This window comes from Triticum aestivum, chromosome 4D (assembly GCF_018294505.1).
Source record: "Triticum aestivum cultivar Chinese Spring chromosome 4D, IWGSC CS RefSeq v2.1, whole genome shotgun sequence".
NCBI classification, from domain to species: Eukaryota; Viridiplantae; Streptophyta; class Magnoliopsida; order Poales; family Poaceae; genus Triticum; species Triticum aestivum.
The window spans coordinates 440474771-440546859 of NC_057805.1; the positions used below are offsets into that span (position 1 = coordinate 440474771).

Below are 72089 nucleotides of genomic sequence, written 5' to 3' on the forward strand. Positions count from 1 at the left end.
TAGAAACTGTTAAATTTTCTTTTGGGAACATCCTCATCCGATGTGGTTTGTGGCATGTGAGATTCAAAAACCGAACTGATGTCTCAGGCTTGCTTAAATCCGAGTTTGGTTAATTTTGGAAAGATTGGGACGAGGTTTGGAGTCTTTTCTTGTACGGAAGTCCAGCCGCCTCATAAATAGACGAGAGGTGACAGCCGATTGAATAACACACAATCGAACGAATTCATCTACCACTTTTACCTTTACTTTTATCTTCTCCCTTTGTTCTTCTTCTTCTCGTTCTTCGTTCATTCTTCTTGTTGCAGGGCGGTGAACCTTGAGGCCCTAGCGGCGGTCAGGCCGACCTAGGGCAACCCATAGCAGTCGTGCGTCCTGATGGGGTCCCTCCCGGGCATGTGGGGTTTCGGGTCCTCAAAAGCACCCGTCGTATTGCTTCCGTACCGCGCTTCCGGTCGAGTCTCCTTCAACGTGAGCTGCGGTGCATCATCCTCGGCGTTAAGGGTACACAGTGACGTGTTCGTGTGCGAACAAGATGTCTTTTGTAAAATAAGAAGTGGTGCCACGTAATTACTTTACAATATTTGGTGCTGCCATAAAAAGTTTGGTGAGCATTTTAATTCATTTGAATTTTTGCATAAATGCAAATGGATTAAAAAGGTTATTTTGGGCACGTTTTTTAAATAGGTTAGGAGAAATTTAATACTTGAAATAATATTGGTTTTTATATGACAATTACTTAGTGATTATTTGCAACCTAACCAACATTTTGTTTTATTATTTGAAGAAATAGAAAATTGACTTGAGATTTTAATTTAAACTTGACTTGAGTTTTGATAAAGTGATAACTAGCTTAGTAAAGCATGGCGACATGGCATCATTAGAGGGGAGATCAATGTAGAATGACAACCGGGGTGTTACAGTGTTGCATTCCTGCTTATGTCAAGTACATGTAATGTTTCTTAGGATTAGTGCAGCTTGCCATTTTGTTGAGATTTGTTACTTTAGTTTGGGTCTGCACCACCATTTCTAGAAGGTAAGGAAATCATTTGCTTGACTAGTTTAGTGCAGCTTGCCATTTTTTTAGAATTGTTAGTTCAGTTAGAAAACTTCAGTTTGGGTCTGCACCACAATTTCTAATAATTCAATGAAGGTTTGACTTTGTTTTATCCTTTTATGCTGCTTCATCTGCAGTGAGATCCAAGATACATTTGATGTGAAATGCTCCATAGCATCACTGAGAGGAGATTTGAAAGCGGAAAGAACTGACTCCATTCTGCCGGCCAGTTGGTACTACCATAATCAGCTTTGCTTGCATTTATGAAGTATATGCACACCCAGATAAGTATTCTCGGTGTTTATTTTGGAAAAAATAGATTCAGTATTTGTCTTATAATTAGATAAATACTACTTTTGGGTTTCTTATTCACTATCTATAAACCACTCGGAATTGTGGAGTACCTTTAAGTGAACAAATGGCTGTTTTAAAAATTGTTGCATACTGTGATGTCAAGATCATACTTGTCCCTCGTGTACATAATTTAAAAATCGGAAAGTCAAAAAAGAGGAAATTAATGCTATTGACCTCAGTTTGAGCATTTTACCGATGACTCGGAGAATCTAAGCTAGCGTTCACTGATGAAAGCTCTTCCTCTTTGGTTGCCGACATGAGGAGTATGGGTGCACAAGATGACGACAACGACGTGCCAAAGGAGACATCGTGCATTTGTTTCCCGCTTCTGTTGCTGCTCGACTTGACTCTCTCTCTCTCTCTCTCTCTCTCTCTCTCTATATATATATATATATATATATATATATATATATATATATATATATATATATGGAAATGTTTGTAGCCGGCGGACCGGCCGAAGTTTCGGCCGGTCACGCGCGGATCGTTGGATGTTTTCAACGATCTAAGCGCCTATTTAGCCACACACGGGGAACAAATGCGAGGCTGTTGGAGCCCGCGCACCGCCCGCGACACGCGTGGCTTCTTTTTCTTATCCCTTCATTGCTCATCTCCTTCCTTATCCAGTCGCGTCTTCCTCCCCATCCACTCACATCCCGGGCGCGCTCGTCGCCATAGCTGCCGGCAACTTGATGCTCCTCGTTTTGAATCATGCGCGGATCACCGGCGCCGGATTCACCCCTCTCCATGGCCGTCGACAGCCAGGGGCGCGCTCGTCGCCTTGTCCACCGGCAACTGGACGAACGCCCTCTCCATGGTAACCATAGCCAGGGCTTCGTTAGTTCACCATGACCAAGCTGCAATCGGCCACGGCAGCGACGAGTCTGTGCTGGAGCCGGAGGGTTGGTGGAACCAGATTTTTTATTTGCTGGATCCACTCATTATTTTTGCTACAACCCTTTTCTTTTTTGCTACCATCCTCATTTGATTTGATGAACTTTTTTCATTTTTGCTGGAAGCGGTGTCCCGATTTGCTGGAACCAGCTGGTGGATGTGCTGCAAGGTTGACACCTCGCCGGAGGAAGCTGCATCCAGTGGGGAGGAGGGCTGCATCCAACGTCGTTCAAACACCGGGAGTTGCAACCATGTACGCCGGAGCTACAACCGGTGACCAGGGGAGCTGCAAGAAGGGGGTGGCCGTTTTTGCTGATGTTTTTTTCTTTTTTACAGAACCAAAATTTTTGTTTTTGCTGGAACCGATGTATTGTTTTGCTGGAGCAGATGTAATTTTTTGCTTCATCGGCTGCAGAGCTCTCAAATGTTTCATGTCGTTTTTGCTGGAACCTAAGTTTGGTTTTGCTGGAAGCGTTGTTTGATTTTGCTTCAATCAACCACTGGAATTCTGTAGGTACGATGCATGTCGATGGAGGCCAGCAGAGACGGCGACGCCTGCGGCGAGCTCGACGGCGAGGACGGAGGGGGGTGGTGCACCAAATGCTGCAACCACGGGGGCGGGGAGCTTCAACCGCTGCCGATGGAGGCTCCGTGTCAGCCATGGCCAAGTTTAGCGGGGGATCCGACCACGGCGAAAGCTGCGAACGAGTGAGATGGTTGGGAGGAGCAGTGACGCGCGTGCGAAGGAGGCAACCTACGGCGAGGGCAGCAACCGGTGGCGAGGGCGGTGACCGGCGTTGGGGGCGGCCAAGCCGGGTGGTGCTTCGAGTCGGGGGCCTCGCTCATCCATGGCGGCTAGATGCGTACGCGGAGGAAGGAAAAAGAAGCTGGGGCGATTTGTTTGCTTTTTTTTGCCCGGATCCAACGGTCGCACGGCTTAAATCCAACGGCCTGGGCTAGACCGGCCGAAAGTTTCGGCCGACGCTTAGGTAGGTATATATATATATATGGGACACCTAGGTGCTCGGGCACCTTGCTTGTTTTAGGTAGGTATCGCTGCACAATGATTGTTTGATTTCTTTCCTAACTATTCTTCATGCAAGGCTTTTCATTCTTACATTTTGTTTCCATTTTTAAATATTAGGCATGCAAAACTTGCCATACAATAAATCGTATTATTGTTTATTTTTTCTGACCTACTATGGGTGTCTAATACACGTATTTTTGTCTCCTAACTATCTAATACCGGTATCAAATACTTACTAACGAAACTATGCACATAAGCGGGTATTATATACCCAATAAATTATTTTCTGAACTACTATGTTCTTTTTTTGTTTCCTAACAATTCAATATGAGTATCTAATACGCGGGTATGTATATAATAAATTATTCTATGTTCTAGCTAGTAACGAAATTATATACATAGGCGGGTATGCATATACCTACTAACAAAATTATATACATACGTGGGTATGCATATACCTACTAAAAAATTTATTTACATACGTGGGTATGCATATATCAAGTAACGAAATTATGTATGTATGTGGTTACCATGCAAAAAGTATATGTACGAGTATGTATATACCCAATTATGTGGTGTGTATGTCTATGCCTACTACTGAAATTACGTAAAATACACGAGTATTTACATACCTAGTGACTTATTCTACGAAACAATAAGTGCTAATTTTTATTCAGTATGGTATTTTAATCTCCTTCCTTTTCTATGAGGTGACATGCATGCATGGGATGGTTAAAGAATTAAAGCATGCCAAATTAACTAGTAATTAAGGCATTTATATATATATATATATATATATATATATATATACACACATCTGGGCTATTCTGTTTCGCGTAACAGAATATTATTCTGTTACCCTACTTGAACTGATGATTTCAGGCGGTTGTACTGATGATTTTTATCTCGTCGAACTGATCCTCTTTTCGTCGGAATGGGACGTGTAATATATTGTTGGAAGCTCTTGACATCTACTCCCTTCGTCCGGGAAAAGTTGTCCCTGATGATATTTTGCGAAAATCACCTCCCCTTTCTTCCGACAAACTACGCAGCCCTCCCTCCGTCTGCTTCTCTGCTCCGTCGCCTCGCCACGCGCCGGCCACCTGCTCCGTCGCCTCGCCGCCTGCTCCGTCGCCTCGCCGCATGTCGGCCGCCTTCTCCCCCTCGTCTCGCCGCTTCTCTCCGTCCGCACTAGGAGATCAAGAGGGAAGGGATCCCCTTTTCTGTAAAGCTCGTGCCTTGTCGGCTCCGTCGACGGCGCTCGATGACCCGCTCCTCGTCCTCGAGCACCTCCTCCAGACCTCGAGCTCCGGCGGCGGCGCTCGATGGCCCGCTCCTTGTCCTTGAGCACCTCCTCCAGACCTCGAGTTCCGGCGGAGGTGGCGTGGGAAAGACGACCAGGGCATGGGGAGGACGAAGACTTGCTCCAGCAGCTCGTCTTGCTCCTCGAGCTGGTGGGCTGATGATGGAGGACCTGCACTCTTGGCTCCACCAGCGCCGCCGCTGCCGCTTCTGCTCCCCGTTCGCCCACATCGCAGGTCTGTCCTCTGAATTTACAGGTGATGTCTGTCTGTTGAAGCAAGCAGGTGAGCTGATTTTTTGCAGCGATTGGTTTGTGCAGAGATTGGAGGAGGAATGGAGTATTGCAGAGGAATGGATGATGCTTCTTTTGGTGCAGGTGAGCCATGTATTGGGAGTACGAGTACAGCACTGACAAAATTCAGTTAGCCATGGAGTACAATAGATGAACATACAGTATAGATTCAGTTAGCCTTGCACTTTGCATGCTTCCAGTATTGGTGAACATACAGTATAAATTCAGTATAAACAGTATTGGTGATAATTGAGTTCAATTGGTGACAAAATCACTACTTTGTGTACACATTGACTGAATTTAACTTGGAGTACAGGCACTACATTGCTTCTCTGCTTACAAAATTCAGATTGAATTTCACTATCAAAAGAAAAGAAGTGAAGATTAAATGCACAACACTTCAATTGTGTGCTCAGTAAAATTACCAAGTTCAGTAAAATTCAGTCTATGAATTCAGATTACTGTGTGCTCAATTGTGTGCATCGCTGGGACAATTTACTGTTCATGAATTGGAGTAGATCTCTGCTTTCATGTTTTAGGTAGCATCATCCATGGATGCATTCACTATTTCAATCAACTCCTGAAGATTGGATTCAGTACAAAATTCAGTTAACTACTATAGAAAAGAGAGATTCCAAATTAATCAATTTAATTCAGTAGAATTTTTTTCCACCTAGTCCCCCTGTTTCCAGGTCAAGACCTTCACCCTGCGCTCATCATGTAAGCCACTTTGTAATCTTATTGTGCTGTCTTTTCTCTGTCTTTCTGTCAGGAAGGATTTGGGAATGTTTTCAGAGATGTTTTCCTTCTCTCATTTTAGACCATGATCATTTTAATGCTACAGTTCAGAAACAAGGAAATTTAGTTGATGAAAGCACATTCCATGAACATCAAGGAAATTTTAGTAAACTGCAGTAGGATTTTTCCATGTTAGTGCTTGCAAAATTTGTCGCTGTCAACTGAAACATGAGTGTATGTTTTCATTTTCCAAGCTAGTGCTTGCAAAATTTGCAAGCATTGTTCTTTTATTTTATTTCTTTGTACAATATGGCAGTAGAGACCATGCCAGTAGAGACCACAACAGTAGTGACCATGACAGTACTGAACATATGCTCCCCTGAATTTTTTATGCTCCTACTCCACTTTATGATTTTTTTTAACTGCCAAATGACAATTTACTGAAGATGCAGAGAAGATGCTAGTAGTATCTCTCACAAGTTAACTTAATCTTGGAAAGTTCACTTTATGTGCTCACATTCGATCGTGTGTAATAGTTCTACGAAGGTAATCTTGTAGAGAATAGGCTTAAGAACCCTGCTTTTATACATAGTTTAATTTTATGCTCAATAGACCAGCAACATGACTCTACTTCTGTATGTTGTGTAATTAATTAATCCAGAGTAAGAATCTTGGAAAGTTGGAAGGCCTATCTGCATGAAGAAAAACTACAAGTGAATGCCCACCATTTTGAAAGCTTTTCCTCCTGTGGGTGCTCTGACAGCTCAAAAAAAAAGTGATGACATATTAAATTCCTTAATAATGTTCTTTTATCTTGAGGAAATTGACAGCAACAGTAGATCAGAAATTGCTTCTACTCTAGGTGAGGTTCAGAAATTATCCAAAGATTCAGTTAACTTTTGTTAACATTCAGTTAACCGATGAACTTTGGACATCGAGGGACACATTCAGTTAACTTCTGTGTTAACTGAATCTTTTTTGCAACATTTCTGCAGAGTACTCTCACCGGCAGCATGATCAATTGTGTTTGAAATTAATGAACAAGTGCAAGGATCAGAAAATGGAGCTTCTTCTCACCGGCAGCATGATCAATTGTGTTTGAAATTAATGAACAAGTGCAAGGATCAGAAATTGGAGCTTCTTCTCACCGGCAGCAGCACAAGCAGGGTAGCTCCGGTCAGCAGCACGAGCAAGCCCGCCTGGGAGGAGCAGCAACTTATAGACGAGCAGCAGGTCTAGGAGAGGAGTGGGGGAGACGACAGGGGCCTCGAGGTTGAGGATGAGCTTCAATTCCAGGCCCGCCGGGAGCTCCAGGTCCAGGCGCTCGAGACCCAGGCGCGCGCAGGTCCTGGCGGCGGCGCAGGCCCTGGCTGGCGGGAGGGGATAGCGGCGCAGCCCTAGGAGGCAGAAGGGGTGACGGCGGGAGAGGATGGCGGCGGTGCAGCGCCATTCAGCCGTGGAGCCGCCGCCCGTCGAGGTGGTCGCCGCGGAGGAGCAGGTGGACGGCGCAGGTGGGCGCGGGCGGCGTTGGTTCACAGCGGTAGTGCAGCTCGCCTCGGGTGGCGTAGGTGGGCACGGGCGGCGGTGGTTCACAGCGGCGGCGCAGGTCGTGGCCGTCGTCACGCGCTCGGCCCTACGACGGGTGCCGACGGTGGCTTGGGCGGCGGACGGAGAAAGCAGGAAGAAGCAACCGGGGGCTGATTAGCAACAGATTTGAAGATGAAAGGTTTTTTTTGCAAATTTGAAAATGGACTAAGGGCTGGACAACTTTTCCCGGACGGAGGGAGTACATTACAAATATATAGGATTTTTTTTGCAAAATCATCATGGTTTAAGAGCAGTTTTGAAAAAACCGTTTTTTTCAAAACCGAAAACGCGAATCATATTTTGGACTCACTTTTCAAACGGTTTGTCGGAATTGAGCAAATAAGATGGCGTTGGAAAGCCGGTAAAAATCTGCATCTTCCATATATCTATTGTTTTTCAAATTCTATACAATTTAAAAGTAATTTGAAAAATTGTAAAATTCTGGGCGAAATGTATTTTCACTTTTTTTGCAAAACGGTTTGTCGGATTGACGCAAATGATACGGCGCTGGAAAGCTATGGAAAATGCATAACTTTTTTGTATTGAAATGTTTTTTTAATTCCTTACGGTTTAAAAACGAATTCGAATACGGTCAAATTTGATTTCGAACGCGATTTTTTTAAAAGTTTGTCGAAATGGGGCAAATAATATACCGTTGAAACGCTACCGAAAATGGGAAACTTAGTCGTGTTGAACGTTTTCTCAAATTCGCAACCGTTGAAGAGTAATTTGGAATACGGTGAGACACGTCGTGTTGTTTTTCCGTCAGAAAAAACAGAATACTTGTACGGATTTACATGTGCGTTTGTACTGATATATTTTTCATATAGTAATTTAGAAAAATTTCAGAAAAAGAGTACTTGAACGGATCTCCGTATGGATTGGTACTGAGCGTATTTTCACGTACTAGACTTTACTCTGTTTTTTCTGTATGGTTTTTTCTCGTAACTTTTCAACCGTTCACGGTGTCCTCGTCCCGAACTTGTATGGTTTATATCGTTGAACTGAATGACAATTTTTTTAAAAAAAATGTTTTGTGTGTGTTTTTTTAACTAATTTTTTTTAATGATGTTCTGGACTTCTCTCATTTTACGACTTGAACTTTTACCATTTGAATTTTCGTGGGGTTTCATTTTTTTTAGCTTTTTTCTCAAACTTATCTAGGACGTCGTGTTGAACTTACAACTTTTTAAATTGTAAACTTGTTGTGTTTTTACAATTCCAAAGCTAGCAAAAAAAATTCTAAGTTACTGACTCATTTCAGGATATCAGAGATAAAAATTGCCATCACCAAAATCAAGCATTAATCCGATCAAAGAGATGAAATACATTGACTTAACTTCCAAAAGAAATACATGTCCTATGGCCAACGTAAAGACATGTAGAAGAATTTATTAGCAAAATGAACTGTAGACAGTTGGGATTAGTAGCAAAATGAACTACCAAAATTCTCTAACCAGTACTATAGATATTAGCAAATTGAACTTCTAGTAATTCATTCCATCGGCGACGCGAGTTTTTGAAGTCTTTCTCTGCACAAACTTTGAACATCAACAACATTCGCACCACGACACATCAAAGCAGTAACTGTACCATTTTTTTTTGTACATACAAGCATACAAAAAATCGCAGGAGCAACACAGTATACCCCGATACGTCGTTGGACTGATGCTCTGGGAATTTTAGAACCAATGAAAAAAATACCCTGATACGGAATTTTAGAGCTCGTACTGATATATGCGTGTATTTGTACTGATTTATTTTTCACAATCCAAAATGTTCAGGGGTTGATCACTTGAACTTGTAGAAATGTAACTTTTAGGTTTGATTTAAAATGTGTGTCGACGTGTCATCATCACCGAACTTGCATGGTTTATATACTTGAATTGGCTAAATTTTCTTCTCCAAGAAATGTTTTTGTGTTTTGTGATAGTAACCATAGATGCAACAATCCATACCGAATTTGATATGCCCTTTGAAATGATTATAAAATACATACTGAACTGTTGGACACATGGTAACGCATGAAAACAATTACATAATCATCCAAAGATCGTACATGTTGCAAACAATTATCAAATGCTAAGCTACAGTCTGTACACTTCTTTTCTAAAATATATTTAAAAAATCACACAATCTTCTATGGAACAGAGGAAAGATTTTTGTTTGTAATACAACATAAATGCTTGCTTAAAGATATGTTGCACATCCTCGCAACCGGCAGCAAAGCGTTGTACTGTCAAGGCAAGTACTAGTCATCAGTACTAAAAAAACTTTGTACAAGTATATATTGCGACATTCTACTATTCCATATCAGCAAGATATTGAAGATAAGATTCCAAACGATCGTTAGGAGCATTAGAACTCAGAGATACTAGTCATCTTCAGTATGTAACTTTTCAACTAGCACTAAGGGCCAGCAGCATGAATAAGTAACCTGAACCCGTGGGTGAGTTCATAACTGCACCTTTTAGACAGTAATACTTGAACGTCTCAGAGAAACATCCAGATGAAAACTTCAATTAGAATCAGAAAAACACACACACACACATCATGCACACCCCACACCAGTACAACACATGAGCACATGCAGGCACGCACACGAAGTCATCGTCGTCATCTGCGGACGCATGCCATGGCTGGGCTTGACTGCTCCAACTTCTACTGACAGACCCACCACAGGAACAATAGCATCAAAAACCAATTTTAACCTGAAACTGAATAAACACTCATCAAACTTTTATATGTGCTATAGGAAGAACGTGGAAACACAGAGGAAACTAGACTTACAATCGGCAACTAGATGAACTGAAACAGAAATACACACCAAACGGATGATAGAATAAACATTAAAGAAAAAGAATACTGAAAACACATTGAACTACTAAAGCAATGAAAAGTGAACTTGTGTTCAGTTGTTTTACATAGCTAACAGTGAGAAAATTATGAGTTTCTTTAGACCTTTAGACATAACCAAAACAAGATTTAGACAGTAAGGAAACAACATATTACTCCTTGAACATATTTTAGATGAATTATCATTGCACCTGTTACCACTACACTATGTACCACCACTTAAAGAGAGCTTGGACTTGCTACTGATATTTCTCGTAATTGCCACAGTAGATTGATAAGCATTACAACAAGCCACCATCCACAAAGTGCTAAGCAATCAGAATCATCACACATAGGGAAGCACCCGCAGCAATTAAAGCAGAGTAAAAATACATTTCACAATGGTTTTTGAACTGATAGAGGGAGGAGAGCAGGGCAAGGGCAACGATAGAGGGAGGTTGCGTGTGGTGGTCGTGGAAGCACCGCAGGGTTGAGCCACAATGGTGAATGGTGGTTGATGGCGAGGCGGCACGACACGACGAGCAGCGTGGGGACGAGTGGGTGGTTCACGACATGTCGCTTTAGATACGCCTGTTGGACTGATTTCCTTCTCCCATCTGGATGGATCAATTGCAGAACTTGCTATTAGAAACAGGAAAGATACAAAATAGTCATGTGCTCAAACTTGGAAGTAATATATGATTTCATGTCCTTATCCATTATTAAATCATTATGTACATTTGTAGAATACTTGCTCTCAGTACTAGCCATTCTACTTAGTTATCCAAAACTGTTGTGAATGCTGCATCCATTTTTCTCAAGAAAATGTAACATACAAGTTTTATACAGACAGAAATATGCACCAAAAGATATACCCAAAATTCAAGTTTTACAGCATCAAAAGAAACAAATAATTTGACGCCAACCTAAGTGAGCACTGAAAGATGCAAAGAAGAGGCTTTTTCGAGACTTTGACTTTGGTACATGTTTTGCTCTACAAATTGATAAACCAAGAGCAGTACAGATGCTCATTTCCCATGCTTAACCACAAGCACATGTTTGTTCTATAGGAAGATGGAAACATAAAGGAAACCGGACTTATGATGAGGAAGTAGATGTACTAAAAAGCATATGAAAGATGAACAATACCAACGCTAAATCTATTAGTCTGCAGCAACCAGACTACAGCAATGCTAAATCTATTACTTGCTCCTGCTTCGTATGACGACATGACATGGTTTCAGTTCGGCATTTTCAGAGGAACTAGATTAAATTAAATTCCAGTACCTCTTAATCCACCCCGGTGCCCATGAATCCGGCTTCATCTCAAATTCCCAGGACTCCGCAGGCGCGCTGTCCCTGCTGTCTGCGTCATGCGCAGCGGCCATGCCACCATTGCCATGCGCCTGCAAGGCAGCTGCTCCTCCGCTACCCACTTCGCTTCTCTCGTTAGATCCAAGCCGGCCGGGGCCAACCCCTTTTCGTGAAGATGGGCAATCTGCAAGTGTGAACAGAAGGCAAACACGGCTATCAGCATAACGCCCTCTCTATACACAGACAAAAAAGGGAAAAGTAAAGCAAAGAGGGAAGGCCTCACCGGAACACCGGATCTGAACAAACTTACTGAACTGATGAGGCTGAACTGAACTGATAAAGCCTCATGAGGCTGAACTGATGCAAAAAAGAACGCCACTGCTACCAAAATCTGTTGCATCCAAGACTTTGTCATGCTACATTTTTTGAACTTATTAGGTTTCTATGTATGAACGTACAAACATTTCCAAACATGAACTTTTTGCTAGGTTTGTTTTAAGTATCAAAAATTGTTTTCTGCATTACAACAAACTCCCTACAGAGCATCATGTTTGCGACTAGAAAACATGTCTTCTGTTTTCCTTTTCACACAAATTAATTAGCAGACAGAGAGAATACTCACGCATTATTTGCGAAGTGAACTTGTTTTTTTTAAACAGAGTAAACTGCCCACTCGCCCGAATCGATATAACACAAAAATTCTACTCATAAGTGAACATTTGAACTTATCATATGACAATATTTTTGAACTTTTCATGACATAAGAAAAAAGGTTTGCATTAGTACAGAACGAAAAATCACCTTTGCTGGACGCGCATAGACTGATGATGGATTCTAAAATACCACAGTTGTGCACCAACAGTAATAAGCAAGAAAACCTTTCTCACACTCCTAAAGTATTTTCTTTTTGGAGTACAATGATGTATTTTTTTGCCCTGCTCTCAGGAAACAAAGTCATTAAATTGTGAGGTATAAGTGCTAATGGCAGTATACAAACTAGTAATTCTTTGTCTCGAACGTTGGCTAATAGCAGTACTCACATTTTTGTATGGCAGTGCACAAACTGAAAAGCTAAGATGGATTAGCGAAGAATCCAATGCCAGCGAGCTGCGAGCGGGAGGGGAAGGGAAGGGCCAAGCACCCAGACAGTTCATGGGTACTTTTACTTGGCCTGAACTGAACTGAAACTATAACAAGCATTGAGCTAACCAAAATTTAGTAATGGAACTGAACAAGGTAGCACGAAAGTAGACATTTATAAAAGGCAAGTAGAGGAAATCAATCTCTCCCTCTCCCTCTCTCTAAAACACCAAACTATATATTTTTGCTTCTTAACTGGTGGTAGAATAATAGTGAGTTGCTAAAGATGTTTTCGATTTTCTCCTATAGGAAACATGTTCCTTTTCTTTTGTATGATATATAAAACTCAACTATTTCTCCAACACAGATCGAACTATTCCCCATGTTTCTCTATGAGAACTAATGAAATAATACATAGTGAACCGCTAGTAATCTACTGATGTTTCACATCATAAACATGTTCTTTTCTTAAAAAGGCTTTAAGACAAACATGTGTAGAGCACAAGTGCACCACGAGGCCAATTGCTCATTGAGGAGGAGCTCTCCGGCAGGTGCTCGCGTCCCTGTTCATCCGAACCTCCTAAATCATGACAGACAGCACCAAGTGATACCAGAACATAAAGGTTTCAGATTCATTTTGCTTGCCAGATTAACAGATAGCTGCTGTTCTAGGCAATGAGTGTACTGAACTAAAATAAGAATCGAACCGAACTAAAATTAGATATTGAACTGAACTAAGATAAGAACTCTCTATTTCAGTATTGATCCCACTGGAGCTCTTAATGTCCTCTGTTTTGGCTTGCACATGCTTTTCTGAACTAATGTGTTTTTTGTCATCGAACTGTTGTAACATAAGGACACCCGAATTGATCTACAGGATAACAATTGAAGACTGGTCCATGGATTATGGTCTTACCAATCTCATAGCCTAAATTCAACATTTAACCAATGAAATGAACACCCGAATGGGTAGCCTCACAACTTGACAAATGCCAAATTTGAGAAAAAATGGTCAGGCACACATCTCCAAGTGATGGAACGAACAATAGAGTGACCAAAATTAACACAGGGTATCTTTCTTCACTGCTGTTTTGTTCCAGTGTGCTATCTCTTTTGTTTACAAAGTTACTACAAAATACATTAGCAGGGGCAGAGAATGATCATACCTGCAAGATGAAGTGAAAATGCACACTACGATGAACTGAAGAAGCACCGGATGTTGAACTGAATATACTGAAGAGAAGGAGCTTGAACGTCCAGGGGAGGTTGGGAAAAGCTGAGACGGGCACCTCTCGAGCTGCGACGTCGAACGGCTTGCCGCTGGGTCATTGAACGATCCAGGGTGGCGGATGTGAACGGACGGGGTGTTGCGGCCACGGAAACGACGGCGGTGTGTCAGCGGAAGCCAGCGTAGGTTGGGGCGGGCCAGCGGCCGAAGCTGGGTTAGAAAAGGTGAGGCCGCCTTCCATGCCGGCGGTGATGGCGTGTGGTCGTGCCGGCGTGTGAGAGGTGGGAGGTGGGTCGGCCGGCGCAGGTAGGCGGCCAGCGAGAGATGGGGCAGGGAAAGCCGGCGCGAGCTGGGGCGGGTGCGGACCAAGGCCATGGAAGGTGTGGTGGCTGCGGGCATGCCAACGCCGGAGGCCGGGGCGGCCAGCGGTGGCCAGGGGTGCCGGATCCGCGTTGGCGGCGCAGAGCGAAGGCGGCGGTCGCATCGAAGCGCTGGGGGAGTGGGTGGGTGCGGCGGCGCGCTGGGGGTAGGGGAGGCCGGGGCGGCGCGTTGTGGGAAGGGGGAGGCAACGGCGGCGCGCTGGAGGAGGGGAAGGCCGCAGCGGCGCGCGGGGAGAGGGGAAGGCCGCGGCGGCGCGCTGGGGGTGGGGGAGGACGCGGCGGCGAGGCGGTGTCCCGGATCAGGTCGGGAGACGGGGTCGGGGCTTTATTAGTTTGTAGATTCCTCGGATCGCTCGGCTGAGGTAACAGAACAGTCCAGCCATATATAAAGATTCTTTACTAGGCAATGCTTTATCGATGGTTTGATTCCTGAACATAGTAAAACCTTACCAACATGTAGTAACGAATTGCTAGCAGCAGTAAAAAGATGGAGTGGAAGGTAATGGAATCAAAAATATGAATGGTAAAAATTTAGAGATTATTTGATCCTGCGCATGATGAACCTAGTAAATCCCGGCTCACATGTGGTAAAACATTACTACTGTTATATAATAGTGACCTAGTAAATCTAGGCTCACATGTTGTAATGCATTACTACTGCTTTATAATAGTGACCTAGTAAATTTAGACTCACATGTAGTAAAGCATTACTACTGCTATATAAGAGTGACGGCCACATCATTACTACTTCATGCAGAACCAATTTAAGTAGCGGTTGGTGATCGTAACTCATTACTGCTGGATTTTTTGCGAAGGAATCCATGCGAGGCAAAGCGCGTCGTGTCTGTTCGTAAGCGGTTAGGAAAACGCTTCCTTCCAACCGACTGATTTCTCGCTCGCGTAAATCTCCTCGCGCACCGTCCGATCGCGAGAGATCTGACGGACCCAGTGTAGGGCACGACGCGAGCTGACAAGGACGCGTCTATCGGGTCGGGTTGTCTCACCCGCACCCCCTTCCCCCACCCCTACCCGCATTGCAACATTTTCCCCCTTTTCGGTTCGTTCCTCTCGCCCAAGCTCGCTCCAAATCTCCGATGCGACGGTCGTCGCGGCGTCCAGCTCCCGGGGCGGCGAAGCTGACGCGAGGTCGACGAGGGGAGGCGCGCGAGGAGGTCCGCGAGGAGGCTGCTGGAGACATGGACGGCGACAATCTGCAGGACAGGTACCTCCGATCCTTCTCCAAAATAATCCGGAAATGGCCGCAGTAGAAATTCGTAGTAGAAATCGTGTAGGTTCGACGTCCCAGACGATCTATTTTAGGGAAGGCGGATCGCTGGCTCGCCGGAGTTTTAGGGGCGGGCTCGCCGGTAGACATCTATTTTTGGGAGAGGCGCGGTGGTCTTTGTTCTGGATCTGGAGCAGGAGTTTTGCGAGAGCCCATACACTCTGTCCGGGATCTCGCGCTCGCAACTGCCTCTGTTTCAAGCTTGTTGCAATCTTCCACGTTTTTTGCACTGCACCTTGCTGAAGGTCATCAGTGATGGCATGTGTGTGTGTGCTGCTGCTTTTTTGACAGGTTTCGGTGGTGCTCACGACTACTGCTGCAATGTCGTCGACTGCATGTGGATTTATGCAGATTTTTTTCAATGCAATGACCAAGTATATTGTCATCAGTTGACAAGTTCACATCATGCATTGTTATCAGTAGTTGGTAATCTTCTTCTGGAATTTTGCGGTGTGAGCGGTAGAACCTCACAATCTCCTCATGCTGCATCAAAAGGTGTGTATGCTGTGCAACAAAGTAGGTAACAACCCACTTATTGCCCCTGAGGCCAACAATCATATGAGCTTTGCAATCATAACGCATAATCTGATTCCTCTGACGCTTGACTGTCACATCCATTTCAACCCCGGCCTGCTTGCTTGATGAGCTTCCCCCTGCTGCAATTCCTTCCGAGTGGCTGCTTGTCTCACATGTAGTCTCCGGTTTGCCAGCATGCACACATTGGAAGACCCTCTTGATAAGTTGTTGTGGACCTTTCTTCTGGCTGTTTTTTGAGGAAGCTATGCGTGAGCCAAAACCCGTTCCAAATGCGTAGTCATTATAGAACTTTTGGGCATCTTCAATTGAGTCAAATTCCATGCCAACATAGGGCAGAAGTGGCTGAGATGAAATATCATCATCCTCATCTGCATCATGCATTCCACCGTGAGTGTTTAGGACACCATCTGAATCCCCACCACCATGACTTGTGAAAGGTTGCTGAACAAAACTCTCCTCATTTGCTGCCCCATCTTTGGTATGCTACATCATTGCAACAACAGTAGAACAACACCATCAGTAGCAGTTGAACAGTATTTGAGGTCAACATTTCTTTGCAAGAGAAACATTTTTTATAGATGAAACATCAACATGTATATCAGTAGTTTTTTTCATTGCAGCATGTTTATAAGATCTATAGGTAGTACTGTAGTAGTACATTTTACGACATGTTTTGGTGCTGCATAACTTTTTTACCAACTTCAAATAACATTTTTTTCATCATAGAGTTTTTGTGCTTGCTGAAATCCATAGACTAACACCACTATAACATGCATAAGGTCTCTAATCTACTACTGTTTTTTGCTATTTTCAGCAGCAAAAATATTTTTCTGAAGCTGAATTTTCAACTTTTTTTGCAATATCTGAAATCTAAAGCAAAGCAAACATTCAGTAGTCTTACATCCTCTGAATTTAAAGCAAGCAAACATGCAGTGCTGTTGCATTCTCTGAATCAAAGCAACATTCAGGGTCACTGAAAAGTAACCTTTTCCAATTTTACACAACCTTTTTTTCTTGTTACTGAACTGAACCAAAGCAACATAATGTGTAGTTTCAAACATTTTTGTTTTTTCTACTTTTTGTGAATTAAAACCAATTAGCATAGCAACATCCAATGAGCATAACTGGCAAATGTCAATGCAGCACATAAACAAGTGGAAGATTTCAGAGGATTTGGCAGCAGGGGAAGCTCACCCAATTTGCAGCGGATCCAGCCGGAGGAGCATCAGAGAAAACAATTGGAGGATCTGGTACATGCGCGTAGCAGAACTTTGTCGCCTGAGATCGAAGGCGCTCGCCGGAGCTGAAGTCGTCCGCCGGGGAACAACCGAACCCTCGCCGGAGCTACCACCTATGGCGGAGTAGGCCATGTCCCCACCCATGGCGGAGTAGGCCATGTCTCTGGCGATGTGGTGCGCCATCGCGGGCAGGGGGTGGGGGGTGGGGTTAGGGTGGGGAAGAGGTGGAGGGAAGGGGAGGCGGCCGCCGGTCGTCGTAGTAGATCACGACCTATCCCTGGTGGGGGGAAGCGCCCGCGATCTGCGGTCACAGGTGGGGATCGGTCAAAGTTTCATTGCAACAGGCCGTCAGCTGCAACGGCTAGCGGGGCGGAGGTGGGAGCGTGCGCGTGGTTCAGCTCAGAGATCGGACGGACCAGGGTTGTTCGATCCAACGGCCTGCGACCCGACTGATTTCCTGGAGAAATCAGTCGGTTGACGCCTAGCAGCGGCCATATATATACTAGTAGACTGCCCGTGCGTTGCCACGGGCATGTCAACTTTAACATGGATTGAAAAAATAGCCAATAAAAATAATAATTAAAATCCACTTCACTTGCAATATATTTTGATAAAAAAATTGAAACATTGAACTTTTTATTGTGCACTTCATTACAAATGATAATAACACTTGAATGCCTTTATTATTTATGCTTAAGATTCGATCATCTCACGAAAGCATGTGTATTGTTATTATCCATTAATTAAAGACAAACACATGGAGTACTGTGTTCCCTTTAAACAAATCTGCAAACCCCCAAACCTAGAACATAAGTGGGGACGTGTCCTGACAGCACATCATGCCAGACCAGAACTTTCAACTCTCATTGTGTGGCAATATAAAATGTCCGAAAAAAATACAGCTCTCTGAAATAATGCAAGGCAGCCCCAAGATATCGAGGTTCTAAATTGCTAGGAGCTTAAATGCTTAATAATACAATCATGTTTCTCCACTTTGAGCCAGTCCAACGTGAACTACTTCATTAATACCTACCATCATTCCAAATAACCTGAAAAACCAGAGGTAAAAGACTATACAAATAAAAATTTCAGTTGAGTTGAAAGGCTCAAACTAAAAGCCAACAAATATATGCAAGGTTATTTCATACTGCTATTTTATTCAGCACCAATAACCTCCTTGTCAGCATCATAATATATCATCCAAAATCATATTACCAGTTTTGGGGCAACTTTATACTACTTACAAATATAAAGAATAATATTAACTAAAAAAACCTTGGATTGTAATAGATGTGAAAAATACTACTATGTTTCAAGGAATCATATGGTGTGAGTATCGTATGAAAGCTTTTAGGAGAAATAAGGATAGAGAGCTGGTTTGTTCAACGAAACAGATTGGCTCTGCTTACACTAAGTCTAAGTTCATCATCATTCATCATTGTTACATGTATAAATCGGGATAACACACAATGAATAAGAGGAATAAGGATAGAAAGTTGTTAACTTCTTCACAATGTTCATTTGCTTATACTTGAAGAAATAAGACACCATCTCCTGTGAAAAAATTATTTTTATTGACAAACGAATTCCCTCCATTTGTTAAAAAGATGCCTATTTGGTTCACCTGGAAGGCAAAGGAGAATTTCATAACATGTCTATGGTACCTTGCTAGAAGGAAAAAGATAATGGGTATACTTGGCTCAAAATCAGAATGGATGATAGGATTACATAGAGTTGTCTGTCCTTTTCGAAGATACAACTTTTGTAAGGAACCGTGTCAACGAATTCGCACAGAAAATATATCATCTGATTCCGGTAATGTATTAGAGCACACTAAATCGTATTTATGAATGCGTAGGAATCTGGACTCTTTAGAAGAAATGGACAGAGCAAATGAGCATGCTCCAATGCAGGTTGTACAGGTTCTATTGTACACATGTTTTTATACAAAATTTATTAGAAACACAGGAATAAAATATGTTTGAGTAGGTAACAAAATTTGTTTTAGAAGATGATGACTTCCTAATATTGAAACACGTAACTGAACTCTACTGGTTTGGGGGAGTTGAAACGGAGGTACAAGACAAGAATGAAGAAATAGGTTTTATTTCTGTTACTCACAAACTACATGTACAACGTTGAGAAGCTCCTTGTGAATCAAGCTTACAACAGTGAGCACTGAAAAATCATACTCTCTTCTTGCTAGCCGGTGGTGAGAACACCTTTGCAACAATTAGTATTGAAATGTTCTCCTTGACAGGTTCATGAAGAATGCCAGCAATGAAAATCTCATCCAGTATTTAGACCTGAATATTTCACCATTGGTACCCATGGGATTAGTCAGTACTAAAAAGAATGGTAGCTCTTGCAAGAAATTTCATATAACTCGATTGCTGGTTCTTCGGTGTCAAAATTTCAGCATATATGTGAATATTAAATCGACCTCACATACCATGGTTATTAGGAAAAACACTCATCATGCATTTTATAATCAATAGAGGCTATCTTTACCAAAGCTGTATTATCATCGTTGTAATATCCCAGATTTTCATTTGAATGTTCAAACTATTACTACAATAAAGATAACACAGAAAACCAACAGCCAAATACTTTTTAAAATATGTTTATAACACAAAATAAACAATAAAAAAACACAATTTTAAGAGTAGCATAAACATATTGCGCCATGAAGCAAATGTAATCAGTGCATGCACATCAATTTGTTTTCTCTAGCAAAAAACTATGGGTTTTTTCTAGCAAAAACAACCATACCTCCATTTATTTTGTGGCGCTTTTCCTTCTTCTTTTTATGCCTTCTTTACAGTTTCCCCTCAACTTTAATGAATTGGCAGAGCTCTTGCCTTACCCGTAAAAAAATGGGCACCATATGGAGAGCTAAACTGCACAACACTCATATATGTGAGTCTCTCGAAGATATCAAGTACAAGCAAAAGTATCAAAAGCTTTCAAGTTTGCTAGAAAATTGATAGCATTATCTGGAAGTTCACCTAGATGGCTAGATCCATGTTAACTTTTGAATTGTTAATATTGAATGTAAAAGGTCCAAGAATATACACAACTGGGCACTGTCACACATTGTCATTAGCTAAAAGACCGAAAAGATAAACATCGTAGGAAGAAACATTGATGCAATCCTCGAAAAATTGGTTAACACCCAATTTCAACGGATGCATGCTTGACAAGGAGACACCTCCATTCGAATATGTTGGCAATTAAAAAACAAAACTGCATAGTGGGAAGAATTGATCAGGCTAAGGCAGAAGGATGCAGATGCTGCTCAGGGATAAGTGATTCAGAAAAAACAATCCTCATCGAGGATCTTGCATAGTCTTGAATACATAACTGGATCACCTCTACTATTAAAGGCGATATTTTTTTTCTATGACAACAAATTCAAATCTAGCCTGAGAGGACAGAGCACACACCAGTGAAAACAAAGATTAAGAACACAAATACTCAAATAAAATAAACCAAAGCACGAATAGGTTGGTGATGGCCTGCTCGGCTTGGCCCATCTATTCACGCAAGAAATTATTAAAATAGTTAGACCCAGAAAGTAAATTTGTTATAGTTCCGCAGATCTTAAGCACCTAATTTTACGACAACCACCTCCTATAAAATTCTGTGCTGCAAGTTCACAATGACATGGCCCAACTAAAGCTCCTTCTCGTTCTTGTTCTATTTCTTATCTAGAAAACTACCTCATATCTCCCAAATACTGACTAACATCTACAAACATATGCATAACAAATTATCACCACATCACACGGGCAGAAGAAAACACATACCTTAGTCCTAGTCGGTGAAGATGTTAGATCTTTGCACGAGTGCCCACGTACCTTGGTGTAGAGCGGACATTGTCATACTTGGAAGTGCTGCTTGGATGGTGTGCTCCCATCAGCCCACATAGCAGGGGCCACTGCTTGCGCCGCGCTCTCGGACACTGCTCTGCCACTTCCGCAACCACCAGCCACAAGCCCCGCCGCAAGCAGCCGACCAAGATGCTGAATCTTTCCATTAGTGATGCGTTCAGGTGTGCAGTTCATCTAGTAAATTAAAGACATGGTATAAATTATCATTGAGCAATGTGTGGGAAAAAACATCAGTTCGTGTACTTGCAATGAAGATTCTCAATTTACAAACTATCTTGCCACTTCACACTCACGACTGGCTTATCTTATTCTTATCACTCATTACTCCTGAATAATATATTGGCAGAAAACAATGAAATAGAAAGTCATTTGATCAGTAGATAGAAGCAGGAGCACATCTGTAAAAACACCTCTAAAGCATGTTCGTTTGAAATAAGGAACAACCTTAATACAAACGATGCAAACCTTAAGGCGCGTTTTCTTACAGTATTGTCTCGATCTGAGGACCCCAAATTATACAAAGTGCACCAATGCAATTTCCCTAGCTATTTCACGACATAAAGAGTTCCAGAACAACAACAGCAAAGCTACTGAACTCTTGCCCCAGTTTTGGTCCATAGGTTCCAGTCTGCCCAAGATCTCTTATACATAAAAATTTGTCCTAATGGCCCCTCCTCGCGTTTCTGTCAAACAAATTCTCATTAAAATTTCTCAAACTCTGAAGGAATCCATAAACCTGCAAATAAGTGTTCATAAGAACCACACCCCAAGGGATACACATGGAAGAAAACAATGAACATTCTAGTAATTCAGTTAATGGGCAGTGTGCATAGGGCATCATATTGACTATATGATGTTGTGTCAGATGATGTACAAAAAAGCTTGGCAATACGATCAATGGCAGCATACTGATGCCGATGCCGCATTTTCATAAAGTTGTCTAGTCTAAACGAGCAAGCATACCATGTTGAAATTTATAGTGACATGATGATGTGAAACTGAATTGAAAACAGAATTCTAGTACTAAACATAAATTTTAAAATACGTCTACTGAAAGATGAGCAACATCAGATCAATTATCTAAATTGTGATCAAACACTGAAGAGATATATGATATATGATATGATAACAACACTAAGAATGTGAATGTTGTGATGAACTTCAATGTGATTATGCAGTACCTACTGAAGAGCACCTTTGTGACATGGAAGTAACTACCATATATATGTGGCCATCCTTTTTCTTTGAGCAGCTCCAAATCAAGCAAAGATATCTGAAAACCACTTGTGTATCTGTAGGCATATTTGTAATCGACATATTTATTGTAACTTGATTCTTCACTTTTGATTCTCTTGAATCCATCAGAATGGTCTTCTTGGTGCGGACTTCGTCCTTCATCAACTAAAAACCTGACCAAAAAGATGAATCAGCTTGTACACAAAACGTTACATCACTGACAAATTTCCAAGATGAATATATACTCTCGTTGTGAAGAGTTAGAACATATCCAGTTAATCCTAACTGAGAAGAGTTAGAACATATCCAAACTTCCTAGAGAGACATGTATTTCTAGGAAGCTTAGGTCGGGTTACAATTATGTACATATGTAATGTCTCAGGAAAATCGAATGAAAATTAACCGCAAGGGAGCTAGCAACCCCACCCTTTGGCTCAACTGTTGCACATTGTTGATGCCTGGGGAGGAACATGCTGCCCAGAAATGAAACCTATGTTTTGGTAGAAAAAAAACTTGTTCATAAGCGTGACTGAAAGTATTACCTTGGGTGCGGAGTCTGCCAACGCGCTCGGCTCTAGCAACAGCTGGCGAGGTGGTTGCGTGGCTTCGGGGCCATAGCGAGGACGTTGGCCAGGATGGCAGGCAAGCGTGTCGAGATCGAGGATGTGGGGCTTCAGCAGTGGCAAAAGGATGGACGTGTGGATTCTCTCTTAGCAGGCATCACTGTCGACCTGCTAATCAACTTTTTTCTCTTGCTCTGGTTCTGCTAATATTCCGACATGTCGTGCTTAGTTTAATTTCCATATCATTCTTTGACTATGAATGATCAATTGACACCAGTCCTTTCTATGATCTACTACTTCGTAGTTATTTGTCTTGTTTCTCTGCATCGCTTGCTGCAAAAATTAAAACTTTCAGGTGCAGGTTCACGAGAATGTTAGTAAAATATTCAAAAAATAATTCTCTTGAGCAGTGGTCATACAAATGTGACATTGTAGGCTGGATTGCTACCTCAAGGTGCTCCAGAGATCTAAAAAAATAAAAATGTCCAAGGATCTTTTACCCATGTGCACACAAATGGGCACACAATCAAAACTTATGACCTTTTATAGTCTGCTGGATAATGGACACGCTCAGATGCTGCAATTCTAACCTTTAGCTACTTCTCCCAATCATGAATCTGTTGGTAAAGTAATTATGGGCTGCATAAGCTACTGGATACACAGAAATATAATGCACTTGTTCTTGGAGTAACCTGCAACCAAAACAGCCATTCATGCCCATCTTCTTTGAAGTTTGAGGCAGCGGTTGCTCTACTTCAAGTACTGCGACAGTAGAAGGATTGAGATTCTCTATTGTTTTTGTCTAAAACTAGAAAGGAATAAGAAAAATAATATTTGGTCAAGGTTGTTGCAATTCCTCTAACAAATTTCTATGAAGTCCTGCTAGCTGGTATAAAATGCAAACTTACTATAGTATCACTGCCAACCTCTAATACAAATTCTTAACCATGATTCCCTTGAAAAGAATACTTTTCCACATGAAGTTATTGATAAAAAAGGGACAACTTCAATGTTTCTAAAGTTAAAAGTACACAATAATAAATAGCTAATTCTCATGCACGCCTTCAGCTAAATAATTACAGAGACGCAAAGTGGAACCATGTAGCACTGGTCTTACACACAACTCAATTATGAACTTACCTGGGTCAGGAACTCTCGCTCTATTAATCTACCAACTTCAGCTTCCTCTGCTACCATATTCAATATTTTAATCTCTCTCCAGCAGTTGTGTTAAGTCCATTATCAGACCCTCAACCTGAAGAATGCATCAAACACAGTTATGTGCTTCCTCGTTGACCCTAACCTTCTTAAGAGAAGTAGTATACTGAATTAATCAAGCACATGTTATGTTTAGTGTTTTCACAGCAAGCCATACACAAAGAGGAAGCACGGGATCATAGTAGGCATGCTTGAACACTTAATAATTTAGCAAGAACATGATTTATTAATCGTAAATAATTTTCTTTAGCCATGTAATCTACAGTATGTCTTGAACTGCAGTGCAAAAAGCCTCTCCACATATCCTGAAACAAAGCATCATCAATAAACATTAGTAAAATCCTACCCATCCAAATTTATCTGTTGACAATATCTAGCGCTTAGTTGTTAAATAGGTAAAAAAACAACTTGGCTAAGCCCCCAGTGGTGCTGGTTTGCATACCAAGAAGATGGTGTAGCACTTGAGGCCGCCGTCCATGTCGGCGTTCAAAGTCGAACACTGGTTCGCGCATTGTAGCCACATCAAGGATAAGCAGGCCGGCCACAAAGTCCATGGCAGTGGTCGTGGGCATAATAAGTTCTGGAAACAAATTAAACGGATAGATAAAAAAATGTACATGCCAACAGAGCTCTTTGCATGTTCCATGAGAACAACAATACTGAATTTGTTTCTTTTAGCAAGCCCAGCAGTAGTAGCAAGAAGTTCCACATATATATAATCCACATCTAATTCCTAGTGAAGTCACTTCGACCTAATCACTTAAAAGGTAAGATAGTAAGAAAAGGTGAAGCAAAAGAAAAGCACAGAAAAATTGAACATGCAGATTGATTACCTAAAGCATGCAACGTATCTAAAAGTTTGTTGCCTATGCAACTTCTCCATTCTAATTTAGAGGCTTGCTTGAGTTTGGGGAGAAATAGCTTAAAACGTGGACTTTTTGGGTTGGATAAAGACCTAAAGTATTGACTTCTCATGATTTAGCTGTGTCAGTAAGTTATTCTTGCTCAACCCCTAGGTAGGTGTTTCTCTTTCTAATTTGCTTATGATTTGATAAATCGTGTCTCTTCTGAAGGTTGTAGGAACTCCCAGTTACATGTGCCCTGAACTTATTGCTGATAGTCCGTATGGCTCCAAGTCTGACATATGTTTGCTAGGCAAGCATTCCTATCTAACATTCAGTTGCATGTCTTGCTCGCTTGTTCTCTTGGCTAAAAATCTGCAATTTTCAGGCTGCTTCATCTATGAGATGACTTCGCTGAAGCATGCATTCAAAGTATTTGGAAGTAGCTATGTTGACATGCTCTTTAAGTTAGAGCTCCTTCTTTCCAGCAAAAATATAAAAGAAAAAAATACAGCTCCTTCCATCAAAACTTGCATCTTAGATGATGTTTTTTCCTAACAGAATATGTTGACACTGGTAAACAAGATAAATGAGTCTGTTGCCGCTCCTCACGCCACCCACCGGCCACCACCTCATCATGATGCCAGGTGAGGACATCGACCAAGTGCATCGGCGGAGCCAGACGAGACAGCTCAGTGTGTTGGGGTTTAGCAAGGTGCGGACATTAACTAATTAAAAAAAGATTGTAATAAACTCCGATCCTACTGTCGAAACTACTTTCATTGAAAGAGATATATCGTGGGGCGAAACATTAAACTGGAATTAATTACCTTCGGATGGTTGCATAATTTCTTAAGGGCAGTAATATATGCCAAAACTTTAGTACTCTTTGCTTCTTCAGATATCAAGCGCTTAACCTGACAGGGTCAACCACAGACTCCTGTAAATATAACTCCGACTACCTTACATGTGCCTACTGAATATTGCTTGAAACCCAGAACGGTAAGTGGTTGTACAGTGTCATCTGTAAGGGAGTCAGCTTGCGGCACACTACTTCAACAATCTATACATAAGCAGGGTTAAGTAATGTAGATGAGGCACAATTATATAATGTAAAAAGAAGGAAGAATCACTATAAAAGACAAAATGGATAGCAGGTACACAATTCTTTTTGTGTTTTCTGAATGTGCGATGAACATATCTGGCCAAATATACACCGGACAGGACATACCTTTGGTGGCAAGTGATTGGACAGCAGGGCATTCGTTCGTCTCAATATAACTGAATATCATTGAGAAGCCATCAGAAGAATTCAAAAGGTAATTAAGCTAGAGCCCATAAAATTGGAAGAAAATGCATCCAAACAATTCTAGAGGAGATTATTATAACATAAATGTGGAGAATACAGTTGTAAAAAATTATGTAGTGCAGAGTGCAGACAACCTTCTTCAGAGGAAAAGGGCTTGCCTGATTTACTTTTGCACTAAGCTCTCCAGATCTCTCAGATCCCAACTTCTTTTCTTCTGCAGTTGCTGTGGGTTCTCTTCCACGAATTATGGGTGCCTTCAGTTAGGGGCAAATAATGTGTTAAATACAGAGGAAAGGAAGATATAATGCAATTAACAGGAATAGCACATGGTTTTAGGTGCACAACACACGAAGAAACTTGAATAACAAATATCTGAGAACACCACCATCTGTTAATAAATACTTCCAGATCTCATTCCCCGCTGCCACTGGTCCCCATTCCCTTCCGCCATCGGCCCCCGTTCCCCGGATCCCCTGCTGCCATGAATGGCAGCAGGAGAAAGGAGAGGGCAGGGCATCCTAGGGAGAGAGATGAGAGGAGGCGTTTACCTACATAGGTCGCCATCACCTGCGTGTCGCCGCTCCAGAACGATGAGGAAATGATATGGCGTTGGTGGTGGAGACCGGCAGTCGCTGTATAGACGAGAAGGAGCGGTGGCGGCCATGAAGCGGATCAGCGTTTGCAAAGAGATCGCCGGCGGAGAAGGGAGGTAGCGCAAGGATCGAGGACGATCTGGAGGCGGCGGCTTGATGCGAGTGCGAGGGCAGGGGCGAAGGGATCTGTGACCTGGTTGGGGATCGAGGGGGAGGCCTCGCTCGCTCGCCCGTGCGTGCGAGTCGTCGACTTTTTTTGGTTGGTTTTTTTCGTAAGTTTTTTTGACGTTCGATTCTCTCGCGTGCGAGGAGACACCTGGAGGCATCGGATCCCTCTAACGTGGTTTTTGTTGGGGATCGTTACTTGGAGGTGAAGATGGAGGTGGGAGGGAGGACGAAAAAAAACCGGACGAAAATGATGGGACGAAAATAAACCCGGAACGGAGACTACCAACTGAGACATTAGGAGTAGAGATATAGGGTGAGTCTATTATGATAACACCCTTAAGAGTCTTATTATGATAACACCGGAGCTTATTTTGATAACACCCCGACCCACCTGTAGCTACAAACTAACCACGACCAAACTGCGGACGCAACGAAAAAAAACAAAACAGAACCCACCCCGTCTTATCCTCTCCTCCACCCCTCGCTCTCCCATGCTCCACACCCGCATCCCACCGCGTCGCCACCGGACTACCTCCCTGCCCGCGCCGCCGCACCACCTTCCTCCCCTGCGCCGCCTAGCCGCCATCTTCGCCCGCGCCGTCGCCCCACCTCCTTCGCCCGCGCCGCCGCGGCGCCATCCCGACGACCTCTACCTCCCACCCCGCGTCGGCCCCTCCCTGCGATGCGGCTGACCTCCTCCTTCCAACCCGCACCGCCGGAGAACCGCCCCCGCCGCGCGCCGCCGGAGCCCTACCCCGCCACCTACCACCACGCTCCGCCTCCTCCCCTGCAGCACCTTCCCGTGGTGCCGCCCCCTACTTCCTGTGGCCACGCCGGCGCCCTAGCCCCGCCTGAGCCCTCCGGCTACCTCCCCTCTGCCAACCTCCCCCGCCACCACCCCACCATCGCCGCCCCCTCCCTCCCACCTTCTCCCATGCCGCCCTGACCACCATCCGCCCTGCCACGCGCGCCGGAACAAGACCGCTGGGGGTGTGTGGTGGTAAAACAACGACGACCACGACCTCCTGCCCCAGATCCGTCGGCAACAGTGCCAGATCCGCAAGCCAGTGGCTGGATCCGACGAGCCACGCCCATGGAGCCCCACCTACTCTGGCCCCCGACGACTCCATCGATTCATGTGGCGGCGTTTGCAGTTTTTTTCGCTCGAGGATGCCATGGCTGTTCTCCGGTGTATTGCTTTGGTCGCCATCGATCATGCTGCGGTTCATTGTGCGCGCGTGCGTTGGTGAGGGCAGTCTGGCATGCGCGCGCGTGCATAACGATTGTGTCGGCGAGGCAGCTCGTGTGGTTCCTTCAGGTAGTGGAGCGTTGGCCTTTAGTTCAGATAAATAATTGTTCAGATATTTCCGATGCGATGCGGTGAGCAATTCAAGTGTGCGCAGTGCTCCCCAGATCTTGCCTTCAGCTTGGTTTGTGTGTGAAGTGGAGTTTGCTGCCACGGGTGGCTGGCGTCGACGTGCCTCCAGAAGAAACTCTCTCCTCAACTCGTCGTAGTTCCCCGGCGGCAGGAGAGAAGTGCACTGCTCTAGGGTGCTCTCCTTCACGGGGGCTGGTGGTCAGCCGCTACGGTGCAGCTCAAAAACAAAAACATATGCCAGACGGTTCGGTGCTTTGGCCAGGATGGCGACGAGTGCTGCTCCGGGTCAACGCCATTGTGCCTCCTACTGCGGAGTGCAGTACTCACCTCACCGCGCTGCAGTCCGTATTTCCAATGCATGCAGCTCGCAACCCGCCGATGTGCCGTCTAGCAAAAATTCTGCAGTGCACTTGCCCATGAGAAGTTCACTTCTTTTTCTAATGCACTTTGTTTCGTTTGTGGCTCTCGAAAACATGCATAGAAGAAAAGAAAAAAAATTAAGTGCAGCTCACTTATTTCATTACTGTAGTGATCTTCTATCTCCGAGCGGCTCACTATGTTGCCAAGTGCAAAAACAAATTGGAAGAAAACAAACTGGAAAATTTTGATTTTTTTAATGCAGCTCACTTTGTTGTTTGTGTGCAGTAGAAAGAAAATTGGAAAAGAACAATTGATGCAGTACACTCACCTCGTCCCCATAGTGCATACTCGTTGATAAAAAATGTTACGGAGACGATAAAAGAAAAATAATGGGGTTCACTTTTCATAGTATTGCGGTTCACCAACGCTCGACATGAAGTGCACTCTACCTCGTTTGCGAAAATTTACATCCCACAAAAAAAGAAAATTTACGTCTCACAAAAAAGAAATAATGCAGTGCACTTGTCTATCCAATGAAGTGCGTTTTTTAGTCTAAATAAGTGCGGTTTTCTGTTTGATGCAGTACGACCCGTTTACGGTAGTCTCGAGGTTCACTTTTCATAGTCTTGCGGTTCACCAACACTCGACATGAAGTGCACTCCACCTCGTTTAGGAAAAGAAATTACGTACCACAAAAAAGTAATGCGGTTCACTTCTTGATAGTGTTGTGGTTCATTTACACCGATGTGAAGTGCAATCTACTTTTTCGTTCTTGAAAAATTTACGTTTGAATAAAATAAACCATGCAGTTCTCTAACACGTCTGATGCAGTGCGGTTTTTCGTCCGATGCAGTGCGGTTTTCAGTCGGATGAAGTACCCACGTCGATTTGGGTGTCGCGAAAAACAGAGTGTCTGCATTTCGGTAAATTTAAAACTGCTCTTAAACCGTAAGGAATTAGAGAGAGTGTTCTACATGAAAGAGTTGCGTCTGGTCGATATCTTTCCAACGGCATATCATTTGAATCATTTTGACAACCGGTTTGTAAAAATTTCGCGAAAAACGGCCGCTGCCACTCGTTGTCCGCCGCACGATTTTCAAAATTAACTTAAAACTGCAAGGAATCTTAAAACCATTTCTACATATGAAAGTTGCGCCTTCTCCATAGCTTTCCAACGATGTATTACACGCCTTGTTTCGACAAATGGTTCAAAAACTAGAGCGAAAACAGTACCGAAAATTGCAAAAAATTCAAAAACGTAATTCCGCAATTTAGTAAATTTGAAACTGCTCTTAAACCGTAACGAATTAGAGAAAATAATAGGTATGAAAAAGATGCGCCTCGACGATATCTTTCCAACGACGTATCATTTGCTTTATTCTGATGAGCGGTTTAGAAAAAAATCACGAAAATACGCTCGCTGCCACTCGTCATCCACCGCACCATTTTTGAAACTGCTCTTAAACCGAGAGAAATCTCGAAAAGTGTTCAACATGGAGAAGTTGCGCCTAATCAATAGCTTTCCAACGGTATATTATACGCCTCGTTCCGATAAATGGTTAAAAAATTATAGCGAAAACAATACCAGAAAAACACCGCATCAGTTTTTTTCGACACGAAGTTCACTCGTGTGAGTACTGCAGCACACATGGTTCAAACAATGACGCGCACTTGCGTTGAGCGTGCAGTGCGGAAGTGTTATCAGAATAGTTATTCTGCTAATATAGTGTTACTATTCATCATCCAGGGTGCAGAATAAGTTATTCTTCACCCGAGGTAATTTTAGGATCGCTTCCTAAATAAATTATATTTAGAATATAAATAGTTACATGCATATTGATTCAATATGTAAAATTTGGTATAAAAAAATGTAGGTTATAAGACAAAAAAAATCACATTTTATGTATGTTTTACACTATTCTTTTACATTCGTAATTTTACATAACATAAAATATTATTTACGGCGAGTACATATTTTCTTACGTTCTCTTTTTATATATGAAATAAGGCAAAATTTACGAAACGTAAAAACACGGTCGCGCTATTCGTCACCCTAGGTGAGATATATATATGGATTGTGCTCCCTGCATTTTCTAATATGTTTCAATGGAATATGATGAACACCCACGACTCAGCTTGGGTTCACAAGGTGTGTGTTCCTCTTCAATACTTTAAGAGAAGATTTGAGCAAAGCATGAAGAATATCGCTTATCTGTATTGTCAGCACGTTAACAGCTATGCCAACTTGATTAGTGCGCACAATTACGCCTCAAGAGGTGCGTCCGGGGCGCACCCCAACCACTAGTATATATCGAGGGCCATGGACAACTGAACCACCATTGTCGCCGTTAGAATGAGATGCGGTCATCGCCATTGAATCCTTGAATCGATCGAAAGAACCTAACACCAAATCTCATTGTTCCGTATACACGACGAAAAACCCTAACCTCGCCGCTCCGAGGAGCTGGCAGGAATCTACACCGGAGCTCCGTCTAATCCATCCCGATGAATGAATTTGTGAAGGATCGGAGCCCGGAAGACAGATCGAAGAAGAAGCTCCGCCATACGTCCGAGCGTCGCCCTTGCGAGAACCAAAACCCTACCTATCTAAGTCGAGACACGAGGAATACCCTCCCTGCCACCGGCCGTCGGAGCGGAAGACGGAGGTGAGGCGAATCCACGGGCTCACCGGCAAAGATCAAAGGGAAGAAGGGCTTTCCCTAGCCGCCTTGTGAGAGGAGAAAGAAACCTTGTAGTAACTTCTTAAATCAGGAGCTGACTGTTGTCTCCTCTATGCATTATATCTAAAGAAAATGATCTAAATCAAAAGCTACTATTTAATATGAAAATGTTTCACACTTGTATTGTGTGTGAACAACGGAAATCCAATTCGGCACTTGGGAGCATATGCTCCTGCCCCAAAAAAAGTTTTTAAAATGTCATTTTTTTTGGAAAAATATAGACGTGTTCATTTTTATCTTTTAAATGTTACATTTTTTTTCACTGTCGACACACTGTCATCTCGTTTCGCATGAAAATTGTCATGCATGCTTTCTACACTAACAAGAACATCTGCAAAAAGTTCAGAATTTTTAAATGTATTTACTATTTATTTTGAATTTACTCTTCATTAGGGAGTATATGCATCCCAGAGTCAAAACGGCCCTCCTTTCGCCCTTATGCTTACAAGTGGCTGACAGTGTGGCAACCAAACTAAACTATTTGGGTGCCGGTGGGGGGGTGGGGGGGGGGGGTGGAGCAACTTTTTGGTGGACAGGGGCATTGGCTCCCTTTTTTGAAATGACTCAAAAATCATATTTTCAAGCTTAATTTCCTTTAAAAAATACTGTGTAAACTTATACATATTCATGAATTTTCATTCAAAAATATTATGATTTGCAAGCAGCACAAAAAAAAAAATTCCAGCCCAACAATAAAAAAAAGATGGGCCCATTTTCATTTTATCTACAGCACATATGAAAGCATTTTTAGGGTCGTATTGTTATGAAAAATTTCTTGAACTTGTTATGCGTATTTGTGTGTGTACAAATATTATCAATTTTGTTGCAATGTGGAAATACGTTTTTATTTAAAGTCCACCGATGCACCCGCCCACCAAAGGGCATTTCTGGGTGCGTGGGTGCATATGTCATGGATGGGCTCACCCCGCGGTTCAGTGGTTCCAATCAATCAATCTTTTTCGGCTCCACCTTGCTCCCAAAATCCTGGTTAAAATACTCAGAGGAGACAAAGCCTCATTTGAGATTGATGTTTGTCCCTCGCTGGTCTATTCTGGGGACGGTCGCGGGATCGCAGCCGGCGGCTGCATCATCAGCAATAATCTTTAAACGACAAGTACTTTGTATGTGTTTGTAATAACTTCCTACATACAATTAGCTTCCAAGGTGATCGTTTCGCTGTGATGATTCAATCCGAGTCAAAATCATCTTTGGCAGATCGGTAGGGTGCATTCAAGTCAAAACTACCGCTTAGATTATAGCCTGCCTTTAAAATCTGCATATGACGTTGTTGTATTACATAAAGACATGGTTGTTGAGGTTTTAGATGTTGATTGTGTGACCCTGCTAGCCAAGGCAAGAGCAATGCACAAACAGTTAAATTGCGGCCATCTGCATGCTTTAAACTGTATCATTGATAGAGGTGAGGCGCTTGGTTTCTTCTTTGTCTTGGGCTATGGTGGTACAGTAGACATTCCTTTGGAATGCTCTGGATGCTTATCTTAGGGATAGTAAGAGGGTTGTTCTTGTTGTTCCATCCTCTAGGTTGTTGTGCTTCTATTGCCCTTGGGAAGGACGACTGATTCTAGGTGTAAGTCACCTATAGAACTTACCAAAAGTTTGACATGTTATATTATGAGATGTTCCATGGTTTCCTCTTTAATCGAGTCAGCTTCGCTCATCATCTAGGACAAGGCCTTGATGGAAAATCGAAGGTGCTTTGACACGCTCGAACGTACCTTCCGTGATATCTTCTCAATCAAGACTCCATCGTTGGTAGAGGTTCCTTTTGGTGGTAAGGAGTTGTGCTTGACGGTGATCTTAGGAAGATTTTACCACCTATTGAGGGTAGTAGTCGAACTTAGGTGGTTTATGCGGTGGTTACGAGCTTGCTCTCTGGAATTTTATAGTAGTCTTACACCTTTGTATTAACATGCAGTGTTTTGATCAAGGGCTGGATCCTATTTTGCAAAATGAGGTGGCTAGCTTTGCAGATTGGATTGTCATGTGGGTGATGGCAGAGCGGAAAGCATGGCGCGTGAAGGAGAAACACCCCATCGTGGATAACCATCCCTGATGATTTTGTGGTGCATACCGATGGTGATAAAATCGAGGTTATTTTCGATTTTGTGTATGTGAACTTTGCTAAAAATATAAGAATCATTATTACCTCTGAGAAAGGTAGATCCTAACACAAAGCAACGGTATGGCGGAGAAAATTAATGGGCATATTCTCTCTTTGCTGCCTACTAAATAAAAGAAGTGTTTAAGCTATGACACCAAAGGAGGCCCTCTGGATGAACTGCATGATATGGATTGTTTTTTACCTTGTGGAGTATTTGAATGGAATCAAGGTTAATAACTTTCCATGCCATAGGTTGGTAGTGAAGGTAGGTGCTCCCATAATGCTTCTTAGAAATCTGAGTCAACCAATTGGCTTGTGCGATGGTACTGTCTTGTGATCACTAGCCTTGCGGAAAATATTATTCAGGCGGTTGTTATGAATGGTTCAAATGTTCGGCACTCATCCCTTGGTTTAGTGGTTCCAATCAACCAATCTTTTCCGGCTCCACCTTGCTCCCAAAATCCATGATTAAAGTACTCAGAGGAGAGGAAGCCACTTTCAAGATTGATGTTTGTCCCTCGTTGGTGTGTTCTGGGGACGGTCACGGTATCGCAGCCGGCGGCCGCATCATCAGCAATGACGTCAATCAAGCCCTCTCTGCTGCTTCGCTCCTGCAACTCCAAGCATATATATATTGATCACTCACTCTTGGTTTCCTCACAACGGCTTCCCACTACCACATACTGACGATCGATCGCACACTGACCACCATAGTGGTCACTCTTCGACCAGCTGGTACGTAAGCAATGGCGGCCGGAATCCAACAGCAGGACGCAGCCGAGGACATTGTGATTGCCGGCGCCGGTCTGGCCGGCCTCGCCGTCGCTCTGGGACTCCACAGGAAGGGCGTTCGGAGCGTGGTGCTAGAGTCGTCGCCGGAGCGCCGCACGTCCGGCTTCGCCTTCTTCACATGGACCAACGCCTTCCGCGCCCTTGACGCCCTCGGGGTCGGGGACAAGATGAGGGGCAGACATCTGCAGCTGCAGGGGTATGTCATGTTATGTATGCTGTAGTCGTTTTTCATCTCCTTTCTCGCCAGTTTCTGTCCATTTACAACTGTCCGGTGATGAGATGATGATATGTCTCTCTGTCTGTCTTTGGTTCGTCAGGTTGCGGGTCATGACTTCGTCTACGGGTGAAATTGCGCGAGAAATGGATCTCCGGGTGAACGGAAAACTGTGAGGAGATTTCCATGCATCCACCATCTCGATCGATCTCAACTCCGTTCTTTGGTGCAACGGTGAAGGCAGAGTTTTCACTATGATGTTGGTGCAGGGGACCCCATGAAGTCCGGTGCGTGCAGCGTAACGTGCTGCTCCAGGCTCTGGAGGAAGAGCTGCCGCCAGGCACCGTCCGCTACTCCTCCAAGATCGTCTCCATCGACGACCAGGACGGCGCCAAGATCCTCCATATCGCCGACGGCTCGACTCTCCGAGCAAAGGTGCTGATCGGTTGCGACGGGATCAACTCGGTGGTTGCGAAATGGCTTGGGCTCGCAAAGCCGTCCGAGTCCGGGCGCACGGCCACGCGGGGATACGCCAAGTACCCCGAAGGCCACGGCTTCGAGCCCAAGATCCTGCAGTTCGTCGGCGAAGGCTTCCGCGCCGGCTTGGTGCCCTGGAGCGACACCGACGTCTACTGGTTCTTCACCTGGTCTCCTGCTCCTTCCCCAGACGCCAACGGAAAGGACGACGACGCCGTCGACCGGAGCGCCGCCGCGATGAAGCAGTTCGTGCTGACCAAAATGACGGGCGCCAAGGTGAGCCCCGAGGTGCTGGAGGCCGTGGAGAGGAGCGAGATGAGCGACGTGCTCGCCGCACCGCTGCGGTTCCGCTCCCCGCTCTCGCTCCTGTTCGCCAGCATCAGCAAGGGGAACGTGTGCGTCGCCGGCGACGCGCTCCACCCGACGACGCCGGACCTGGCGCAGGGCGCGTGCACGGCGCTCGAGGACGGCGTCGTCCTCGCCCGGTGCCTCGGCGACGCCATCGTAGGTGCCGGCTCCGGGGAGCAGAAGGAGAGGGTCGTGGCTGCCCTGCGCAGGTACGCTGGCATCCGGCGGTGGAGGAGCGCACAGGTGATCGCGGTGTCGTACGCGGTGGGGTTCGTGCAGGAGAGCGACCACTCCGTGGTGAGCTTCGTGCGGGACATGCTGCTGTCCGGGGTGCTCGCCAAGACGCTGCTCATGATGCCGGACTACGATTGCGGCAAGCTCTGAAGTATATGTACTGTCTTTCTTTGTCACATTACGCTAGTCTGATCATGCCTTGTGACTAAAATCGACGTACACTAAAATCAACCAGACACGTACGAAGTACACCACATTACGATGAAGTAGCATCCTCACGCCCTCTTTCTATGTAAAGTGTTTACATGTATTTCAAGTTTTTTTTTAAGTTTGATCAATACGTCAATAGTGAATCACATCAAAAGTTTTCGAAATCACTAACAATCTGACAGATTCTTAGCCTTTGGGATCGAACTTACCGTGGACCGTTGGATCCAACATGAATCTTAGAGTAACTGAGACCATCCATGTCATTGACTTTTTTCGTTCGGAAAAGCAGGGGGCCGTTGCGAACGATTCCACCTCCCCCATGCTACACATATCTTATCCATTTTCTCCTCACACCCCGCGCCGACTCCCAAGCCAAACCACCACCGTGACGAGGTGACCAACGCGACGAGGCGGCTTTGCGTCGACGGCGAGGCGGCCATGCAACAACGATGGGGCGGGATGTGCTGTACCCGAGGCGGGTGGCGGTGGAGAGGAGCTCCACCGGACGAAACATTGGGGGTGTCGCACGGTAGAGTTGGGGCGAGCTGCGATGTCCTTGCCGGCGTCGTGAATTAGGCGGAGGGAGATCCCTGTGTTATGCTCCGGTGAAGCCTGCAACCTATGGCGGGAGCTCGAGCATGAGTGCGGGGAGCCAGCGCTGGCCGCGGCAGAGAGGTGCACGGTGTTGGGGTCACCCATTACGGGTAGGGTCACGAGACATGCATCTTGGATCATACCTATGACCCCACATCATTAAGCATTAAGGCCCCTGGGTCGCAAGCACATTCAAAAGTTGATCAAGACTCATCCACTCCGATGTCATTCCATCCACTCGGCTACCTCCACAACACTCAGCCAAAGGAAGACGAGCGGTCATCATGGAATCTAGAACATCCAAGGGCGCACGACATCAGGCATTACTAGCCATTTATATGTCAGTTACCAGTAGTAGCGCTTGTAATAAACTCAAATCATCAAGTCCCTCTGTGACGTAGCTAGATAAAGGGGTGGCGCATTCTATATAATCTGCCCCGTAGCACTTGGAGAGGGGTTCACATCCATTGTAATCATCCATACGCAAGGAAAACAAATAGCTCCAGAGCGACATAGGGTCATTACCTCCACCGTGAGGGGTCTGAACCCGTAAACCCTTGCATCACATCTTCATCGTAGCTAGAATTAACCCTTGTTCGTACCCTAGTACTCATTGTCAGAATTATTCCCACGACACATGGCGGAGGAGCCTCCTTAGAGGCTCGGCCTAGGCTCTCACGAGATCAAGCTGGGGACACATGGGTAGGGCTCGGCCTAGGCTGCGACGAGCTCGACCCGGGGACCATGCACTCCCGCGTTGTGGTACCTGCGGGCGACAACCGACGCTTGCGTTCCCCGGGCCATCACTCAATCAGTCTATTGCAGAAGCCTTTTGTTCTTTTAATACTCTGCTACTTTGCTAGCTATTGTAGTTCGTTGTGTTTCATTGCATGATCTGCTCTGTTACTTGGTTAGCTACTGCTTCTGCTGAATGGAAACTTAACCTTTTTCCCAATGGCAATTTTGCCATGTATGTTTACGGGAAAACACTGCTAAAATCCAAAAAATGATACCATGAGAAACCAAGTGTTAAATGTGTTAAATTTGCCGCGCCTCAACATTTTTTGTCATGTCCCAATTTCTTTGCCCTGGCAAACTTGCAATGATTTTTAGGGAAAAACTAATTATTATATGTTTGGACTGTTGTTTCTGTCATGTGTCACCATTACATGGCATTTTTACCGTGTTCTTACAACTACAATCTTGCCATGGCAAAATTTCATCTACATAGGTACCATGTTTTTTGCCATGCACCTTAAGTAGTTGATTTTACATCTATATAGTTACCATGGGAAATATTAAGAGCTTTTTGCCATGCCATCTTAATTTGTTTTTACCTCTATGTCCTTTACACGACAAATTTACATGGCAAATTATATTTGCATTGATCATGGCACTTATTTTCTTTTAACCATGGGATTTTTTTATCATGGCTTATTGACCATGGCCAAAAAAATATTGTATTGATCATGGCATTTTTTTTACTTGTCGCTACCATGGCAAACTCTTATTTCTGAACTTAGCATGTCAAATTTATTGTACAAAATCTACGTTTTTTGCCATGCCACTTTTTACAATGTGTACATAATTGCCATGATTTTCTAGAAAACATAGTGCAGTGAATCTGCCATTACATAAAAATACCTAAGTTTGCCATCTCCTCCAGAATAATGAAATTCATAATTTTTCCATGTCACCATTAAAAAGCAAAAAAGATTGCCATGTGTTTTTTGTAGAGAACAAACTTGTAAATTTTGTAGTTCTTTATTCAACCACGACAATCCATGTGCACATTGCATATCCTTTTTGCGATGTTATCCTATGAAACATGGCAATTTTCATTTTACTTTTCTTACTTGTTCATGGAAAAATAAAGAGAAAATGTAAACATGATTTTTTTTTGTAAAGTGACATGGCAAATTTTGGCAAAACCACATGGAAATTTTTATGATTTTTTTACAAATACAATAAAAAGTCGCAAAAATATTTTTTGTAGCACGAAAAATACTTTTCCATTTTCCTTTGCATATGTGATGGCAAATTTTCTATTATACCATGGCAATTTTACTTTTTGTACCATGGCAAGTTTTTTGACCATGGAAAATTCCTTTTTCCTTCAAATTTCTTGATTGAAAATTTATTTGTTCTACCATCGCGATTTTATTCTTTGTACCATGGCAAATTATATTTTTTGGGATCATGGAAAATTGCTTTTTCCCATAATTTTAATGGTGGAAAATTACTTTTAGTACCATTTTAACTTAATATTTTTTAATATGGCAACTTATACTATTACACCATGGCAAGTTCTTCCTACTCCTTTATTGTCTTTGATGGAAAATATATTTTTTATTACCATGGAAATTTTCATTTTCTGTAACTTGTCAATTTTTAATCCCTTTTTCTGTGAAAGGCGCGATATGTTATGCTGATGTCAGGACTTACAATGGTGTTGTGTTCGCGACTTTTAGGGAAGCTTGCTCGGTAAGGGGTTTCCTCCATGATGACACGAGTGGTATAGTGCATTTGACGAGGCTTTGAAATGGGAGTGGGAGGGTTGTTGTGTCAGCTATTTGTTATGACGATTGTTCATTGCCATGTTCACGACGAGAACCTTTTCTTTGGAAAAACGTTGGAAATATCTCAGTGGTGATATTTTTGGTTGAATTCATCCCTGCATGCATGATTGCTCCTATCACGTTTCTGACGGAGAGGTGAGCGGTAAGCTTCTTGCTGACCCGGCGGTCATTTTTCACAAAAGGCCATAGTGTCTTAGATTATAGACTACCTTTAAAATCTGCATATGACGTTGTTGTACTACACAAAGACATGGTTGCTGAGGTTTTAGATGTTGACTGTGTGACCCTGCTATCCAAGGCAAGAGCAATGCACAAAAAGTTAAACTGCATCCATCTGCATGCTTTAAACTGTATCATTGATCATGTTAGAGGTGGGGCACCTGGTTTCTTCTTTGTCTTGGGCTATGGCGGTACAGTAGACATTCTTTTGGAATGCTCTGGATGCTTATATTAGGGGTAGTAAGAGGTTTGTTCTTGTTGTTCCATCCTCTAGGTTGTTGTGCTTCTATTGCCCTTGGGAAGGACGACTCATTTTAGGTTTAAGTCACCTATAGAACTTACCAAAAGTTTGACATGTTATATTATGAGATGTTATGGTTTCCTCTTTAATCGAGTCAGCTTCGCTCGCCATCTGGGACAAGGCCTTGATGGAAAATTGAAGGTGCTTTGAAATGCTCGAACGTACCTTCCATGATATCTTGTCAATCAAGACTCCATCGTTGGCAGAGGTTCCTTTTGGTGGTAAGGTAGTTGTGCTTGGCGGTGATCTTAGGAAGATTTTACCACCTATTGAGGGTAGTAGTTGAACTCAGGTGGTTTATGCAGTGGTTACGAGCTCGCTCTCTGGAATTTTATAGTAGTCTTACACCTTTGTATTAACATGCAGAGTATTGATCAAGGGCTGGATCCTAGTTTGCGAAATGAGGTGGTTGGCTTTGCAGATTGGATTCTCATGTGTGTGATGGTAGAGCGGAAAGCATGGCGCGTGAAGGAGAAACACCCCATCGTGGATAACCATTGCTGATGATTTTGTGGTGCATACTGATGGTGATAAAATCAAGGCTATTTTTGATTTTGTGTATGTGAACTTTGCTAAAAATATAAGAATCATTATTACCTATGAGGAAGGTAGATCCTAATGCAAAGCAACGATGTTGCAGAGAAAAATAATGAGCATATTCTCTCTTTGCTGCCTACTAAATAAAAGGAGTATTTAAGCTATGACACCAAAGGAGGCCCCGTGGATGAACTGCGTGATATGGATTGTTTTTTACCCTGTGGAGTTTTTGAACGGAATCAAGGTTAATAACTTTCCATGTCATAGGTTGGTACTGAAGGTAGGTGCTCCCATAATGCTTCTTAGAAATCTGAGTCAACCAATTGGCTTGTGCGATGGTACTTGTCTTGTGATCACTAGCCTTGCGGAAAATATTATTCAGACGGTTGTTATGAATGGTTCAAATGTTGGGGACTTTGTTATATATCAGCTATGTTTGGTGAAAGAAGATGCTAAATGGCCCTTTATCTTGCATCGACGATAGTTTCCTCTTAGGGTCTGCTATGCAAGGACCATAAATAAAAGGTCAGGGTCAAACTCTTGCAGCCGTTGGTTTGTACTTGAGAACTCATGTCTTTATGCATGGCCAGGTGTACGTAGCGGTACGGTGTCGCATGTGACATTGAGGAAGTTCTTGAAAATATAGTAATCGAAAATGAGGATGACACAACGGTGTCTGACACCAAGAATATTGTGTTCCATGAGATATTTCATTCCGTTTCCTAGAACCAGCATGTTTGTGCATGGTGTAAATTTTATATGCTAGATCCATGCTTTATATTTGGTGCGCATAATATGCCTACGAGTCAGTACTTTCTCAGAATATATATCCCTGTTGCAACTTCCATTGTGGGGGTTTGTATCTTTGTTTTCAAGGTTTATTATGGTGCTTGTGTAATAACTTTCATACTTATCCTGCTTTTGAAGCCGCTGAGCTTTCCTTCAGTTTTTCCATGGTGGGTAAGATGCTTAAATCTTTGTTCATTTGCTTGGAGGTGCTTCTGCTCTGTTCTTCCTGTGAGATGATTCTCTTAATAATGTATTCCCTCCATCCCATAATGTAAGACATTATGGGACGGAGAGAGTAGATGTTTCTCAAGGAACTCGTGGTGGTCGTACCTCTTTGCAGTTGGTGAGCAAAAGCCGGATGAAAAACAACAAATAGTAGATTAAAAGGTGCGCTGGGAGTGTTAAAGGGTGCCAATGTTGACCAGGTGACTAGCTATATCCAAGATGCAAAAGGCGTTCGGCCATATCCGCCATGTAGGACAAGCACAAATGAACGACAGAGGTCTCCATCGGTTGCCTGCATAGGGGCGACAAAATAGAACCTAGTATGTAATGACCCGTTATCTGTCGAAGAATCCTAACTTGCCACACCTTGGTAGACGTGTGTTCTGCTTTCTGACCATTTGATCATTTACCTACGATAGTTTGGATGGCTTGAGCGACATGACGGGTGCTCACACAACCCAGGCGAGAGGCAATGGGCACGGCGAGTTCGTTGCCACCCGACGATAGCACACTGGGATTGGCATTGGCGCTTTGTCTGAAGGAATCAGTCTTGGCCACAAATATGTGATTCATCCGCCGTCTGGTGGCGTCAATGCCATCTCTTGCCTGATCATATGAGTTGTTTATGCGATCTTTTTCCTTTTGTCATTTTGTTAGGTGGCAATGGCTTTCATATGGCTTATTTTTTCGGTGCTGGCCGTTGTAGTAATATGGTTCGGACTGGGGTTGGTCGTTGCTGCTTCATGATGGTTAGTGGTCTTCCAAGGTGTGACGAGAGGGTCCCTAGGAGACAACTTGGCCCATTCATTTTATCCAAACAGTGCAAAGGAAGGGAGGGGCTGAATGAGGCAGTGATCCAAGGGAGGTAATTGAAATTGAGGTCCTGGTTTCAGCTCGCTAGCCTGACGAGGAGGCTGGTTACATGGGGATTCCTATGGAGGCATTGTAGGAGATAAGTTTGGTCCGCTTATCTACGAGCAACGGGCGTGGACTGTGCTGGCCCTGGGTAGACTTTTGGTTCATGCGCTCTTAGGGCGGTTTGGTCTTCGGCTTATTCGGCCGTTGTTGTACCCTGGGTTGGGTTATTGTCTGCTCTCTTGGCTAGTCGTCTTGGTTTGTTGTCTCCGGAACCGAATCCGACCACTTTTTGTGCCGCGACGGTGTCCAGATGGGACGTTGCTGGGAGGCTGGTTCTCATTTTCTTTGGGTTGTGGTCCTGCTTCTCGGTTCCTGCTATTTAGTGTTGCCAGGTCATCGTGTTTTCATGTAACAGGTACAACATGATAATAGTGACATGTATTATGTTTTGCGAATGATTTCGCTTGTAGGAAAATGAGCTAATGGAGGCAGAGCAAATTTCATCTCTACCTCATCGTTATTGGTGACTTCAGAAATTTGTTTTGAAAGTCCAGGAAGGCATCCATCCAGCTAGAGCGCAGTGCTAAAAGACCGGGATCACATCCCGAAACACGTCGGGCAAGCGCGAGCACCCTGCTCGGCGTGCGTGTCGGTCACACTTTGACGATTTGTTCCATTCTTGTTTGGTGACTGTCGGGTTCTAGCACAGACTCTTGCCATCGCATTCCCTTGGTCGGATGTCATACTTTGGGATGCCTGTCCGGTAGTTAGTCTCAGTGCTCCGCCAGGATGGTCTCGAGCTGCCTCGGTTCTCCCGAGTAGCAGTCCGTGGTTCCGACAGTTCAGGCCATGTGCTGTGTGGGGTGCGGTCGGCCTTTCTATTTACCTGGCTGTTGGGTTGCCCTAGCAGGCTAGACGTGTCCGTTGCCTATCGTTGAAAAATATACATGCTAGATACAAACGCAATACAAACATAATCACCTGTAGACGATTCATGAGAAATATTCTTCAAGTGATTCACCTAAATTTTTGGTTGCATTAGTTGCTTCAATCGATACGGAGAGAAGGAGGAGAGAGAGAAAGTGAGAGACAAATAGGGGGTGAGAGAGGAAGAGTGCGTGTGTTCGTGTGTGAGAGGCATAGGGGATCATGCCTGCTAGATGGAAAGATCGATAACGGCCTTTGGACACCTCGCCTCGCTGGATGGCATGTTTTGGAATCTTTGCCGTCCTTTGGACGTTGCAGCCTTGCCATTGGCATACGCAGCTACGTGTTCTCACTATTCGTGCTTTCCCCTTGCAGGAAAATTATCTAGTCGGTCCGTTTGGCTTCGTTCTGATCATGTGGTTTCATGTGGGGGGTCCACGGTTCTGATGGTTCAGGTCATTTTCCCTCGGGGTGCGGCCGGGCTTTCTATCAATCCGGTCGTTGGGTTGTCCCGGCCGGAGAACAAAGCACACATGGGCAAGAATCATCGTTTCCTCTTATTGATGAGGCAATTACAAACACACTACGAATATAATCACTTACAGGAAATTCATGAGAGGAATCCTTCAAATGGTTGACCTATTTCTTCGGTTGTTGTTTTCTGTCGGAATTACAAGATGGGGAAAGGTTGGTGCATAAAAAAATCTCAGTCCATTCACATGCACAAGTAAATGGCTTATGCATTGCCAAAGAGAGCTATGGGCAATGATCATTGTCAAGCCAAATACGAACTCAATATGGACGTATTCATTTGTAGGGGAGATGAGAGCGAGAGTAGTTATGGTTGTAGCTGGTTGGATAGCGTGTTCGGGCTTTTACGTTCATGTCAGTTGGCTGTCGAGTTGTGGCACAGTTTCTTGCCATGCCAAATCTTGGCCGGTTGCCGTGATTATGGTTGGTTGTTTGCCCGATATTTGGACTCTGCGTTCTACCCGGATGGTCTCGAGTTGTCTCTTTTATCTCGGGCAGAAGGTTTTGACGATTCAAGTCATGTACCGTACAGGGGTGTGGTCAGCCTTTCTATTGACCAGACTGTTAGGTTGCTCAAATAGTTCACTTAACTTCCATCTTATGTTTCAAATAGTTCACTTAACTTCTGAGTTGCAATTGGTCAGTTGGTCTTTGCAAATAGTTCACTTGACCTTCATTTTATGTTTCACACTCACTTAACTATAGGCTGCAGTTAGTCTTTGCGCCCATTGGCGCAATAGGTCATCTACTATAGTAACAAATGCATCGAGGTTTTCAACTACATAATGAGACCACTACCGCCACTAGAACGAGCCACTGACATGTTGTTATTGCCGCTTCCATACATGGAGTTGGCTTGACCTTGTCGATGATAGCCAGGAGAAGATGAATTAGCTAAGGTACTACTAACTAAATTGCAACATAGTTTTTATAGACCTTAGTATTAGAATGCATGGGTACCGAATACTCTAGTCTTTCTTAGTTTACTTTAGAAAAATATATAAGGGTATCTTTTGAAAAGACTATAGAAATACTATGCCATTGAAGATACTATGGTTAATAAATTTTGTTATTTATCGATGCCAAAAATATAAAAGTTTTGAAAGTTGTGGTTTCTAAAAAAAACACGATATTCTACAAAACTTCAAAAAGGAAAAAACTTAGCTGCCAAATGTAGCCTAAATGAATTTTAATAGGATCTTTATCTTTTTTAATGAGAATCTGCTTTAAATCTTGATCATCGTCTGGTTTGTTTTGTGCTCAGCTGGTTACTCCACTACTTGGTTAGAGCATCTATAAAATCTGCCTCCCTAAACGCTGCAGACGTGCTCGGTTAGTGTCCGGACATGTCCGTTTTGAACTCATATTTATCGGTGCATGCAGTCATGCTTCTCATTTTCTCCGGTCGCTTACATGTCATTGGTGCAGATGAAGTGAGAGAATGAAAAGACAATAAAGAGATAGAAAATGAGGTTCGAGGTCACTGACCGGACGTGTCCGGGCGAATCCACGAGCCCTTCTATCCTCCCATATTTGGTGTCAATACGAGAATTTGTGGACAATCCAGACATTTAGATGATGATATGAGAGAGGTGCGGTTATGTCATTTTCCCCCTCTCCTATCCGGTCATAGATCAGGCGTATCTTTGAATATTTGAGAAGGATCTTGAGGGGACTGGCCGTAGATGCTCTTAGCGATAATGGCCTCATGCTCGTTGCGGGTGCAACTATGCTTTCACTGATTTTTAACACGTGTTTTGTCTGTTTAAGTGTTTATTATCCATTGTGCGACAGCACGAGAAGAGAAATATTGAGTACGCGCTCTCGTCCTTCCTTGCAAATTAATGGCGCCAAAGTGATAGCTCTAATTTCTGGTGCGGGTCGAGCTTTATAGTGTTCATAATTGCCAGGCCAGTATACGTCAGCCTCTCCCTGCTGCATCACAGAATCGTTTATTAGGTAATTCTTACTGAGTTACAGACATTATGTTAGCCAAGTTATTACATATACCATGATCTAGGATATCAGGTTTCGATTAAGATCGACTTAAGAGCAAAAGCTTGACCATTAAGTATATTATTGTGGACTAATGGAAATATTATTAGTGAAGCCCTTGCTGAAGCTTAACCCTTAACCAAAAGGAGATATTAGTGAGGGGCAGATAACCAAGCAATGGCCGGGTTGGTTAGGGCATCTAATGAAGACCCTCAAACCTCCCGCATGTCCGGATCGAGCTGTCCGGACCGCGAAAGCCATCCAACGCGGGCCTGTTTTGGTCCATCGCGCGGTCCCGACGCGTTTTCTCCTACAAACTGGAGACAAACGTAGGGAGGTTTGCGGGAGTCTGGACCGCTGTCACTCCCGCTTCTGACCGCCCTGACACACCAAAAGCCCCCCCTCCCGCGCGCGCTTCCCTCCTGGCGCAAACTGCCCGCATTCATGCCGTTGTAGAGTGCGTCGCTCTACATTGAAGGCGGCTTAGGGCGGTGATACGTCTCCATCGTTTCTACTTTTTCAAACACTTTTGCTCTTATTTTGGACTCTAATTTGCATGATTTGAATGAAACTAACCCGGACTGATGATGTTTTCAGCAGAACTACCATGATGTTGTTTTTGTGCAGAAATAAAAGTTCTCGAAATTGGGCGAAACTTTTTGGAGGTTTTTTCTGGAATAAAAGAAAAATACTGGAGCAAAGACCCACTCGAGGGGGGCACTAGTAGAAAAAGGGTCATCTGTCCCGGTTGGTAAGGGCCTTTTGTCCCGGTTGTTGAACCGGGACTAAAGGGTCGTTACTAATGCCCTAGCCCTTTAGTCCCGGTTCTTACACGAACCGGGACAGATGGGCCTCCACGTGGCCGCTGCGGCCAGCCCAGGCAGGAGGGCCTTTGGTCCCGGTTGGTGACACCAACCGGGACCAAAAGGCATCCACGCGTCAGCATTTCAGTGGCTGGGGTTTTTGTTTTTTTTGAAAGGGGGAGGGTTTAGGGGGTAATTTAGGGTGTGTAAGCTAGCTAACAGAGAGAACTGTCCTCTCTTATTTCCGTGCTTGATTTACCAACGCTACTGCTATGCCTAAACATGGCTTAGATTAAAGTGAAGGCAACATGTGGTGCATGTCGAAAGTAATATTAATCCTAACTTGATCAAGTTTGGATTAGTACTACTTTCGACATGCACCACATGCTTGTTGCCTTCACTTCATTCCAATCCATGTTCATTTCACCCACTGATATATAATAACTCTTCATGCCCGCATCATGCATCATCATAATAACAAGTCCTACTAATCATCATCATACAACTTCTACTCGTTATTAATAACAAGTCATACGATCATCATCCTCATAGTCATCGAACCAACCCTACTTAATTGTTCTTAGCACATGATCATCAGTATTAGGTAGGACCTAAATACCCTCTTTAAGGTAAAATAGCATAAAACAATATAGACCCCGACTCTCCATTATGGAGAATGGAGATCATCCTGTCTCCAATTTTTGCGCTTCGCTTCCTTTTGCTTCCAAGAACCTCCTTGCGACTGTCCATACATTTTTTCCATTCTTTGATTTTCATGTCTCCACTTCTTTTAGAAATCCGGTATGGACAGTTGAGATTCGTAGGATGACCTGGTTGTATGTTCAAAACATCAAGGCTACCATTCTGATACATCAAATGAGGCACACAATCCTCTGGGATTATCTGTTGAAAAACATAGTAATAACTTCATAGTTAGCAATGATGTACTAGTTTTAGAAGTATGCAAAAGATGCACGGATGTCGTAATAGTAAGAAATCTTACCAGGGTATCTCCATAGTAGTTACCGTAGTTCAACACGTGCACTAGTGGCACGTATTGACCATAATGTGGAGGAGTTTTACAATAGATATTGTAATTCTCAAGATCAGTACAAAATCCGACCAGATGAGTTTTCTCCTTATAAGTTAACTCAGAGCCATCGGTGTAGTAGGTTCTGTCTACCATGTTCCGCACATTGTTTGAACAATCAAAATAAGCTGTCAATGAAAATAAGCTGTCAACTATTTTGAAATGAACAATATAAATTAGCTAATAACTATGTTTGAGAAACTCACATAGCGGTAGAATTGGAGGCGTATCAACAAGGACCCAAATGTCCATATTGTCTTGCTCGATGTCAGGATCACCAAGATCCATGGTGACAAGCATACCCTCATCAAAACCATACATCTTGCAAAATGCTTCCCAATTTTTGCAACCAAAATGGGTTACGCTCTCAGAATTATACAGATTTACTTCAAAATCTATATCATGATGGGTCCTTAGGTGAATTTTCTTTGTTTCCATACTTTCATGGTCTTCAAAACCCATCCTCTCCAAGACGTAGCGTCTTGCATGGCATGGGATAAGCTAGTCGAATTGTAAAAGATGAAAAGTACACGTTGAAATAGTTGAAGTCGTGCTTAATTACGAAAAAATAACACTTGTCGTCGTTGCGTACCGTTTCAACATCGAAGGTCTCCTCCAGCTTAATACTGAAGCGCCGATCTTCGTCCAGGTGAGGCCTGTCGCACAGACCTCGGTCGTCGTGGCACCAGTCGCACTCCCACGGGAGACTTTCGTCGTCCGAGTACGACATTTCCTATGTTCATAATTCAAATATTAAACGTCTACAATTAAATATATGTACTAAAAAACCTAAGTTAGATCATTATTATTCATCACGGGTTGACTATCGGTTTGTCGAGTCTTTTCTTGAAAACTCTCAGCTCACGTGGTGTATACATTCGACCGTTGGTGATGGTCGCTCCTCCTTTCATCCCCGAGTGCATTACACCAAAATGTCTAGCACACGGGAATGAAGGAGAAGCGACCCCCACGACAACAGTCGGGATTCTTCGTCCTCTCATATATATATGGTGGAACTCTCCCTCACTGATTCCTCTCAGACATTTGCGACCGTCGGTGATGGTAGCTCCTTCCTTTCGTTCCCGAGTGCATTACACCAAATTGTCTAGCACACGGGAACGAAGGAGAAGCTACCCCCACGACAACAGTCGGGATTCTTCGTCCTCTCATATATGGTGGAGACTCAATAGACTTAAAGTCAACCCGAAATATCGTTTAATTATCTTTCTAAAACCGGTTCGTGGCTGGTCTCACCTCGAGGTCGGAGGGGGTCGGTGACGGGGACGACGCCGGGGATGATGGAGGGGGGCTCCTAGATTTCTGCAAAAACAAAAACCCTATAAGCTATCAACTAATCATATGCATACGCCTTGCATAGTGCTCTCCAATTTTAGCATTCAAAGTAGGAGTAGTTTTCCAATTTGAGCATTCAATAAGCAAAATCAAATCACAAAATAAAGTAGTATTCAAATTAGGATGCATTCAATTATAAGCAAAACTATATCATCTCCATGCGTCCGTACATCGTCGAATATTATCACTAATACACCTCGAATACTGTCATACATATAGCATCGCTAGTACAGCCAGAACCGTAGCGCCCGACGGGTATCGGCGCGGGCGGTGGATACCCAAAGAGAAGGAACCATCACAGGATCATAGCTCCAGGGAGATCCCTGAAGAACCTGCCAGGTATTGTCGAACTTGCACTCCAACGCAACCATGTAGCGACGGACGTGCTCGTCCTCCTCGCTGACACGATGACGTACCACCTCCGCGGTGTCCGGAAGCCTCGGCACCATCACTGGACCACGCGACCGCAACCAAACAAGGATCGGGTCAATGACGGGCTGGCTCCTCACCAACCTACGCCCCCCCCGGAAGGTAGCACCTCCCAAAACCAGCCCGGCGGAGCCCAGTCCTGGACATGGCCCCTCTGATCAAGCCGACCTCCTCCGCCGAGTCGACGACGAGGATGCGGGATTGGCATCGTCGACGTCGATGCGGGAATAATTGCTTTAACTAAAAAATAAACTAGTTCTATTAATTTTCTTGCTAAAAATAAACTACTTCTATAGTAAAATAAACTAGTTTTATTAAATCAACTAGTTCAACTACTAAGCACTTACTATAAATAGAATAAAGTAGTACTTACTAAAAATAAACTAGTTTAACTAGTTCTATTATTTTTCTAACTAATTCTATTAAACACTTTCTCTTCTTATTCTATGAACAAAATTACAACAGAAAAAAATCATAAAAATTCTATGAACAAGATAAAAATTCTATGAACAAAATTACAACAGAAAAAAATTATAAAAATTCTATGAAAAAATTGACATATTCTTTGCATATATATGAACACACAAACATTTGCATATTCAACAATAATATCACAAAAAAATCTATGAACAGAAAAAAATTCTAACTTTTGCATATTCATTTATGAACAAATTACAACAACTCAATTAACTACACATCTAAACTACACATCTAAATTAACTACACATCTAAGTTAGGAAAATTCATATGAGCTCACTAAGGGGGCGGCGATCGACGAGGAGGCAGGGCACGGAGGCGACGGTGAGGGGCGCGGCCACTGGCAACGAGGAGGCAGGGGGCGGCGACGGCGACGGTGAGGGGAGCGGCGACGGGCGACGAGGAGGCAGGGGGGCACGGGGCGGCGACGGCGTCTGGGCGGCGCGGGACGGCGTCGGAGGCAGGGGCGATGACGACGACGGCGAGGCGCAGAGGGGCAGCCTGGCGGCGTCGTCGGGGCGTGGAAGACGAACTGAATGAAAAATTTCACAAGTGCTAGTTATATAGACGAAGCATTGGTCCCAGTTCGTGACAGCAACCGGGACAAATGCGACCTTTAGTCCCGGTTGGTGCCACCAACCGGGTCCAAAGGCCTCTTTTCAGCAGCCCAAAGGGCGGGAAGCGGCGGCCTTTGGTCCTGGTTGGTATCACCAACCGGGACTAAAGGGGGGGGATTGGTACCGGTTAGTGCCACGAACCGGTACCAATGCACACCTTTAGTCTCGGTTGGTGCCACCAACCGGGACCAAAGGCCTTGTGCTGCTGCGCCCGCGTCGAAAGTTTAGTCCCACCTCGCTAGTTGAGAGGGGCGCATAGTGGTTTATAAGCCCCACTGCCGCACCCCTCTCGAGCTCCTCTCCATTGCAGGCTTACGGGCCTAATTGTTACTACTATGCCTGATGGGCCTACTGGGCCTTCTACGGGCCTGAATCCTAGCCCATGGATGGGTTTCTAGTCGTATTCAGGCCGTGATGGCCCAGTAGGTGGCATATTTTTTATTTTTGCCTATTTTTTATTTTCTTTTTTGCTTTATTTATTTTGTTTTGTTTCTACTTACAACAAAAAACTTATTTATTTTATTTTATTTTGTTTCTAATTACTTATTATTTTACTTTATGATAATTCTTTTTGCTATTAAAGTTTCTAACAAAAAAAGTTCTTTATCAAAATTCCTTTTGCTTTTAATGATTTTGAACAGAAAATACTTCGATAATTTTAGTTGCATCAATTTTATATAATTTTAGTTTCAATAATACTAGAGGTTTCTTATAATGTTTTGAACAAAAAATACTTTGTTAATTTTAGTTTCATAAATTTTATTAAAGTTTATTTTATTTTGTTTCTACTTATATATTTTAATAAAGTTTATATTATTTTGTTTCTAATTACTTATTTATTTTATTTGTTATTTTCATGCACCATTTTCATGCATTTACTGATTATTTTGAGCTATAAGACCCTAAAATTGAAAAGCATTTCAAATGAACTCTGAAAAGGTTGAAAGTTGGCATGGTATCATCATTTCATCCACATAGCATGTGCAAGAAAGTTGAGAGGGTTACGGCAAAAACTGGATGCACTTCGTGTACAAAACGGACAATCTCTTTCAAAGTATCAGGATTTCATACGGAAACTCGTCTGTTACAAAGGGATTTCATTTTTTAAAACTTATTTGAACTCCTGACTTTTTGTGTGTTCAAAATGCACCATTCAAAGCCACATCATCATTTTTCAATCCTTTCTGACTTCATTTGTTATTTTTCATGCATTTACTAATTATTTTGAGCTATAAGACCCTAAAATTGAAAAGCATTTCAAATGAACCTGAAATTGAAAAACCCTACAAATGAACTCTGAAAAGGTTGAAAGTTGGCATGGTATCATCATTTCACCCACATAGCATGTGCTAAAAAGTTGAGAGGGTCCCGGCAAAAGCTGGATGCACTTCGTGAACAAAATGGACAATCTCTTTCGAAGTATCAGGGTTTCGGAAGAAAACTCATCTGTTACAAAGGGATTTCATTTTCTTGAACTTATTTGAACTCCAGACTTTTTGTGTGTTCAAAATGCACCATTCAAAGCCACATCATCAATTTTCAACCCTTTCTGACTTCATTTGTTATTTTTCATGCAGTGACGGATTGTTTTGAGCTAAATGACCCTGAAATTGAAAAGCCCTACAAATGAGCTCTTAAAAGGTTGAAAGTTGGCATGGTATCATCATTTCATCCACATAGCATGTGCTAAAAATTTGAGAGGGTTACGGCAAAAGCTGGATGCACTTCGTGAACAAAATGGACAATCTCTTTCGAAGTATCAGGGTTTCGGACGAAAACTCATCTGTTACAAAGGGATTTCATTTTCTTGAACTTATTGTGTGTTCAAAATGAACTATTCAAAGCAGAGACTGATTTTGAATGGTGCATATTCAACACACAAAAAGTCTGTAAAGATCGCCAACCCCAACATAAAAAATGAGCATAGATGCGCCTATAGAGAGAATTCAACCTAAATTCATAATAAATTTCTATGAATTTCAAAGAAATTTACTCTGAATTTAGGTCAAATTCCCTGTATAAGGGCATCTATTTTCACTTTGAGAGCAGCTCAACAAGGCAGAGAGGGACGGGCTTATAAACCAGTGTGAGCGCCCTTCGGTTGGCGAGGTGGGACTAAACTCTGACCGCAACAAGGACCAACCCTTTATTCCCGGTTTGTGGCACAAACCGGGACTAATGGTCACGGGCCAAGGGCGAGGCGCATTGGTCTCGGTTCGTGCGTGGAACCGGGACCAAAAGTTCCAGACGAACCGGGACCAATGGCCCACGTGGCCCGGCCGGCCCCCTGGGCTCATGAACCGGGACAGTTGCCTCCTTTGGTCCCGGTTCATGAGCGAACCGGGATTAATGGTATTACGAGGGCCGAACCAATGCCCTGTTTTCTACTAGCGGGGGCCCTGCTGTCACAAGGCACTAGGTACCTAGTGGGGCCTACGAGGCTCCGCCGACCCTAATCTCAGCACTATAAATTCTTATTTACCGAGGAAAAAATAAGAGAGAAAGTTTCATCGCTTTTCATGATACGGAGTCGCCGCCACCTCCTGTTCTTCATTGGGAGGCCAGATCTGGAGTCCGTTCTAGGCTCTGGACAGGGGGATCTTCCGTCTTCGTCATTATTAACCTTCCTCCATCATCAATTTCATAACGCTCACCGCCGGGAGTGAGTAATTCCTTCGTAGGCTTGCTAGACTGTGATGGGTTGGATGAGATTTATCATGTAATTGAGTTAGTTTTGTTAGGGCCTGATCCCTAGTATCCACTATGTTCTGAGGTTGATGTTGCTATGACTTTGCTATGCTTATTGCTTGTCACTATGGCCCGAGTGCCATGATTTCAGATCTGAAACATTTATGTTTTTGCTAATATATTTGTGTTCTTGATCCTACCATGCAAGTTATACGCACGTATTACGTGTTAGATCCGCATACCCCAAGGTAAAAATAATTGTGATTCTTTCCGGTGATTACCGTAATTTGAGGAGTTCATGTATTGACTATGTGTTAATGCTTTGTTCCGGTTCTCTATTAAAAGGAGGCCTTAATATCCCTTAGTTTCCTTATGGACCCCGCTGCCACGGGAGGGTAGGACAAAAGATGTCATGCAAGTTCTTTTCCATAAGCACGCATCACTATATGCGGAATACATGCCTACATTATATTGATGAGTTGGAGCTAGTTCTGTGTCGCCATAGGTTATAACTGTTATATGATGAATGTCATCCAACATAATTATCCATCATCGATCCAATGCCTACGAATTTTTCACATATTGATCTTTGCTAAGTTACTACTGTTGCTGCTACTGTCACAATTGCTATCAAACTACTAATTTTAGCGTTGCTACTGTTGCTATTGCTACTACCACTATCAAATTACCATACTACTATGCTACTGATCACTCTGCTGCAGATATTTAGTCTCCAGGTATGGTTGAATTGACAACTCAACTGCTAATACTTGCAAATATTCTTTGGCTCCCCTTGTGTCGAATCAATAAATTTGGGTTGAATACTCTACCCTCGAAAACTATTGCGATCCCCTATACTTGTGGGTTATCAAGACCTTTTTCTAGCGCCGTTGCCGGGAACCATAGCTATATTTGTTGAGCCACTTGGGATTTATATCTGTTGATCACTATTAAGAATCTTATGGACGATAGAACCAAGATTGTTCCCTCTAAGACGAGGGGAGGTAAGAAACTCCCATCTAGCTCTGCACTTGATTCACCTTCTGTATTAAGCAAGCTTGCAACACCACCACCTGCTATTATTTCTGATATGTCGCAAGTAATTGATGATGCCACTTCTGCTATGCATGATGCTAGATGCTAGTACTTTGCTTGATAATACTGTGCCACTAGGCGAATTTCTGGATGAACAAATTGCCAAAGCTAAAGAATTTGAAAGTGCTGAACTTGAGAATACTGAAACTGATGAAGTTACTAAAGTTGATGAAATTATTGAAACTGAAGATTATGATTCACCTATTGGAACTAGCTCTCGTAGATATGAATTGCTTAATATACCTAAGGGTTATGTTATGGATGGAGAGGTAGATAGAGATTTTCTTGCTTGTAAGGATACATATGATATTAAGAAATTACTATGCAAGCTGAAAGAAAAATCTTTGAATGCTAGAATTAAATGTGATCCTGAGTTTGCTACTTCACCTATTTTTGTTACTGATAAGGATTATGAATTCTCTGTCGATCCTGAGTTAATTATTGGTCGAATCTGATCCTTTCCATGGCTATGAAACTGAAAAAGTTGTGGCACATCTTACTAAATTAAATGATATAGCCACCCTATTTGCTCCTGAAGAAAAAATTCACTATTTTTATATTCTTAAGTTATTTCCTTTCTCATTAAAGGGTGATGCTAAGATATGGTATAATACTCTTGCTCCTGGTTTTGTGCGTAGTCCCCAGGATATGATTTACTACTTTTCTAAAAAATAGTTTCCTGCTCATATGAAACAAGCCGCCTTATAGGAGATATTTAACTTTGTGCAAACTGAAGAAGAGAATCTCTCTCAAGCCTGGGGGAGGCTTCTCCAATTACTTAATGCTTTGCGTAATCATCCACTTAAGAAAAATGAAATACTTGATATCTTCTATAATGGACTAACCGATGCTTCTAGGGACTACCTAGATAGTTGTGCTGGTTGTGTTTTCAGGGAATGAACTATTGAGAAAGAGTAAGAATTATTGAATAATATGTTGAAGAATGATAATGATTAGACACTTCCTGAACCACCGCCCAACCCACTCCGAAGAAGAGGGGTATTTTATTTCTCAGTCCTGAAGATATGCAAGAAGCAAAGAAATGTATGAAGTAAAAAGGTATTAAAGCTGAAGATGTTAAGAATTTACCGCCTATTGAAGAAATATATAGTCTTGACACGCCACCACAGGTGGTAGAGGTAAATTATCTTATACATTTTGATGAAGGTGATATTTCTTATAATAAATGTTGTAGTCAATGCTTGTATGAATTTGACAACCATATTATTAAGCAAGATCATTTCAATGAAAATGTTATGAAACAAAATGCCTACATGATTGATCACTTGAGTGACTTGTTGTTTAGAATTTTTAACGATGTCAAAGGTGTAAGTAAACACACATATATGGTCCAAACCAAGTTAGAACAAGTTGCTAAATCTAAAAGCGAATTGCTCAATGAAATGAATAACAATATAAATGATAATGTTGTTAGCGTAATAACTAGAGCAGGTAGAATGACTCAGGAGCCACTTTATCCTGAAAGTCATCCTAAAAGAATTGAACAAGACTCTTAAGGAATTAATGATGATGCACCTAGGCCTTCTAAAAAGAAAAAGAAATATTATAGGACTTTGCATACTTCTAGTGAACCTGAGGTAGAAAAACCTTCTGAGGATAGTAATGAGGTTTCTATTTCTGATGCTGAGACACAATCTGGTAATGAACATTCACCTAGTGATAATGAGAATGATAATGATGATGTTCATGTTGATGCTCAGCCAGACAATGATAAAGAACTTGATAATGATGTGGTAATAGAACATGCTGTTGATCTTGATAATCCACCTCCTAAAAATAAATGTTATGATAAAAGAGATTTCATTGCTAGAAAACATGGGAAGGAAAGAGAACCATGGGTTTAGAAACCCATGCCTTTCCTACCTAAATCATCTAAGAATAAGGATGAGGAAGAATTTGAATGCTTTGCTGAAATGCTTAGGCCAGTATTTTTGCGTACTTGTTTGATTGATATTTTGAAGATGACTCCTTATGCTAAATATATGAAAGATATTTTCACTAATAAAAGAAAAATACCTGCAGCTGAAATCTCCACCATGCTTGCAAATTATTCTCTTAAGGATGGAGTACCTAAAAAACTAGGAGATCTAGAGATACCAACTATACCATGCTCCATGAAAAGAAGTTATGTCAAAATTGCTTTGTGTGATTTGGGAGCCAGTGTTATGCATTTCTCTTTATATAAAAGACTTGATTGAATGAACTCACACCTACTGATGCAAATGGCTGACAAATCAACTGCCATAGCTATCAGTGTTTATGAGGATGTGCTCGTTGTAGTTGCAAATGTTACTATCTTATCAGACTTTGTTATACTTGATATGTTCGACAACGAAAACATGCCGATTATCCTTGGTAGACCCTTTTTGAATACTGTAGAGGCTGTTATTGATTGCAACAAAAGCGAGGTCACTTTTCATATCAATGGTAATGAGCATATTGTGCACTTTCCGAAGAAACAATTTCACGTGAATGGTATTAATGTTATTGAAAAGACTCCAACAATTACTATTGGAAGTTTTCAACTTCCTCTTCCTACTATCAAAAAGAAATATGAAATACTTATTGTAGGGGATATGCATACCCGGGTTGAGGTAACTTAGAGTATACGAAGATTCTTCGGTTTCATGTTAATCGAAAATAGTTTGTTAATAAGACTTGATCAACCTTATTAATGGATTCTTTTTGAGAGACATTTGGTCGATGAATTTAGTAAGCACAACCTTCTGTTCTTACCCTTTTGTTTCCTGTTATTCTTAGTTAAATGCAATAAAATGCCATGATTATCATGTTTTCTGAATTAATCGTGCAATAAAAAAGTAGCCCAAAAATAGAAGTGCCCAAAATGACATGAAACTTTAATACGTTTTTTTGCTGAGTATTTGAGAATTTCTGGCACTGAAAACACCAAAGGGGGGTGCCCCAGGTGCACACAAGGCACTAGGGCGCACCCTGGTGGCTTGTGGGTCCCACAGGGACTGAGGGAGTCCTGGACTAAGGGGTCCTTGGGCGTCCGGCCTGTTATCCATGGGCCGGACTGATGGGCTGTGAAGACATGAAGGCCGAAGACTGTACCCGTGTCCGGATTGGACTCTCCTTGGTGTGGAAGGCAAGCTTGGCGACCGATTATGAATATTCCTTCTTATGTAACCGACTCTATGTAAACCCTAGATCCCCCCGGTGCCTATATAAACCGGAGGGGGTAGTCCGGAAAGGATATACTCATTACCATAGTCATACAGGCTAGACTTCTAGGGTTTAGCCATTACGATCTCATGGTAGATCAACTCTTGTAGTACTCATATTCATCAAGATCAATCAAGCAGGAAGTAGGGTATTACCTCCATAGAGAGGGCCCGAACCTGGGTAAACATCGTGTCCCCCGTCTCCTGTTACCATCGATCCTAGACGCACAGTTCGGGACCCCCTACCCGAGATCCGCCGGTTTTGACACCGACATTGGTGCTTTCATTGAGAGTTCCACTGTGCCGTCGGCAAAAGGTTCGATGGCCCCTTCAATCGTCGACAATGCTGTCAAGGAGGAACCTTCCTCCCCGGATAGATTTTTGTGTTCGGCGGCTTCGTACTGCGGGCCAACTCGCTTGGCCATCTGGAGCAGGTCGATAGCTACGCCCCTGGCCATCAGGTCAGATTTGGAAGCTTGAACTACGTCATGGATATCCATGGAGACTTGATCTTCAATGGATTTGAGACCGCGGCGATCGCTCCCCCCCGCTCCGATGAACATGACTTAAATCTGTCATCAGATCACATCCAGGAGATGGTTCCTGTTGCTGAACGGCCTTAGAACCAGAGCAGATCGTGCCATCCAAAGCCATAGAGTCTGCGGCGTTGGAGCCGCACACGGACTCAACACCCTGCAATATTTGCGTCAATGGAACTTCGGACTCGCCTCCGGCTATAAGTTCCGGACCATGTACGCCTGCGGACATCGAGCTAGATCGGTTATCGATCTTCGAATTCGGCGCCGCAGACGTTTTCTAGCACTCACCTTTGGGCGATGTGCTGAACTCTTTAAAGAATTTGTCCTTGGAGAAGGACTCGCAGCCGAAGTATGTTCGGTTCGAGTTAGAGGCTGATGATGGGGAATTTTACTTCCCACCTGCCACCCACTTCATAGCTACCGTCGAGGACTTAACCGAAGAACTCGATTATGGCTCCGAAGACATCGACGGTATGGACGACGATGCCGACAAGGAGCAAGGCCAAGACCCGCCATTCACCGGACGTTGGACGGCCACCTCTTCGTACGACGTGTACATGGTTGATACACCTAAAGGATCTGGCGACGACAAAGAAGAGCCAGATGCGAATAAACCCTCTGAGACTCAGTCCAGGCGCCGGCGCCCTAAACACCGCTCTAAGTCACGTCGCTCAAAATACGGCAACACTGGCACCAGAGAAAATAGTACTCTGGGCGACGCCAAAAACAATGAAGACCCTGTTGGAGCTGCATCCGAACAGGAGGAACAAGACAACGAGCAAGATGACCCTGATAAAAAGGCCATGCCCAATGACCTGGATGATAGTTATTGTCCAGTCTCCGAGGATGATGAGAGCCTCGGCAATGAGGACTTCATCGAGCCTGAGGCACCCCACGAGCAGGAGCGCTTCAAGCGCCAGCTAATAGACACTGCAAGATGCTACCTCTTGAGCACTGCGTTGGTTTTTCCCTTGAAGAGGAAAGGGTGATGCAGTAAAGTAGCGTAAGTATTTCCCTCAGTTTTTGAGAACCAAGGTATCAATCCAATAGGAGGCTACGCTCGAGTCCCTCGCACCTACACAAACAAATAAGAACCTCGCAACCAACGCGATAAAGGCGTTGTCAATCCCTTCACGGTCACTTACGAGAGTGAGATCTGATAAATATGATAAGACAATATTTTTGGTACTTTTATGATAAAGAGAAATAAAGATGCAAAGTAAAATAAAAGGCAATAGAAATAGCTAAGTGTTGGAAGATTAATATGATAGAGAATAGACCCCGGGGCCATAGGTTTCACTAGTGGCTTCTCTCAAGAGCATAAGTATTACGGTGGGTGAACAAATTACTTTCGAGCAATTGATAGAATTGAGCATAGTTATGAGAATATCTAGGTATGATCATGTATATAGGCATCACGTCCGTGACATGTTGACCGACTCCTGCCTGCATCTACTACTATTACTCCACACATCGACCGCTATCCAGCATGCATCTAGAGTATTGAGTTCAAACGAACAGAGTAATGCTTTAAGTATGATGACATGATGTAGAGGGATAAACTCATGCAATATGATATAAACCCCATCTTGTTATCCTCGATGGCAACAATACAATACGTGCCTTGCTGCCCCTGCTGTCACTGGGAAAGGACACCGCAAGATTGAACCCAAAGCTAAGCACTTCTCCCATTGCAAGAAAGATCAATCTAGTAGGCCAAACCAAACTGATAATTGGAAGAGACTTGCAAAGATAACCAATCATGCATAAAAGAATTCAGAGAAGATTCAAATATTGTTCATAGATAATCTTGATCATAAACCCACAATTCATCGGTCCCGACAAACACACCGCAAAAGAGATTACATCGAATAGATCTCCACGAGAATCGAGGAGAACTTTGTATTGAGATCCAAAGAGAGAGAAGAAGCCATCTAGCTAATAACTATGGACCCGAAGGTCTGAGGTAAACTACTCACACATCATCGGAGAGGCTATGGTGTTGATGTAGAAGCCCTCCGTGATCAATGCTCCCTCCGGCAGGACGCCGGAAAAGGTCCCAAGATGGGATCTCACGGGTACAGAAGGTTGCGGCGGTAGAATTAGGTTTTCGTGGATGCCTCTGATGGTTTGGGGGTACGTAGGTATATATACGAGGAAGAAGTACGTCGGTGGAGCAACGTGGGCCCCACGAGGGTGGAGGGCGCGCCTGGGGGGTAGGCGCGCCCCTGCCTCGTGCTCTCCTTGTTGATTACTTTACGTGGACTCCAAGTCCTCTGGATCATGTTTGTTCCGAAAATCATGTTCTCGAAGGGTTCATTCCGCTTGGACTCCGTTTGATATTCTTTTTCTGCGAATCTCTGAAATAGGCAAAAAAATAGCAATTTGGGCTGGGCCTCCGGTTAATAGGTTAGTCCCAAAAATAATATAAAAGTGTATAAATAAGCCCATTAAACATCCAAATCAGAATATATAATAGCATGGAACAATAAAAAATTATAGATACGTTGGAGACGTATCAAGCATCCCCAAGCTTAATTCCTGCTCGTCCTCGAGTAGGTAAATGATAAAAACAGAATTTTTGATGTGGAATGCTTCTTGGCATACTTCTTAATGTAATACTTTTTATTGTGGCATGAATTTTAGGTCTGAAAGATTCAAGATAAAAGTTTAATGTTGACATAAAAACAATAATACTTCAAACATGCTAACCAAGCAATTATGTCTTATCAAAATAACATAGCCAAAGAAAGCTTATCCCTACAAAATCATATAGTTAGGCTATGTTTCAATATTGTCACACAAACGTTCTCATCATGCATAACCCCGATGACAAGCCGAGCAATTGGTTCATACTTTTAACGCGCTTCAGCCTTTTCAACTCTTACACAATACATGAGCGCAAGCCATGGATATAGCACTATGGGTGGAGTAAAGTATAATGATGGGGGTTATGAGAGAAGACAAAAAGGTAGAAAGTCTCCCATTGACGCGGCTAATCAATAGGCTATGGAGATGCCCATCAATTGATGTCAATGAGAGGAGTAGGGATTGCCATGCAATGGATGCACTAGAGCTATAAATATGTGAAAGCTCAACAAAAGAAACTAAGTGGGTGTGCATCCAACTTGCTTGCTCACGAAGACCTAGGGCATTTTGAGGAAGCCCATCAATGGAATATACAAGACAAGTTCTATAATGAAAAATTCCCACTAGTATATGAAAGTGACAACATAGGAGGCTCTCTATCATGAAAATCATGGTGGTACTTTGAAGCACAAGTGTGGAAAAGGATAGTAACATTGTCCCTTCTCTCTTTTTCTCTCATTCATTTTTTTGGGCCTTCTCTTTTCTTTCTTTCTTTGGCCTCTTTTTTTATTTTAGTCCGGAATCTCATCCCGACTTGTGGGGGAATCATAGTCTCCATCATCCTTTCCTCACATGGGACAATGCTCTAATAATGATGATCATCACACTTTTATTACTTACAACTCAACAATTACAACTCAATACTTAGAACAAGATATGACTCTATGTGAATGCCTCCGGCAGTGTACCGGGATATGCGATGAATCAAGAGTGACATGTATGAAAAAATTATGAATAGTGGCTTTGCCACAAAATACGATGTCAACTACATGATCATGCAAGCAATATGACAATGATGAAACGTGTCATGATAAACGGAACGGTGGAATGTTGCATGGCAATATATCTCGGAATGGCTATGGAAATGCCATAATAGGTAGGTATGGTGGCTGTTTTGAGGAAGATATAAGGAGGTTTATGTGTGATAGAGCGTATCGTATCACGGGGTTTGGATGCACCGGCGAAGTTTGCACCAACACTCAATGTGAGAAAGGGCAATGCGCGGTACCATAGAGGCTAGAAAATTGTGGAAGGTAGAGAGTGCGTATAATCCATGGAATCACATTAGTCATAAAGAACTCATATACTTATTGCAAAAGTTTATTAGCCCTCGAAGAAAAGTACTACTACGCATGCCCCTAGAGGGATAGATTGGTAGGAAAAGACGATCGCTCGTCCCCGACCGCCACTCATAAGGAAAGCAATAAAAGAACACCTATGGGTCAAAATTGCTACACCACTTTTACCATACGTGCATGCTACAGGACTTGCCAACTTTAACACAAGTATTTCTCAATTTCACAATTACTCAACTAGCACACTCTAATATTACCACCTTTATATCTCAAAACACTTATCAAGTATCTAACTTCTCATGATATTTAATGGACTCAATATGGAAGATTAATTTCATGATTAAAGCAAATTACCATGCTGTTTAAGACTCTCAAAATAATATAAGTGAAGCATGAGAGTTCAACAATTTCTATAAAATATAACCACCGCTGTGCTCTAAAAGATATAAGTGAAGCACTAGAGCAAACTATATAGCTCAAAGAATATAAGTGAAGCACATAGAGTATTCTAACAAATTCCGAATCATGTGTGTCTCTCTCAAAAGGTGTGTACAGCAAGGATGATTGTGGAAAACTAACAAATAAAGACTCAAATCATACAAGACGCTAAGCAAAACACATATCATGTGGTGAATAAAAATATAGCTCCAAGTAAATTTACCGATGGATGAGGACGAAAGAGGGGATGCCTTCCGGGGCATCCCCAAGCTTTGGCTTTTTGGTGTCCTTAGATTATCTTGGGGTGCCATGGGCATCCCCAAGCTTAGGCTCTTGCCACTCCTTGTTCCATACTCCATCAAATCTTTACCCAAAACTTGAAAACTTCACAACACAAAACTTAACAGAAAATCTCGTGAGCTCCGTTAGCGAAAGAAAACAAACCACCACTTCAAGGTACTGTATTGAACTCATTATTTATTTATATTGGTGTTAAACCTACTGTATTCCAACTTATCTATGGTTTACAAACTATTTTACTAGCCATAGATTCATCAAAATAAGCAAACAACACACGAAAAACAGAATCTGTCAAAAACAGAACAGTCTGTACTAATCTGTAACTAACGCAAACTTCTGGAACTCAAAACATTCAGCCAAAATAGGACGTCCTAAATAATTTGTTTATTGATCTTCTGAAATTGGAATCAATATTTTATAATGTTCTGGTGATTTTTAACAATTGTTTTCGTGAACAGAAAGTTTATGGATCTTTTTATCCAAATTTTCAGTCAACTCTACGGTGGCAATTTTATTTTCAATAATTTCAAGCCGTTGCATCACATGGTCCAAAGTTAAAATAGTTCCATTAACCAAAAGAGGTGGTGAGCCAAATAAATCTATCATAGCATTGTAAGAATCAAAATTATGGCTACCCAAAAAGTTTCCTCCGGTAATGGTATCAAGAATATATCTATGCCAAGGGGTGACACCTACATAAAAATTGTGAAGAAGAATGGTAGTAGATTGCTTTCTAGCAGATTTCTTTTGAGCGTTGCAAATTCTATACCAAGCATCTTTTAGATTTTCTCCCTCCCTTGGTTTAAAATTAAGAACTTCATTTTCGGGAGACAGAGGGGTAGATAAAGGACTAGCCATAATGACAAAGAAGGCGAAAAAGAGGCGAACGGAAAAGAGAGGGCGAATAAAACGGCAAGGGTGAAGTGGGGGAGAGGAAAGCGAGAGGCAAATGGCAAATAATGTAATGCGAGGGAAAAGGGTTTGTGATGGGAACTTGGTATGTTGACTTTTGCGTAGACTCCCCGGCAACGGCGCCAGAAATCCTTCTTGCTACCTCTTGAGCACTGCGTTGGTTTTTCCCTTGAAGAGGAAAGGGTGATGCAGTAAAGTAGCGTAAGTATTTCCCTCAGTTTTTGAGAACCAAGGTATCAATCCAGTAGGAGGCTACGCTCGAGTCCCTCGCACATACACAAACAAATAAGAACCTCGCAACCAACGCGATAAAGGGGTTGTCAATCCCTTCACGATCACTTACAAGAGTGAGATCTGACAGATATGATAAGATAATATTTTTGGTATTTTTATGATAAAGAGAAATAAAGATGCAAAGTAAAATAAAAGGCAATAGAAATAGCTAAGTGTTGGAAGATTAATATGATAGAGAATAGACCCCGGGGCCATAGGTTTCACTAGTGCCTTCTCTCAAGAGCATAAGTATTACGGTGGGTGAACACATTACTGTCGAGCAATTGATAGAATTGAGCATAGTTATGAGAATATCTAGGTATGATCATGTATATAGGCATCATGTCCGTGACAAGTAGACCGACTCCTGCCCGCATCTACTACTATTACTCCACACATCGACTGCTATCCAGCATGCATCTAGAGTATTAAGTTCAAACAAACAGAGTAAGGCTTTAAGTATGATGACATGATGTAGAGGGATAAACTCATGCAATATGATATAAACCCCATCTTGTTATCCTCGATGGCAACAATACAATACGTGCCTTGCTGCCCCTGCTGTCACTGGGAAAGGACACCGCATGATTGAACCTAAAGCTAAGAACTTCTCCCATTGCAAGAAAGATCAATCTAGTAGGCCAAACCAAACTGATAATTCGAAGAGACTTGCAAAGATAACCAATCATACATATAAGAATTCAGAGAAGATTCAAATATTGTCCATAGATAATCTTGATCATAAACCCACAATTCATCGGTCCCGACAAACACACTGCAAAAGAGATTACATCGAATAGATCTCCACAAGAATCGAGGAGAACTTTGTATTGAGATCCAAAGAGAGAGAAGAAGCCATCTAGCTAATAACTATGGACCCGAAGGTCTGAGGTAAACTACTCACACATCATCGGAGAGGCTATGGTGTTGATGTAGAAGCCCTCCGTGATCAATGCCCCCTCCGGCAGGACGCCGGAAAAGGCCCCAAGATGGGATCTCACGGGTACGGAAGGTTGCGTCGGTGGAATTAGGTCTTCTTGGATGCCTCTGATGGTTTGGGGGTACGTAGGTATATATAGGAGGAAGAAGTACGTCGGTGGAGCAACGTGGGCCCCACGAGGGTGGAGGGCGCGCCTGGGGGGTAGGCGCGCCCCCTGCCTCGTGCTCTCCTCGTTGATTACTTTACGTGGAATCCAAGTCCTCTGGATCACGTTTGTTTCGAAAATCACGTTCCCGAAGGTTTCATTCCATTTGGACTCAGTTTGATATTCTTTTTCTGCGGAACTCTGAAATAGGCAAAAAACAGCAATTTGGGCTGGGCCTCCGGTTAATAGGTTAGTCCCAAAAATAATATAAAAGTTTATAAACAAGCCCATTAAACATCCAAAACAGAATATATAATAGCATGGAACAATCAAAAATTACAGATACGTTGGAGACGTATCACAAGAAGCCTGAAGAAGAAGCAGCAGCAGCTCCAAGTTGATCAAGACCTGCTCATTGACAGGTGGACTAATGTCCTGGCAGCCGAAGAATACGGCCTCAAGCGCCCAACCAAGAGTTACCCAAAGCGCGGACTGCTACCTCAGTTCGACGAGGAGGCACTAGATCCTCCGCGTAATGCGGAATGACCACCACGAGGTCGGGACAGTGCGGCGGACCGACCACCCCGCGGTCGGGATAAAATGACAACTCAGGCCAAACAACAGCCCGCCCCACCGTCTCGTAAACAAAGGGACAGACCAGCTCGGGACCATACATACGACCTTCGGCAGGAATTGGACAGCAGAGCAGGACACACCAGATCGATCTACGGATCGCGAGAACGCTTCCCTACTCGGGACGACGGCTACCTATTCGGACGTGACAAACCTAGTCACACCCGGGCCGATGACCGCAGATGGACTTCATCGGAAGTGCACCGTGACGCGGCCCGATATAGAGGCGCCGCACACCCTCTTTGCTTCACAGATGAGGTACTGGATCACGAATTCCCCGAGGGGTTCAAGCCCGTCAACATTGAATCATACGACGGAACAACCGATCCCACAGTATGGATTGAGGACTTTATTCTCCACATCCACATGGCCCGTGGAGACGACCTCCACGCCATCAAATACCTCCCACTAAAGCTCAAAGGGCCAGCTCAACACTGGCTAAATAGCCTGCCTAAAAACTCCATCGGCAGCTGGGAGGACTTGGAAGAAGCCTTCCTTGACAACTTCCAAGGTACATATGTCCGACCACCCGATGCCGATGACTTAAGCCACATAGTTCAATAACTTGGAGAATCAGCCAGAAAATTCTGGACTAGGTTCCTAACCAAAAAGAACCAGATCGTTGACTGTCCGGATGCCGAAGCCCTAGCGGCCTTTAAGCACAACATCTATGACGAATGGCAAGCACGCCACCTTGGCCAAGAAAAGCCAAAGTCCATGGAAGCCCTTACGACACTCATGACCCGCTTTTGCGCAGGTGAGGACAGCTGGCTGGCTTGTAGTAAAAATACAACCGGCGAGGTAGGCCCCACCGAGGCCGAGAACAGCACCGGCAAGCTCCGGCGCAATAGACACAAACGCCAAAGCAATGGCGACAACACCGATGACACCACAGTTAATGCCGGATTCAGTGGCTCCAAGTCCGGCCAACGGAAGAAGCCCTACAAAAGAAACAATGAAGGACCTTCCAGCCTGGACCGCATACTCGACCGTCTGTGCCAGATACACGGCACCTTAGACAAACAAGCCAATCACACCAACAGAGACTGTTGGGTTTTCAAACAGGCTGGCAAGTTAAATGCCGAAAACAAAGAAAAGGGATCACAAAGTGAGGACGAGGACAAAGAGCCCCGGCAGCTGAACACTGGGGGGCAGAAGAAATTTCCCCCTCAAGTCAAAACGGTGAACATGATATATGCTACACACATCCCTAAAAGGGAGCGCAAGCGAGCACTTAGGGACGTCTACGCGGTAGAGCCAGTCGCCCCAAAATTCAATCTGTGGTCGTCGTTCCCGATCACCTTCGATCGTCGAGATCACCCAACTAGTATCCGCCATGGCGGTTCAGCCGCACTAGTCCTCGACCCAATTATCGACGGGTTTCACCTAACACGAGTCCTGATGGACGGTGGTAGCAGCCTCAACCTGCTTTATCAGGACACAGTGCGGAAGATGGGCATTAACCCCTCACGAATCAAACCAACAAAGACTACCTTTAAAGGAGTCATACCAGGTGTAGAGGCTCGCTGTACGGGCTCAATCACGCTGGAGGTGGTCTTCGGTTCTCCGGACAACTTCCGAAGCGAAGAGTTAATCTTCGATATCGTCCCCTTCCGCAGCGGCTACCACACACTGCTCGGACGAACCGCGTTTGCTAGATTCCACGCAGTGCCACACTATGCTTATCTCAAGCTCAAGATGCCCGGTCCACGCGGCGTCATAACAGTCAATGGTAATACGGAATGCTCCCTCCGAACAGAGGAGCACACCGCCGCCCTAGCAGCAGAGGTACAGAGCGGCCTTCTCAAGCAGCACCATAGTACGGCTACCGAGCCCCTGGACATCATTAAGAGGTTCCGGACTACACTGCAACAGGACAGCGCGGCTTGTCAAGAGCTCGATTAGCAATTCGGCCTCCGTCCCAGTCCCGATGAAGTAGTGGCATTCGTACCACGCGTACATAATTACGCACTCAAAATTCCATGGACATCGACGGAGGCACAAGCTAGCCCGGGATCTACAGTTCGGCTAGACCGATCCCGGACACACATATAACTTTACTATTTCCTTTTTCCCTTTTTTTCAGGTTTCTCTTATGCGGGCCTCTTTTGACAGCCTCATTTATGATCCTGTCAAAGGACAAATACACCGGATCGACATGGAGCACAGGCGTACAGGGGCAGCCCTAGAGGCCAATCCAACGATTACTCTATCTGTCTTTAGGGCCCACACGCAGCTCGCCTTTAGTTGTGGCATGTCAAATAGCCGGTTGCTTATGATTATTTTGTACCAATGCGCTTTGACGCATTAATCCAACTATAATGGAAACAGTTCATGGCCCAAGTTCAAGGGCCCCAGATACCATCTCTGTTCTCCTTCTGTTTTCCTTTCAATTACTTATTTCCTAGCAACCGTACACTATGGTACGTTTCATATATGCCAGGGGCTCCTCGTCGCCCCATAACACAGCAACAAAGTCCGAACAACCCCTAAAGATAAGTTCGGCACCCCGAATTTAGCATTATATGCATTGGCTCCGAATCATGTCTTTGGTCAATAGTTGGGTTGCCCGGCTCCTGTGCTTGCTACCCTACGTTCCGCTAAATTGGCTAGGGTAGTAAAGGGAGAACTACTGCGGTTGTGCCCTGGCCTTGACTAGATGAGCACCTCAGTAGAGAAAGCCGAAAACTGACTGTCATGATGCGGCGAGAGCCGGTCAGCTGTTCGAGGGTTACAAATTGTTGGAGATTTTTCCCGCATTATGCGAAAGATCGGCACTTCCCGATCAGATGCTGACAGCACTCTGGCTTGAACCAGGGGCTGTGCCCATGCTTTATGATAAAACTCCTATGGCTAAGTGAGGGCGTTTAAGTCGTATAGTTTGATTGCCTTCTTCGTTGCGCTAAACAACTCCTTCAAGGACCATATAATTGGATCAAGATTGTTTAGATTCCATCCCGAACACCTCCGTACTACCTACGTGAGGGCAAAAGTCGAGGACTGGCCAACCCTCAGATTACATACAACACGGCCGCACAGGAGGAAACAATTAAAGCATAACAAAATTACATTACAAAATAGGCTTTGTTTTCATAATATAAGGCAAAGACAACATGAATGTTTTCATTCGAAAATAATGTCCTGCCTGCACTGGGTTGCTGCAAGTCGAGACCCTTCTATGACATCCGCGAAATATTGCTCGGGTGTGCGGTGCTCCTTGCCCTCCGGCGGCCCTCTAGCCACTTCAACGATGTTCATCTTTGCCCACCACATCTTGCAACGGGCGAAGGCCATGCGGGCACCTTCAATACAAGCCGAGCGCTTGACGACGTCCAGCCGAGGACAGGCGTTCACCATCCGCCTCACGAGTCCGAAGTAGCTGCCAGGCATAGCTTCGGCTGGCCATAGACGGATCATCAAATCCTTCATGGCTAGTTCGGCCACCCTATGCAGCCCACCAGCTGTTTCAGCTGATCGGTGAAGGACACGAGAGGCTCTGGCGTCGCATATTGCGACCAGAATAGCTTCTCCTTAGAACCCCCTCCTTCGGCTCGGTAGAACTCCACGGCGTCCGCTACACTGCCTGGTAAATCCGCAAAAGCCCCTAGGGAACTCCGAACCCGGGTTAGTAAAAGGTACTGTTTCTCCGCATACTTGCTTTGCATCTTAAATGCCTTACCCGCCGTGGTCTTCTTGGCTTCCTGGATCTCCTGAAGGGCGGCCTGGGCCTCATTCCGTGCGGTCTCCACGCTCTGACGAGCCTTGGCAAGTTCGGTCCCTTGAACCGACGCATTATGCTCCAAGGTCTCACATTTCTTAACCGCACCCTGGAGCTCCTGCTGGACTTCTTTGACCCGGGCCTTGAGCTTCTTACGGGCGGCTTGCTGCTGGACAGCCTTCTCCTTGGCCTCGCCCAAGGCCTTCCTCAGGGCCTCGACCTCGGTCGCGGCTCCTGCACATATTACGACACCGCGGTCAATATACATCGCTTATTCGGAAGGAAGCTCAGCGAGGTTAAAAGTCAGCTCCAGGAAGTGGCGCACCCCCGTCCTTCAAAGGGGGCTGCTCTCCTGACTCCGGAGCCATATGGGTCTCCAGATTCGTATTCGGCTGAGGGCCGAACTGGATGCGGCCCTCTTCGCCAGTCTCCATGGGGAGCGGTTCCCCATGTGTCCGACAGTGGAGGTTTCGCCTTGTGGCGCCTCCCGGGCAGCGTCCTGGGCTCCTCCCCGGTTCAGAGCGGTCCTCCGGGACAACACTTCGGTGTCGTTCCTGGCCCTGGGGGAATAAGCAGGCGGTGGTGACATGCTCGCCATCTCCGACGAAGCCAACGAACCTCCAGATGAGGATCGCTGGATGAGGTCGCGGGCCGGACTGCAATAGTATAGTTAACTATGTCAAGATAATGAAGAGAAAGGGCCGGATGTGCGCATGAGCGAGCCATGTCACTTACGATGCGGCCTGGGGCTTAGTGCGGGGGCGTCGTTCCGGACTGCTGTCAACGTCCCACGCGGTGTTGACCGCTGGGACGCTCTTCCCCTCCTTGGGCGTTTCCGCCTCCAGATGCGCCGAAGCCGCCCACTTCTTCCTCCTCTCCTCAGGGGGAGGGTTTTTTTCCTCTTCCTCCTCCTCTTCCTCGTCATTGTCCTCAGGGATGGAGGAATGAGCTTCGTCGTCTTCAGACGTCACGTCCGAAGTGCCCTTGCGACGGGGGCCACTCTTGGCCGCCTTGGCCTTCTTCTCAGGCGCCTTATATGGCGCCGGCACCAGCATCTTCACTAGACGCGGGATAACCGGTTCTTCAGGCAGCGGAGCTGTACACTGGATCCGCTTCGCCTTCTCCATCCAGTCCTGAAAAAGCGATAGTAAAAACTTGAAGGAAATATTCCCTAGAGGCAATAATAAAGTTATTATTTATTTCCTTATTTCATGATAAATGTTTATTATTCATGCTAGAATTGTATTAACCGGAAACATAATACATGTGTGAATACATAGACAAACAGAGTGTCACTAGTATGCCTCTACTTGACTAGCTCGTTGATCAAAGATGGTTAAGTTTCCTAGCCATAGACATGAGTTGTCATTTGATTAACGGGATCACATCATTGGGAGAATGATGTGATTGACTTGACCCATTCCGTTAGCTTAGCACTTGATCGTTTAGTATGTTGCTATTGCTTTCTTCATGACTTATACATGATCCTATGACTATGAGATTATGCAACTCCCGTTTACTGGAGGGACACTTTGTGTGCTACCAAACATCACAACGTAACTAGGTGATTATAAAGGTGCTCTACAGGTGTCTCCGAAGGTACTTGTTGGGTTGGCGTATTTCGAGATTAGGATTTGTCACTCCGATTGTTGGAGAGGTATCTCTGGGCCCACTCAGTAATGCACATCACTATAAGCCTTGCAAGCATTGTAACTAATGAGTTAGTTGCGGGATGATGTATTACGGAACGAGTAAAGAGACTTGCCGGTAACGAGATTGAACTAGGTATTGAGATACCGACGATCGAATCTCGGGCAATTAACATACGGATGACAAAGGGAACAACGTATGTTGTTATGCGGTTTGACCGATAAAGATCTTCGTAGAATATGTAGGAGCCAATATGGGCATCCAGGTCCCGCTATTGGTTATTGACCAGAGAGGTGTCTGGGTCATGTCTACATAGTTCTCGAACCCGTAGGATCCGCACGCTTAACGTTCGTTGACGATATAGTACTATGAGTTATGTATGTTGGTGACCGAATGTTGTTCGGAGTTTTGGATGAGATCACGGATATGACGAGGAACTTCGGAATGGTCCGGAAGTGAAGATTGATATGTGGATAGTAGTGTTTGATCTCCGGAAAAGTTCCGGAATCCATCGGAAGGGATTCCGGATGTTTCCCGAAATGTTTGGGCACGAGAACACTTTATATGGGCCAAAGGGGAAAGCCCACGAGGTTTTTGGAAAGCGCAAAAGGAAGTTTTGCGGAGTCCAGGGGCCAGACGCTAGGGTCCCTGGCGTCTGGGTCCAGACGCCGGGAACCCTGGCGTCTGGCCCTGTAGTCCGAGAAGGACTCTTGCCTTTCGGGTGAAACCGACTTGTGGAGGCTTTTACTCCAAGTTTCGACCCCAAGGCTCAACATATAAATAGAGGGGTAGGGCTAGCACCCAAGACACATCAAGAAACACCAAGCCGTGTGCCGGCAACCCCGTCCCCTCTAGTTTATCCTCCGTCATAGTTTTCGTACTGCTTAGGCGAAGCCCTGCGGAGATTGTTCTTCACCAACACCGTCACCACGCCGTCGTGCTTCCGGAACTCATCTACTACTTCGCCCCTCTTGCTAGATCGAGAAGGCGGGGACGTCATCGAGCTAAACGTGTGCAGAACTCGGAGGTGTCGTGCTTTCGGTACTTGGATCGGTCAGATCGTGAAGACGTACGACTACATCAACCGCGTTGATATAACGCTTCCGCTTACGGTCTACGAGGGTACGTAGACAACACTCTCCCCTCTCGTTGCTATGCATCACCATGATCTTGCGTGTGCGTTGGATTTTTTTTGAAATTACTACGTTCCCCAACAGTGGCATCAGAGCCTGGTTTTATGCGTAGATGTCATATGAACGAGTATAACACAAGTGAGTTGTGGGCGATACAAGTCATACTGCTTACCAGCATGTCATACTTTGGTTCGGCGGTATTGTTGGATGAAGCGGCCCAGACCGACATTACGCGTACGCTTACGCGAGACTGGTTTTACCGCCGTGCTATGCACACAGGTGACTAGCGGGTGTCAGCTTCTCCAACT

The 72089-nt window shown here is 43.8% G+C and overlaps 2 protein-coding genes and 1 long non-coding RNA gene across 8 annotated transcripts; 2 read left to right on the plus strand and 1 right to left on the minus strand.

The window, feature by feature from the left end:
- Window positions 1-4323: 4323 nt before the first annotated feature.
- LOC123098453 (uncharacterized) lies at window positions 4324-8798 on the plus strand. Of its 3 annotated transcripts, XR_006447785.1 has the most exons (4): window positions 4324-4867; window positions 4951-5007; window positions 6323-6523; window positions 6657-8798. XR_006447785.1 is itself a non-coding variant. In XM_044520440.1 (3 exons), exons 1-3 carry the CDS (start codon window positions 4594-4596, stop codon window positions 6761-6763), a joined length of 438 nt encoding a protein of 145 aa, XP_044376375.1. In that variant the 5' UTR covers window positions 4324-4593; the 3' UTR covers window positions 6764-8798. The 3 variants fall into 3 exon arrangements, 1 of the variants encoding a protein (XP_044376375.1); XR_006447784.1 differs by having other exon boundaries at window positions 4951-6523; window positions 6657-8795; XM_044520440.1 differs by lacking the exon at window positions 6323-6523.
- On the minus strand, window positions 8765-14402 carry LOC123098454 (uncharacterized). 4 transcript variants are annotated; one of them, XR_006447788.1, is made up of 5 exons: window positions 13644-14402; window positions 12199-13057; window positions 11681-11788; window positions 11371-11581; window positions 8765-10700 (listed from the first exon to the last, which is right to left on the minus strand). It is a non-coding gene; the product is annotated as an uncharacterized lncRNA (long non-coding RNA). The 4 variants fall into 4 exon arrangements; XR_006447789.1 differs by having other exon boundaries at window positions 12199-12584; window positions 13644-14398; XR_006447787.1 differs by having other exon boundaries at window positions 12199-12332; window positions 12438-14347.
- Window positions 14403-34243: 19841 nt separating this feature from the next.
- Window positions 34244-35965, plus strand: LOC123100228 (monooxygenase 2). The gene is made up of 3 exons (XM_044522186.1): window positions 34244-34556; window positions 34678-34746; window positions 34844-35965. Exons 1-3 carry the CDS (start codon window positions 34315-34317, stop codon window positions 35781-35783), a joined length of 1251 nt encoding a protein of 416 aa, XP_044378121.1. The 5' UTR covers window positions 34244-34314; the 3' UTR covers window positions 35784-35965.
- Window positions 35966-72089: the final 36124 nt, after the last annotated feature.

What these genes read in the sequence shown, in the direction of transcription:
- LOC123100228 (XM_044522186.1), top strand. Translation starts at nt 34,315, where the DNA reads ATGGCGGCCGGAATCCAACAGCAGGACGCAGCCGAGGACATTGTGATT. An exon ending in AGACATCTGCAGCTGCAGGG is followed by an intron (nt 34,557 to 34,677) that starts GTATGTCATGTT and finishes TTGGTTCGTCAG; the next exon opens with GTTGCGGGTCATGACTTCGT. An exon ending in CTCCGGGTGAACGGAAAACT is followed by an intron (nt 34,747 to 34,843) that starts GTGAGGAGATTT and finishes ATGTTGGTGCAG; the next exon opens with GGGACCCCATGAAGTCCGGT.
- LOC123098453 (XM_044520440.1), top strand. Translation starts at nt 4,594, where the DNA reads ATGACCCGCTCCTCGTCCTCGAGCACCTCCTCCAGACCTCGAGCTCCG. An exon ending in CCCGTTCGCCCACATCGCAG is followed by an intron (nt 4,868 to 4,950) that starts GTCTGTCCTCTG and finishes TGGTTTGTGCAG; the next exon opens with AGATTGGAGGAGGAATGGAG. An exon ending in TGATGCTTCTTTTGGTGCAG is followed by an intron (nt 5,008 to 6,656) that starts GTGAGCCATGTA and finishes ACATTTCTGCAG; the next exon opens with AGTACTCTCACCGGCAGCAT.